Here is a 71,652-nt window from a genome sequence, read left to right as displayed (position 1 = left end):
GACACAACAAACCCATCTACCCCTTTTGTTCCTTTCTTTAATTACTATTAGAAAAATCTCTGAATCCATAGGTGAATTTATTATTCCAACAAGTTGATAAGTCAGAAGAAAAAGGAAAATCACCATCCCCTAACACTGGATGGATGAAATTCAAATAAAAAATAACTAATGTTCATAAAAGCTAAGTAATTTAATTAGAAAATGTAAAATTTAAAGAGAAAGGAAAGAAATCTGAAAATTTAGGGTTTGAAGAAATGAATAAATTGATAAAGAGCAGGCCTTTGATGCGAGTTATATATGAACTTGCAGGAATTGATTTGCGGTGTTTATTGGCGTCGTCGCTGGAGAAATGGAGGTTGGGTAGGGCTTTTGGGTTAAAAGATTTGGGAATTTTTACGGGTGGGGCTTTTGGGTGGAGCGGGTGAGTTTGGTATTTTTAATTAATTGTTAGGGTAGCCAATATGATAGTGACACGTCATTAATAAATTTGTTAATTGAGGTTATGATTTAGTCTGTTAAAGATGAGGGCAAAATAGAGACAAAAGGTTAACGTCGAGGGCATTTTAGGCTGAAAAGGTAGAAAAAGGGTAATTTTGTACCAATTCTCATAGTTGAGGGGTATTTTAGGCCATTTTCCTTTATTTTATTAACTTTTTTTTTATCTCGAGGTAATTAATTCAATCGTTTGTTTGAATGTTTTTCAATAATTTAATTTTTATTAACTTGTATTTGAAAAAGATCAACTTGTTTTGGAGATTTTTCAAATTAATTCTTCAAATCTCAAAACTAGTGTTGAAGCTTTTAAAAATTTTCAGTTTAAAAAATATGTTTTATAAAAAAATAAATAAGATTTACTGAATGATTTTTTTAATTCGGATGATGAGAGTAAAAGTCTTGAGTTTATTGGATATTTTTGAACTGATCTTGACTTATTTTGGTCCAATATTTTGTAGGTATTACTAATTTCTTGCTAAATATGTCGGGTGAAGTTCCAGAATTAGAGCTAAATAAATTAAAAAATAGAGAAAATTACACTTTATTGGAGTGAAAAGGCCCACGCAAATGTATATCATCAAGTTTCAATCGCGCGGACAAGAAAAAATGGGAGTTGGCAATTGGTTGCCCCGCGCGGTCGGCTACGCGAAGTATCTCCAGTGCGTGGCCGCGCAGGACCTCAATGAAAATAAGTCTAAATTAACAATATTTTTGAGATTTTAAAGAGGAAGACCCCATGCTTTATAAGGAGAACTGATCCCAAAGTTTAGGGCGTCTGGAAAAGCGTAAAAATCACAAGGAGCAAGAAGAAGAAGAAAGAACGAAGAATGGTACATCACTCTAATCCAAAACGAAAGTTGGAATTAAGAGTTGTTTGTAATGTCTTCTAGTTTTTTCCATATTTTTGTGAACTTGTTTATTTGTATGGAGTAAATTCTAAATAGGGCAAAGACAATATGATGTAAGGTTGTTACTTTTGGGTTATGCTTTTATTCGAAGGCATAAAACTGTGAATTGCTATTCATATTAGCATTGAAAAGTTAGTTATTCTTTTGCATTTTAATCGAAAGAAAAGTGCCTTGATTATTATCTTTTTATCCCACAGTTCAATTCTTGATTCATAGTTCATGAAGTAATCGAAAGAGCTTGAGAACTGTTGTAAAGGATAATCGTTAGAAAGTATTCACAAGAAGCTTTCCTAGAACTAACCATTTCAATACATCTTTGTGTATGTTTACTTTGTTTACATTACTAGTCTATTGGAAGTCAAATTCATTCGAAAGAATAGTTTTACTTATTGATAGAAATAGTAATCAACTTTCGTATTCGTAAGAAACAAAAATATTTATTTGTGAACCTTGAACTTAAGTAATATCCTTAGAATTGCAACCTTGATATCGTATTGTTTGTGTCCCTAAGTCCCTTAATTGATAGTCATTTTTTAATATTCGTTTCATATTTTGTTGAATAATTAGTGATAATAATTTACATTTTTCAACATAGTGGTTTTACCACACAAGATTTGATTTTCTGAATTATACTGAAAGAAATTATATTGAATTTCTACTAGAACCAATCCTTGTGGATATGATACTTTACTATAATATCTTTGACTAGCGAAGCGCTTAATCATATTGTGTTTTGCACTTGTCAACATAAATCAACTCACATCTATTGTAAAAGTCCTCTTCGGAGTTTTCAAAAAGGCAAAAGAACAACAAAGAGAGTGCGAGATTGGTACAGTGTATACTGTATACATTGATTGACTCATCTCTCAATCTATCTAGAGGATGAATTGTGCTTATATGTTTATGATCTACTAGTTTGATTCAAGCACAAAATTTTGAGAATTCAAAATGACGACACAACATTAATCGTCATATCCTACGTAGCTTCTCTTTGCGACAAATCTACTCTAAAAGTCATTTTTTCCTCCTTTGAATTCAAAGTTATTTCGTTTTCATTTTTGTTATTTTTAATCAATATTTGGATTTAGTGATGATCTACTTGTTGATTGAAGATATCATTGATACGTGTTGAAAATCCAAAATGACGGCACCACTCAAGCTGCCACACATCAAGAAACCTCTTTACCGTAGATCCACTCTAGAACTCCACTTGACTTGAAATAACCGAATCAATAGAAAATTTTCAATTTATTAGGTTTTCCGATGTAAACAAAGTAACTTTTTCACTAATTTAGGTTATTTGAAATCACATTATTCCTTTTCTATTATATTTTTCATACTAAGATTAAGTGTTAATGATCTAACAGTTAATTCATGATAGAAACGAAGTCTGAAATGATTGTATAACACGAGTTGTCATATCCCTGAAGACTCTAATTGTCGTAGATCCATTCTAAAACTCTTACCTATCTAAGTAATTTGAATTCAAAAAAGTTGCTAGATTAACTTGGGAGTAGCACATATTTTCAATTTGGAGTAATAATTTGGATTCACCTAAATTTGGTCCAAACACTATTTAAGAGAGTACAATGACAGTGAAGCTCATGATTGAGAGAAAAATGAATGCACCGTCAAAAGCCCTTTGAAGGTGTATTTTTGAAATCCGACACATTGCTTTCTCTCTCTTTCATCTCCGGCCCCTCTTGGCCTATCCCCTCCCCCCTGCCAAATCCGAACACTGCTTTTTGTAATACCAGTGAAGATTATACTTTGTTTTTGTTGCGGTTTTATTCAAGAAACTATACGAAAAACTATTCTTGAGTAGGCCTGTTTGCGGGGGGTTGGAAAAGCCCTAAATTTTCCATCTGGGTCATTGAGATTTAGGGTTTTAATTGAAAGCCACATCTTCCATTAGAACCCTATAGAAAGTGTGTATTGAAGCTGTTATGTTGTGTATATGATGTGCAATTAGTTGCATTAGGGTTAAGATTTGTAGAATTTGTTCTGTAGTGTTGTGTTTGATTTTGAGATGGATGGGCGGAGAATATCTGCTAGTCCTCGTCCGTGTTGTGGTAGGAGGGTGGTGGCTAAGAAGCGTTCTCGTGGAGGGATTGATGGATTTGTGAATAGCGTCAAGAAGCTACAGAGGAGGGAGATTTGTTCAAAGCGTGACCGTTCTTTCAGTATGAGCGATGCTCAGGAGCGCTTTCGAAATATTCGATTGCAGGTATGAATGGATCTTTTCTCAATTCTTGGTTTTGAATTAATTCGTTCCTTAAGTTTTGTATATCTTGAGATTTCGTAGTCCCTGTTGAATGAAGTGGAACATAAATTGGGTTTATGGTGGTTGAGAGGTTTGGGGATACTAAGAGGTGCATAGATAGGTTTACAGTGCAGTTCTTTTTTTTCTTGTTTGGGGACCATATAGGTAAATTAACTCCGTGTCTCCACTCGAGTGATTTTATGTGATGAATGGAGGATTTTGCCAAATGGACTTCTAAATATATTGGAGAATTGATGTGAGGCTGTGAATGATGAAGTGAATGTTTATCGACAATCTTGTCGCTTATAAGGGTTGGATATAGAAGAAGAGCTAAAAGTTGTTTACCTGTTTTGCCAAAACAGGGAAAACACCTTATTTGGATTTATAAGGGGAAAACCGCATGGAGGATGAATTTGTGTTCTATTTGGGTGTTACGTTATAGGTAAGAAGCTGGAGATATATGTGGTTGAATTGTCGCAGATCTTAGCAGTCTTAAGGAGGTCTAGGAGAATGCTTGTTGGTGTTTATGCTGGGACAGAGTTATAGTTCAAACAGAAGTTGAGTGCACTTCACCTAATGTAGTGGGTTTGATAATTAGTTCTATACGGTGAATGGGTTGTTCAGTTATTTCTTATGCATTGTAGTTGTATATAAGAGGTTCTATCCCTTTACAATATTGAAATTTGGTCTAAAACTAAATTCAGTTTTAGAAATGGTTATCCTAAGATTTATACTGAAAATAGTCTTGGGCATTGAGTAAGAATTGCAATTTCTTATTAGGTTGCCAGAACAGTTGAAATTATTTCTTCTGTGTTCAGACAGTTCTAATTAACTTTTTTTTTAGTTTTTTTGTCTTTTACTTTTAATGCTAAGAAGTTTTACTTTGAACTTTCTTCTTTTTCCTGGATAAATTGCTCTGAACAGTGATATCTCTGTCATCTGAAAGTTTAACAGAATCTCTCCCAGTTCCTATCTATTCATGTCGAACAGTAGCAGGAAGCTGGCTAGAATAGATCCTTAACCTGGGTGAAGGAATTTAACCAGCTCATTCTTTTATCTTTGTTGAGCAAACATGACATGAGTTGCTGAGTTGATTTACTACAGTGTATTCTCTGTACTTTTTCTTTTTTTTTTGGCATCATATAGGTGTTTGAGTCAACTCTCTTTGATGCAAGAAAAAAAAGAAAAGAAAGCTGATAGCTAAGTTGTTTGACTTGAAATTTGTGCAACATTTTAATTGAACTAATGAACATCCAGTTTGAAATGCCAAGTAATAGCATGAAACAGAGTGTTTTTTTTTTTGAGAAAGGTAACCGAGAAACAGAATTATTATTGTTTTGCCTTAAGTGATGCATTTTAGAGCAGGTAATACGAGAGAGCTGATAGCTTATATCTAAGTAATAGATGTCTTCTGCACGTTTGTAATGGAATTCATGCTGTATGATGAGAAGTATTTTGCTGATTGCATGTTAAAAGTTCATTGTTCAGATAACATATCTTTTTATGTTGTCTGTGATTTATTCCATCATTAATGTCCGACTAATATATAGATTTACTTTTTTAATTCTACCTTTTAGATTCTGGGAATTAAGTATCTCCATTTCTGAGTTGGTTAAGTTCATTGGAAATTCTGTCGTTTGTGATTCTAGAAATGAGCGTGGACTATAAAGCTAAGAAAAAAGAACAGGGTTTACAGATTGTGGCCTTTGAGGGTTGGTTTTTGAGAAGGAAGAATTTCCTTGTTTTTAAGTATATGTATTTTCTTGAAATGATTTACCACATACTAATTGTTGTTTTCTTGATGCAATTCAGTATTCCATCAAAAAATAATTTCCAGTTAGTTGAAAATTCTATTTTTGTTACATATCCTTTCTTGTTAATTTAGTTCTGCTGACACTTTCATTTCATTTACTTATGATCTTAGGAGGAATATGACACCCATGACCCTAAGGGACATTGTGCCATGGTGCTTCCTTTTCTTAAGAAAAGATCAAAGATAATTGAGATAGTTGCTGCACGTGATATTGTCTTTGCCCTTGCACAATCTGGCGTCTGTGCAGCATTTAGTCGAGGTAAAGCAAATTGTTGATAATTTTTCCTGTATATGTGTATCCTCTCCCCTATCTATCTATCTATCTATCTATCTATCACCTCTGTGCATGTGCAGTGACTTCAAGTAAATTGATCCATATTGTTACAAATAATGCAGAGACAAATGAGAGAATATGCTTTCTGAACATCAGTCCAGATGAAGTTATACGAAGTTTGTTTTACAATAAAAACAATGACTCGCTCATCACTGTTTCCGTCTATGCATCAGATAATTTCAGTTCCTTGAAATGCAGAACTACAAGAATTGAGTATGTGATAGCTACTACATCTTGGTTTCTCTCTTACGTATGCTCTTTTATCATGTTCTAATCTGATATATTTGATAAAATTAGATATATTCGGAGGGGTAAACCAGATGCTGGCTTTGCTTTATTCGAGTCAGAGTCATTAAAATGGCCTGGTTTTGTGGAGTTCGATGATGTCAATGGGAAAGTTCTTACTTACTCTGCCCAGGATAGGTAATTGTGCTTTTATAAAGTCCCTCTTTTAGTGCCAAAGAGATCCCACTCGCCCACCCCAAAAAAATAGATCCGGTGTTTTTTATTCATGTGAAGTTGTTTTTGTACTTACGGAACTCTTTTCACTTTCATCAGCATATACAAGGTGTTTGACCTGAAGAATTACACAATGTTATATTCAATCTCGGACAAAAATGTTCAAGAGATTAAAATAAGGTAAACTCATTACTTTTTGCATGTATGGCTTGATTTGTTGCTTGAGTAATTGTGTGGAAACACTTGTCTGCATTATATTCTTGCTTCTTCGGGTGTCATTCCCGGTCAATAAGCTATTGCAATTATTACTTGATCCCTGATAAGCTTACCATATAAATGCTTTAGCTAGTATTCAAACTAACTTTTTTTCGTGAATGGTCTAAAGAACTACTCCCTTTTTTCAATTTGTTTGTCTTACTTTTCTTTAAATTCGTGTAAAAAAGAATTCCTCTATTTTTTTTTGGCAAATCTTTATTTCTAACTTTCCACATGGCACATTTAAGAACACAAGATTAAAGAACATTTGGTGCATTCTACCTATCTTTAGTTTAGGACCACAAGATTTAAGTCTTCTTTATTGTCTTAAACTCTGTGTCAAGCCAAAACCAAGCAAACAAGTCAAAACGGAGGGAGTATTATTTGTGTATAATTTCATGTTTGCTTGAGTCGCTACCAATTTTTTTAACATTTTTATGATGTCCTCAATTTTGTGTGTTGCTCCCTTCTAATTCTCCGTATGTTGGTTTTTTCCTGTCTCCCCAGATGTTTAATAGCTTTTGTTTGTTTGTGTGATAGTGCTTTTTAAGATTCTATTTAGTTGTGGGAATAACATAAATCTTTCAAGATCTCACGTTTGAAAGGTTATGACCAAGTGAAGAATGGATGATTAAGTAATGTGGGTTCATTCCACTGAATAAAATTCTGATTGATTGTGGTATACAAATATATTTTTCATAACCTTGCTGTGAATTGGCTTGACAAGACCTGGATAGCTTGTCTTATAATTTTTTAATGATTTCTTCCTTGTTCTTTTAAGCAGCCCGGGAATCATGTTGTTAATATTTACCAAAGCTAGTGGCCATGTGCCTCTGAAGATTCTGTCCATCGAGGACGGTACTGTTCTTAAATCTTTCAACCATCTTCTTCACCGAAATAAGAAGGTTGATTTCATTGAACAGTTTAATGAAAAGCTTCTTGTCAAGCAAGAGAATGAGAATCTTCAGATTCTGGATGTGAGTAGCTCTATGTTCCACAGTTCATTGTGTTCCTTTATCATTTTATCTAATGAACTACTGGATGCAGGTACGTAACTCTGACTTGACGGAAGTTAGCAGGACTGAGTTCATGACCCCCTCAGCGTTCATATTTCTGTATGAGAACCAGTTGTTCTTGACATTCAGAAACAGAACAGTTGCTGTTTGGAACTTCCGCGGGGAGCTTGTTACTTCATTTGAGGATCACCTTTTATGGCATCCTGATTGCAATACTAACAACATTTACATAACTAGTGATCAGGACCTAATTATTTCATACTGCAAAGCTGATTCTGATGATCCCTTATCTGAAGGAAATGGTATGTTGGATTTTGAGAATTCCTCAATTCTTACTTGATGATTGAAAACAACACTACTTATGTAAATCCATTTTAAGTGAGGGTTGACTTCCATGCTGTTTAAGAGTAAACTCTTTGAATGATTATTATTATTAGTACACTATTGCTGCTGTTGTTATTTTTACTTGTTAGCATCATCATTATTTTTTACGTTAGTCTTGTTTTAATTAAAGTTGTTTTTATCATCATCGTCTTCAAATGTTGGGTAGATACTGGAATAAATGTATTGGCATGTTTAGTGAGGGATTCATATAGCCGACTCCGCTAGCTTGGAATTGACACATTATTGTTGTTGTTGTTTGTTTAGTATGGTATGCAAGAGTCTAAATAATTGACTGAAATGTTAAAAAATAAAGATGTCTGTTGGAAGCATGTACTATTTGAAATAACTTATAGTAATATTTGTTTTAAAATTTGTTGGAAGAACAAAAAACTTGCCATTTTTACAAAGGAGGTCAATTTTTTAGACCTACTCTATATTTGGCTGTATATCATGATAAATATGATTAATGTGCCACGCATGTCCTGTATTACAGATTGCCTCAACATATTTTAGTATGCATAGAGCCAGGGAGTAATACCTTGAGGGCTGAACTAGTGGGATTATTTGCAGATTTGATGTTTGTCTCTTCGGTTATTTTTTGTTGTATATTTATTTTATGGATTTCTGAGTTTGAGTATTGTTGTTTGGCAGCGGGATCTATTAATATCAGCAATATTCTGACTGGTAAATGCCTTGCTAAAATAAAAGCAACCAGCGGCAAGGCCACTGATGATTGTAATGCTAGTGGCAGTGTGCCTGGTAAAAAAAGTTACAACTCAAATAAGCGGGTCCAAGATTCCAGAATTAGGAGCACTGTTGCAGAAGCCCTAGAAGACATCACTGCCCTTTTCTATGACGAAGAGCGCAATGAGATCTATACTGGGAACAGGCTTGGACTGGTCCATGTATGGTCTAACTGACTAATTATCCTGCTCCCCTGATGTCTAAGATTGTTACTGATGGAGGAATGCCTCAGGTAACATTGTATCACTAGTGTAGTGTTTTTTAGTCTTGTACCCAAAGGAATGGTTTGAGTTGTGTCATCTCTATTTACTTTAAACTGTACTGTTTGTTTGTAATGTGGTTGCTTGGGTGATTGCCCTGTTAGATGAGGTATTCTAGATGATTTCTAGTGTACTGCTAGTGCTTTTATAACTTAGGGCTGTCTACTGAGTCGTAGTCAGAGCTAGTTAACCAGTAAGTCTCATTTACTTCAGCCATTCTAATGCTTTAAATGGTTGAGAGCACAGTGTTATGTTTAAGTGACACTGCTTGTTGTTTCCTTAAGTGAATGATTTTTCTACTTCTCTTTAGTTATTGAGTGTTTCTCCCTCTATTTGTGTATGGTTTTTGTTTACTGTAACTTGGTAAGCAATTTGAACTATGAAACTGGAGTTCCCCTGTTCCAAATCGTGGCCAACGAGGCTTGCTAAGTTATGCTTAAGACTTTGGTTTCAACTGTTATTTTGGTTTCAAAATAGAAGGGAAATGATCCATGCTTCAAAATTTATAATTACTTTAAATCAACTCTCAGGTCAAGCTTCTTCTCTGTTGTACGATGTCCAGAGTTGAGGAAGAGGAATCCTATGTAGCTTAAAAACCATATTTAGATGCTGTGGGCTCTCCTAGAGTAAAAAAATCTGTCATTCAAGATAGTTAAGGTAGTTCTTGCAGCATGTGGTATATATGCCAAGTTTAGATAGTTCTTGCAGCATGTGATATATATGCTATATCCACACTACTTTATGGCTTTTATGTTAACATTTCATTGCCATTCTATCTGGTAAAGGCTGTAATTTTCAAGTGAATAGAGGGTTCTCCTAGTATAATACTAGCACTCCAGTTCTGAATTACATAGATAAGCTTCTACCTACTAGGACGAAATGGTTATAGAGCAGGCAAAATGGAAGGAAATGGATGTCTCCGCTGTTGAAAAGGGTTGGTCTTGGAAACTGGCATATTTAGAGATAAAAAATTAGGTGTGCGAGGACTGGAGATGAATAGAGACAAGAAGAAAAGGATATGGTTTAGTGTTATTTGAATCTGGTGACACCAAAAACCACATGGAAATTGGAAATTAGGCATCTTGTGTGAATTACTGTTGCTTCAAGATTTACTAAAAAGAAGTGGCTGCTGTCTGTGTATTTAGCATTTGCCTTATGTGTTGTTTTCTTCTAAGTCAAGCTATAGGTCCACCATTCCCATGCAGCTGTCTCTCTATCACTTCTTTTATTCCTATTCCCTATCATATTAAAAGTCCTATCTTCAATTTCCAATTGTTTGACGTGTCACACTATGTTCTTGTAATGTAGCATAATATCCCAAAAAGAGATAAAAAGATCTATACAACCTGTGGTGTGCAAAAATCGAACCGATCAATAAATCGAATAAAAAAATATTGGTTTATTGTTATTGGGTTAACGGTTATTTAATGATTTTATAAAAAAATTATTGGGTTATCGGTTCGGTATTGATTTTTTATATTGGGTTAACCGATAATCCATTAAGAATATAATAATTTACTATTTTAATTTTTAGTCATACATAAATATCAAACAAAAAATATTAATATAATCACTATATTAGACTATAACTATAACGACCCTACACAATTAACATTACTTAATTAATTCTGATCTCTGCATTTACTCTTTAGGTTTTAGTATTACTTTAGTCTTTACATTGACAACGTCAAAAACCTAAAGAACTAACAACGACGACGGCAAAGGTTAGGCAACGACTAGGGTTGTAAATTGTGAGTATTTGCTATACTTTACTACACTAAGCAGAATTTTTTCACTCGATGAGTAATTAGATTTCCCCTTTTTTTTATTATTTTGTGTTAAATTGTTGGACAAGTCATGTATTTGTTTTGAAATCATTTTCTTATTGGTTAAATCGAAAATTGAACTGTTAAAGACCAAAATCAATAAACTGAAAACCGATAACAAATATCTTATTGGTTTGGTTATCGGTTTAGCATATTTAAAAATTTGAAAATCGAATCGATAATACTTAAAACCGAACCAATCGATACACACCCCTAATACAATCACATTTAGCTAAGATTTTACTTTTTAACTTTTGGTTACAATTTAACAGTGACTTAAGAGTTTGAACAAGTAAAAGTGAACGGAACAAATGGAATAACTTTTATCATTGTGTCAAGAGTTTTAAGTTACAAGTTTGCAACTACCCTACACTTATTCTTATGTTGGACACTCCAAAATTTTCATTTTTAAGCTTAAATAAAAGAATGACAAATTAAGTCCACTAGTCATAGAGAAGGTACCGTTTACATTTCAAAATGCAAATTATGCTGTGTGGAACATAAGTCCAGCTAGTTTGATTTCCTCTCCTCAACCATTTGCCAAAATTACCTATAGCCTATAGGGCTTTTCCTAGCAATATTACTCATCTATTCCAATTTGATTGCTTGATTTTGACTTGATACAAAATTTGAGAAAGTAAAGAAATTATTTGAATTTTATAATCTTAAACTAAAATTTTTTTTGTAATTTTTTTGGTCTTATACTGTCACGTGGAAAGTTAGAATTAAAAAATTATCAAATAAAAAAAAGCTAATGGAATATTTGAAAACAATTTTCAAAAAAGAAAAAAGCATAAGAATAGCAACGTTTCGTAGATAAAACAAACAAGCGGAAGAGAAAGGACAAGAAAATGACAAGAAAAGTCCCTTAGGTATAGGAAATGGTTCAAAATGACCCCAAAATATATCTCTAAGCAATTTTGATTTTATAAATTTACTAAAAATAGATTTTATTCCATCAAATATTTAACAAACTCACTAATAGATTGTTTTTAAGAATATTTTTAACCAAAACCACCTTCCATCAAACCTTACAAACCAAACCACCAAATATTGCATTTTACACCAAAAATAGATAAAATTACTTGTATGGTTTCAGTTTATGTGATACTCTTTCTTTATAAATCATCCTAAAAAAATGATATATTTTAATATTTTGTAATAACTTAACTTTAAACTTTGCATTTTATTTATTCTTAATGAGATGATTTATAGTCATATAAATATTTATAACTTTTTTTAGATTATAAGTTTCAAAAGTCTTCATTGTATTTTAAAACTTGGTATCTTGTCAAATAATTTCGCATCATTGGAATGGAGATAGAGTAACAAAAACTATACCTCAAAAGAACCGCACACAACTCTAAAACAAAAAAATTAAGAGTAATAGAAACCAAAAAGAAAAAAACTTCAAATATGAGTTCTTGTAAAAAAGTAAATAAACTTACAGTTCATATTAAAATTTTCAATCAAAACTTGTTAAATAATTAATTAGAATTAATCTATTAACACTTTCAATATTTAAATGATCCCCTTGACTTTAGCTCAAAATATAAGGGACCATTTTTGCTATTTTTTTATGAAGAGAGGACCACCATCTTAGTTTGAATTTGAATTCATAGATGAGTCGTACACTCTTTACTTCGTTCCCACATTTGAAAAATAATAATTTAGTCTCTCTATCTCAATTTATACATATTTTTTTTATTTGATAATTATTTGACAATATCATCTTATTGGGACACACTTAACATTTTTATTTTGATGAAACGTCAATTAAAATAAGCCTTGGAATAACTTTAGTAAAGGACAATCTGGTAAACATAATAAAGATTGTCTTTATTTTTTAAATTCCGTTATAAATCAAACATAAATTGAGACGTAGAAAGTACCTTTTTGGCCATTAAAAAAATTCAAACTCAAAAAAATACATTTTGATTATAAAATTTCAAAATTTAATAGAATTTTTAAAATAACAAAAAGATATTCTTACTTTAGATTACTTACAAAAAGTACTTCAAATAATATTTATTAGAAAAAATCTCTAATTTTCAAAAAAATAGTTTTCAAATATAAAAATAAAATCATTTTATTTTATTTTAACTTTCATAATGAAACATGGTCAAACGCGATAGTTGGGTGCAATAATAAACACATCATCATATAGTTACTACTCCAAGTATTAAGCTTTCCTCAAACGCAATCACCACTTTTTCATCCCCACTCTCCCACCCACCCTAACCTCTGCTTCTCTCTCTCTAAACACAGTCACACAGTCTCTGTAAGTTTTTTGCTCCCTTCTTTTTATCTTCTTCCTTACACTCAAAGTTCTCTTCTTTCTTTGCTTTTTTCTCTCAACACTCCAACTGGGGATGTGACCACAACTTTTATCAAAGTGTAAAGATTGTAACTCTTTTTATGTTCTTGAATCGAACCCCCATTTGAGATCTTCACTAACAAGGCAACAACTTACTTTTTTCTTTTTCTCCAACTTTGAAGGGTGTGCTCTATTTACAACCTGCATTTTATTCTTCTGCAGAAACCCAGGAAGATTTTAGTTAATCCAAGTTTGAAACTTGACATTCTTGGACTAAGCATTTCTGGGTCAGTGGTACTTTTCTAAACTGTTGCCAAGATTGTTTTTTTATTGTGCTTCTGAAAGGAAGTTAAGAAATAACGATGAATTGAATCAAATGGTAGATTAGATTTTGAATGAGCTTCTGTGTGCTCTTCGTTGTTTTTGTTTAATTTCAGCTTATTGATCTATGAACAGTTGAGATTTGATTATTTTAATGTTGTTTTGTCAGGTTAAAAATATTTTTGGTAATGTTGGGTTGGTTCATTTTTTAAGGTCAACTTGCCTGATTTTGGTCCTTGTATGTTCCCTTAAAATCTTGAATAGGCAATGTGTTTGAGTTGGTAGCTACTTTTACAGCTATCTTTAGTGTAAATTTGTTATGTTTGTGTTTTCTTAGATCAAAATGACTTCTTTGTTGAAGTTGGTGCACGTCAGATGACTTCCTCTTGCATATATATTACTGCTACTGCTAAAAAAGATTGAGAGTAATGAGTAATCATGCTATTCTTACATTGAGCTCTTTAACCAGTTTCCTTTCACCAGGCCTAGGCTTTAAAGAGACGAGATATGGAGGATGGAATAGATGCTGATGTCTTGATGGACTATGTTGAATTTCAAATTTTCCCAAGCCAGAACAGGTTAGACTTTTGTTTAAATTTCAATTGGCTGTATCATTTTCAGTTTTTCTGTTGGCTTCATGAGGCTCATTAACCAGTTGGGGTTGTCGTAGCTTACTTTTAAAGCCCAGTATTTGGGGCACTTGAAATAATTCTGTAGCTTGTATTGGGTTCTATTGTTGTAAATGTTCATGCCTATTTATAGGCTTAAGGAAAGATCTCCATTGAGACTTGTGTTTTAACATTTGCTTTCACATAAGCATTCCATTGCCACCATTTGACAAGTGATGAGAGGTGTTGACAATTGTAAGAATTTACTTGTCTAATTCTTTTACTGCCACATTGCTTTCATCAGCCATGAGAATTTAACTTCTCAAATACACTTTATGTTTGGTTTCTCAAATACACTTGCAACAAATATTTTTGAAATAAATATTTTTCCTACAATCTCCTACATATTTTAAAAGAAATTAAAGGAAGAAACATTTAAATTGTTGGATTTGCATGATCCAAATGTAACAGATTTGGTGTCTTTTGAATTATGAATCAAACTTAGACTGATAAATTTTAACTAAAGTAATAGGCAATGATTATGTGATAATATGCTTATATGTTGATGACATGCTCATATTTGGTGCAAGTTTAAATATTGTGCAAAATATCAAACTACTTTTGTCTACTAATTTTGATATGAAAGATCTGGGTGGGTGAAGTAAATATGATATTAGCAATTAGTAATGTTGTCACAAGAACATTATGTGGAAAGATTTCTTAAGAAGTTTGAATGTTTTGAGGTGATACTTGTGATCACTCCTTATGATGCTAACTCTCAATTGAAATAGAATAATGGTGACCAGTTGTTCAGGGTTAATATGTTTAGATTATTGGAGTTTGTTGCATTTAATGAATTTTACTAGGCCTGATATAGCCTATGTTGTGTGTAGATTGAGTAGATATACTCATAATCCCATTAAAAAGCATTGGCTTGCATTAATTAGATTGATGAAATATTTTAGACTTTTGAGGAATCATGAATTATGGTATATTGTATAGTGGATTTCCTTTTACATTAGAAGGGTATTATGATGATTTGGATCTTTGTGTATGTGTTCACCTTAGGTGGTGGTGCAGTATTATACAAATAAGTTATCAAACAATCATTGCTAGATCGACTATGGAGTCAGCATTAGTAGCTTTGGATTTAGCTAAATCTGTGGTTGAGTGGCTAAGATATTTCTTAGTGAATATCCCTTTAATAAATGATGTCCTTCCTCCTGTGTCTATGCACTGTGATTGTCAAGCCACAATTGCTATTTCGAAGAACAAATCGTATAATTGTAAGAGTAAACACACGAACATGATATTGTTAATCAGCTGGTGAAAGATCAAATAATTTCCATTGATTATGTGAAGTCAAAAATGAATTCAGTCAATTCCATGAACACTGGAAAGAAAATTAATTCTTCAAACCTCAATAGAGACACCTATCTGCTACGCCAACATTATTATCACAGCTCTCCTGATAATAATTGTTCCTATTTTAAATATATTTTGGGTGCAGGTATGAGTCACATATCTGCTACGGCAACAAGTTAGTAACAGCGGCCTCTGGACTTCTGGAGCAGTTGATACTTCATTCTCCCAAAATCAAATCTTTGCACTCAAAGGGATCAGATGCCAATTTCAGATTTAGACCTCTAGGGAATCTTAGTGATGCTAAATGGTTTACAAAATCCACATTGATCAGGTACACTCAGCCATCATATACTTCAAACTGTCTTTTAAACTTTTTTTCTGAACTTCTGTATCCGCATACTTCAACCCTGTATTTCCAGGTTTCTTCGTATTATCAGCTCATCACCTATAATTGATATGGCCAAGGCCATGGTAAATGAAATATCTCAGCTTGAAGAAACTCGGAAATTTCATGTTTCTTTATATTCAAAGGTGATTTTTATCTTTTTTTGTATAATTATTCTGACCCTTCAATTAATCTATAGAACCTGTAACAAGCAGTATAATAATGGGCTTATTATTCCTTTAGGGTCCTCAGGATCGTATTGGGAGTGGGGAAGCAGGTTAGTCTTACTGTTCCTGCTGAACAATGTAGCCTAGATTACTTTCTCAAAAAAAACAATGTAGCCTAGATTAGTCTGTTTAACGGGATTGTGGTTGCTTCTGCAACTGTCTCTCTCTTGTGGAGTCTCAATCAGAAAAAAAGGGAAAATAACAACTAATATTGTTTTTCTTACTTCTAGCAGAATGCGATTACTCAAGTGGTGCAGTGTCATCGTTACAGCAAGTAAATTATCCATCTCTGTTTCTGGAATATTTTTTATTTATTGTCTTTTTCAGAAGTTATTGCATATACACATTGAAAGATAACATGATCTTTGATACCACTCCAGGAAGATGATAGCGCTTCATCAGATGCTTCCAAGTATGTCCCTATGACTCTTACAATTCTGAATTTCAGAAATTAATCTAGCATCTTCAAATCATCCAAATAATATAATGGTGAACAGAAATGAATTGCTGAGGGCAATGGATTTGAGGTTGACTGCTTTAAAAGGGGAATTAGCTGCTGCTTTAAACCAAGCTGCTGGCACTACATGCTCTTTTGAAGATATTCTTAACATAGAAAAGTTCTCTTACTATTTTGGAGCTGTTGAATTGAGGTAAGTCATGGTAGAACAAGTGGTCTGGAGGATCTAATGCCTTTAATCATTTTTAGCAGGCTAATGACTGCATTATGATCATGTGTTGTCTGTTTCAGGAACTGTCTGCAGAAGTTTATTGCTGTGAGCGAAGAGAACAGGGCTATTGGCTTTCCGAGTAAAGAGTTGTCCCTTTCAAAAGTTGATGTCACAAATGACAAGGTTGGTTCAGAAGGGGGCAATTCTCAAACATCTGGACCACCAAAGTTGGATACACCAGTGAAGTATAGTGCTTCCCCTGCAAAAGCTGCACAGATGGAGAGGCAAAACTCATCAGGAACTGAAGAATCTTCTTGTTCAAGTGAGGAGGAACAACCATCAGGGGAAAGAAGTCGGACTCTCATAAGATCTGCATCTCCGAGAAGGTCTGCATCTCCAATGCGAAGAGTCCAAATCGGGCGGTCTGGGTCACGAAGATCCACTGCTATAACGATTAAGAGTCTAAATTACTTTCCTGCCAGAGAAAGGTCTCTCTCTCATAAAGATGATGCTGCTAGCGGTAGTGATGAAGAAGATTCTGAGCAAACCTCAAAAAAGGCTGAGAAGAATGCCTGTAGAATGAGTGTGCAAGATGCAATCAGTCTCTTTGAGAGCAAACAGAAAGGGCAAGCTGTTGATTATCAAAGGACAAAGTCACTATTAAGTGCGTCAGTTGGTGCTAATAAAGCGGTTTTGAGAAGATGGAGTTCAGGTGTGTGTGAAAACTTTAAAGGCTCTGTTGATGTTGCTTTTGATGATCCAGTTTCCGAGGCTATCAATAAATTAGAAAATCAAGAAACTGAGACTATTTTGGAAAAGAAACCCGATTCATATCCTCCTCCCGTAAGCCATGACACCGAGGCGGCTGCTGCTGATTTCAAACAAAACTTAACTGAAGAAAAAGGATATAGTCCAAATATTACAACAGAGGGATCTCTCCCTAACCAAGATGAAGCAATGGGTGAAAAGTTAAATGCCTCAGTTGAATGGACTCGACAAAAGGAAGCAGAGCTAGACCAATTGCTTACAAAAATGATGGAAACCAAGCCTAGCAAATATCGGAACTTGGCAGCAAGTAATGGAAAAAACCAGAGCCGTTCCGCCGAGCGTCGAGGTGGTTTCTATGATCATTACAAAGAAAAGAGGGATGAGAAACTTCGTGGTGAAGCTGCTAGGAATAGAGCAGAGACGGATAAACAATTGAAAGCAATGCAACAAATTCTTGATGAAAGAAAAGCTGAAATTGTCACAGGAAATGCAAATAATGTTAGTAAAAAAACAAATATTAAGAGAACCCAGAGAACAGTCAAGAAATCCCCTGAATCCACAAATACCAAGGATGAAACTCCCAAACCTGCTGTTGCAAAGAAAGCTTCATCAAAAGCATCGCAACTGCCAGCAACACGGAAGTCATGGCCGTCTTTGCCGTCACCAAGAGTTGCAGGGATATCAACTGCTAAAACTCCTTCTATAACAAATTCTGCAGGTACTACTACACCTACCCGTAGAAGATCACAGCCAACAACAGCAGTTCCTCCGACAAGCCAAAAGGTTGAGAAGATACAACCCCAAGCAAAATCTGTGAAAACACCCCCGAGTAATATCAGAAAGAATGTTACAAATGGGAATGACAAGAAGCAGCAGACTTTGACAAAAGCTAGCAAACCTTCGAAAGCCAGAGTTCAGCCTACTCCTGGAGATTCTGCATCCTCTGCTAAACCTAGACTCGGCAGGGTAACCAAGAAAAGTAGTGTGGTGCCTCTGGAATCAAAGGAGGCAAAGCCTTTTCTTCGTAAGGGGTCAGGTACTGCATCTGGTCATAGTCCAGTCATAAAGACCAAAGTTTCATCTCAGCCTGAAAAATCTTTGAGGGAATCTACGGACTTTGTTCAAGCTGAGGAGAATGAAATTGCCTCTGTTGCTTCTAGTCCTCTTAATCAACTGCAGGACAAGGGTCTTGAGGAGTTAAAGATCCATGAAGATGAAGACTCTGCAATTAAGTTAAACAGCCCTCAAAAATATGAAGATAGGGAGAGCTGCAATAAGGTTACACCAGATAATGAAGATGATTTTGGAAGGATGGAAGAGTCTGCACTGAACAGAGAGGTTGAAGAGGAATCTAACATTTCTCCTCGCGCCTGGGTGGTGATAGAGGAGCAGGAGGATCAAGTCCTTCCATGTAATGATGGTTTTGGTCCTAATGAATCTCTGACTGATGTTACAACTTTAAAAATCTCAAGTCCACGAGTTCGTCATTCTCTGTCTCAAATGTTGCTTGAAGAAAGCAGTGAAGATGTTATTGACTGGGGTAATGCTGAGAATCCTCCTACCATGGTTTATCAGAAGGATGTGCCGAAAGGATTGAAGCGGCTTCTAAAGTTTGCTCGTAAGAGTAAGACTGATTCAAATTCAACTGGTGTTTCAAGCCCATCTGTCTTCTCAGAAGGTGAGGAGGATCCAGAGGATTCTAAACTTCTCACCAAAAGTAGTTCTGACAATCTACTGAGAAAGGCTACACTTCATGCCAAGCATTCTGGACAACCAAAAATGTCTTCAGAAGACTATGAGCTATCCGGTATTTCCTTGTACTTCACAGCAAACATTTTTATTTTCTATTCTAGTAAAACCGCTTTAGTTGTCTGTAAGTTTGTTGCTTGCATTTGAGATCTGTTTCATAATTCTACTATCGGTAAACCTTACATAGACCGGATACTTGCAGCTCAAACAAGTATTGGCAGAATTGCTGCTCAGAAACTGCAAGCAAGCCGGCTTTCAGCTCCAGCAAGTACAACAAAAGGTTTTCTTCCTTTTATGTTATAAGTTGTGTCTAAATTCCTGTATTTTTGAAGATTAAACTTATAGTTATGTATATGTCCTTCATCTCCTTAATGTTTTTGGTGTTTTGTTTTTCAGCATCGAGATCATTCTTTTCTCTTTCAGCATTCAAGGGAAGTAAATAAAAAGGTGCTAACTTCCAATGAGAAAGCAACAGCAGCCCAATGCAGAGTCTTAATATTGTGACTTGCAGCTGTTGCTTCTGACTGTGGATGGGGGTGTATGGTTTTTGTTTTCCTTCTGGTGCATTATTCTCCCCCGGGTATGCTGTACACTCCAGAATACCTCACAAGTAGGGGGATTACATTGTTGAAACATTTGTCTCTGTACTTTGTAAATTCACTGTTAGAAATGTAGTTTCTTTTGTAGGATGATTGACCACATTCAATTTGTTATCTTTGCACAGAGCATTTTGCTGTTTCTGACTGAAAATTTTGCAAATATTACTTCAAGACATCTAGCTCTTTGCTTATATTTTATAAATATTGAACTGGTTTCTTGGTCTTGTTCTAGCTTGAGAGTGTTCATTCGACCCAACACCCGGCTGATGAATACTTAGGCAGTTTTAAGTTTGATGAATTAATTCCGAAATAAAATACCCTTGAGTTGTGTGGCAGTGCTTGAAGAAAGAGGAATCAATATGAACTATGGCATGCAACTTGCAAGTCATGATAGATGTGTGTAACTTCATGTTGTATTTAACTTAATTATTGTGTTTGATTACTCAGAAATCATATTGAATCATTATGATTTTATAGCTATAAACAAAAGAGAAGATATATTTTAGAATGATGGCATGCAAGTAATGACAAATCGATACGTCTTTTTGTTATATTCAATCTAGCTAGTTATCATTTTGGATAATTCACATTTTTATGATATCAACTTTTCACTCTTGGTACCTCGTGTACCTCTTTTCATTTTTTTTATTTCATTCACGGTACCTCTCTTGGCGCCATTTCTTTTTCTTGTCATTCATGTACCTCTCTTTTATTTATTTCACTTTATTCATGCTACATCTTTTTTACGATTTCAAAGCTACAAACAAAGAAGGTACAAATACATTTTAAAATTGTGTCATGTTATTCATGACAAATCGATATGAATTCATGTTATATTCAATATATTTATCATGTTGAATTACTGACAAACCATCTTGATTAGCCATAATTTCAAAGCTACAAATAAAGAAGTTTGTGTCATTCAAGTCAATCATGTCGAGGCAGGGGAAAAAATGCCATATATGCTTTTCACTATAACAGTGAAGATAGGATCGCAATGGAATAAGAACATCAAAACACTTATAGAAGCTTAGGATATGTTCACGATAATTTTTATGAACAAGAATGGCGCACGATCACAAAGACTTGAAAATGAGCTTTTGTTGATCTCATAATGGAATATGACAATCAGTCAATACTTTCAAAGGTAAAAAAATTATACAATGAAATATAACAAATTAGATCCAGAGAAAGCTATCACAAGGACAATCATAGTTTGAAGCCGGAGTATAAAAGTATATTTATAGTTAAAAATCTGTTGACGAATGAAGAAGAGTTGTAGAAGCCATGATCAAGCGTCTTCATAAGAGATGAAGATAAAGACACTCTTTCAGCAAGACAGCAACATGCATGACTATCGAAAAAAAAAGGATATTTTTCTTTATTTTTCCTTTAATGCATCATTAAATCTATTATTGAAGAATGACCATTCATTTATTTCGGTGCCTCATTATATTGATTGTACCAATCCGTGAAGCATGTTGAATTTTGTCCAAGAAGAAAAGTTTTTTTGCAACTTACGTTTGTAAGTCAGGTACACCTTCCATTTACTTTTACTTGTCCACTTAGAATTTTGCACACCGCTTAAGAATAATAATTAATATAAGTATTTTATCACAATATTCATAATTGATATGTAGTCTTTAAAATTGGGAAATGATTTGAGAGAAAAGTAATTTATGCTAAGGTTTAACATGTAAAAAGTAAAAATGAACATTTAATTAGTTTTAGTGTAATGGACAACTAAAAGTGAACAGACATGTCAATCAACTTTGTTAAGGACATTTTGGTACGTCAACTTTTCACTTGGTGCTCCCACTTTCATATATGGTGATGATATGTCAATCAAATATACACTCCCATGTTCATGGTGAAGAAATGTGTTCAGGACAGTTCAGAAAGACATTCATCAAGATCAACAAACAGGCAGCAGTTACATAACCTGTGACCGGGACCAGCTTAACTCCGTCGAAGAATGAAAGTATGAAACTGATTTAAGTGTGGATTTTACTTGGTGAAGGAGATAGATCATACAAGTACAAGCAAATTTTTACTTTACAGCTTAGTTCTTTGAGCACTCAACGGGATAAAATGTGACTCTAATCAGCATCTTGTCTACCTTTAAGATGTCGCAAATATGGATATATTTCATCTGCATGTGATCCATAATATCGAGAAAGTATTGCAGTGATTCTGCTTATGCTACCGGAAGCAGCAGAGTCACCCACCAGTAGCTGAAGGGAGGCAAGCTTGATCAATTCGTTTCCAATGGCAATGTGGTTGGCACCATAGAGTTTTTCCAAGATCTGCTTACAGCTCATAAAACATCAATCAGATTATTATTTACATGAAACTCCGGTAATATTGATATTAACTGTAAACTAAAGTTTTTTTTCCCCATTCTGATAAGATGATAACTGCAAACTGAAGTCTCTAATTCATTCCAAAAATAAGAAAATACAAATATAATGTGCTCACACAATCCAAATAAAAAGCCATTAAGCAGTAACTTAGAGCTATTGCTACTCAACATCTATTCAAGAGCCCAGTTTCTTAATTAGCATTCGCTTGACAGCTTATTAACACTGGCATATGAAAGCACTATGTCAATGGATATGATGGTGAATAATGTATCTTCCCCAAGATGTAAGTGTAAACAACAAATTTTCGAGCCGAGAAAATAAATAATCAAGACAAGAAAATTGGAGTAACAAAGTGTAGTATTTAATTTCAAAATGAAGTGTGTGTTACACTCTAAAATATGTTAGACTTGAATTAGAGTCAAGGGCTTGAATAGCTTGACCTTGAATCATGGTCTTCAAACTTGGATTTGAATTATTCGTCACGAACACTTGTATGGTTATGACAAATAATGAATATGAACAAGTAACTTGATATTTGCCTTTGAACATGAACTTGCAGCCTTTGATCCATGAGCTCTCTTCTTGAAAAACCCCTCCTTCTGAGAATAATGAGGATCCCTATTTATAGTTGTAGGGGGTGGTGTGCCTATGGGATTTGATTGATCGATCTTAACTGACCAATCATATTCCTCTAATGAAAAGCTTTGATTTGATTGGTCGGAACATGTAGCATATACATGTGGCATTATTCTAGTGGCTCATTTAATTTGACTTGGATTGCCACATAGTTTTGACACGTGACATGATTCTAGTGGCTTATTTAATTTGACTTGAATTGCCACGTGACATGATTTTAGTGGCTCATTTAATTTACTTGGATTGCCACATAACTTTGACATGTGGCATAATTCTAGTGGCTTATTTAATTTAACTTGGATTGCCACATAAAGTGGCTCATTTAACTTGGATTGCCACATAAAGTGGCTCATTTAACTTGGATTGCCACATAACCTTTAAATTTAATATAGTCCAAATTAAAATCTTAAGAGTCCAATCATCTAAATCAGGAAGTACACAGAGAAGCATACTGACACCTAATGGCGTACCTACAAGCAATTTGGTCTCTACTTCACTATCCTTATGATCCGATATTACAAGGTATCGCGACTTGGAAGAAGAGAAGTAAACCATGATTCAAACTACACAAAAAAAAGAGGACAAGTGTTTTATTAGCACTTAAGTTAGTAATTCAATAATCAAGGTTATGAATCCAGATAATGAATAATTGTTTCTTTGAGTACGAATTATGCATAGTCTAAGCGATGTAAAGTCTTTGGCTCAAGATGATGTGATGCTTTCGGCTTAAATCATGTAATCTTTGCCTTAGACAGTGTAAAGTCTTTGGCTCGGACGACATGATGCCTTCAACTTAAATCATGTAAAGTCTTTGCCTTAGACAATGTACAATCTTTGGCTCAAACAACATGATGTTAAAAAAATGTAATGTCTTTGGCTTAGACGACATGATGCCTTAAACTTAAATCATGTAGAGTCTTTGCCTTAGACGATGTAAAGTCCTTGGCTTGGATGACATGATTCCATCATCTTAAAACACGTAACGTCTTTGCCTTAGACGGTGTAAAGTCTTTGGTTCGGATGATATGATGTCATCAGCTTAAAACATGTGAAGTCTTTGCCGCAGATGGTGCAAAGTCTTTGGCTCAGACAACATATGCCTTCAGCTCAAATCATGAAAAGTTTGTCTTAAGAAGGTGTAAAGTCTTCGCCATGAGCCGTGTATAATCATTGGCTCAAACAATGCAACACTTTTGGCTCAAATAATATAAAACTTCGGCAAACCTAAAGTAATATTTTTCTACTTGTGAAATAAAGGGAAAAGGAAATCATAGATTGGATGAATAAAAGAAAATTGACGAAAGCAAGACCAAGAATATAGATTGACTTTTGTTAATGAGTTAATAGACACTAAATTTGTGACTATAATTCGCGTAACTCATTAACAGAAGTCAACCTATATTCTTGGTCTTGCTTTCGTTAATTTTCTTTTATTCATCCAATCTATAATTTCATTTTCCCTTTATTTCACAAGTAGAAAAATATTACTTTAGGTACGACGAAAAGTTATATTATTTGAGCCAAAAGTGTTGTATTCTTTGAGCCAATGATTTTACATTACTCATGGCGAAGACTTTACACCGTTTAAGACAGGCTTTTCATGGTTTGAGCTAAAGGCATCATGTTGTCCGAGCCAAAGACTTTGCACCGTCTGCGGCAAAGACTTCACATGTTTTAAGTTGATGGCATCATATCGACTGAGCCAAAGACTTTACACCGTCTAAGGCAAAGATGTTACACGTTTTAAGATGATGACATCATGTCGTCCGAGCTAAAGACTTTACACCGTCTAAGGCAGGCAAAAACTTGAAATGATTTAAGTTGAAGGCATCATGTCGTCTGAGCCAAAGACTTTACACCGTCTAAGGCCAAGACTTTACATGTTTTAAGATGATGGCATCATGTCGTCTGAGCCAAAGACTTTACACCGTCGGCAAATATTACATGATTTAAGCTGAAGACATTACATCATCTTGAGTCAAAGACTTTACATCACCTTGACTATACATAATTTGCGCTCAAAGAAACAGTTATTTATTATCTAGATTCATAACCTTGATTATTGATTGACTAACTTAAGTGCTAATAAAACACTTGTCCTCCTTTTTTTGTGCAGTTTGAATCATGGTTTACTTCAAAGATTTGACGTCCTCTTCTTCCAAGTTGCGATACCTTGTATTATCGGATCAAAAGAATAGTGAAGTGGAGACCAAATTGCTTGTAGGTACGCCATCCGGTGGTCAGTATGCTTCTCTGTGGCCATCTCTAGGGGAACTTCCTGGTTTAGATGATTGGACTCTTAAAAAAAAAATTGATTACTGAGAAATCTGTCTCTGACCCGCCCTTTGGACCAATCACAGCCTTATAAACTCGGTGGATAATGGGCCCGCCCCTCTACCCATCTCCACTTAAATAATGGGCTTCGCTCTGCGTAGTATGGGGCTTGAACCTGTGACCTAAGCCACAAATCCTCCACCTTTTGCCACTCGAGCTAGGCCTTGGGGGTTTGGACTCTTAAAATTTTATTGGATTTAAATTCGTAAATTAATTTGGACTATATAAAATTCAAAAAAACAGTTCAGGTTATGTGGCAATCCAAGTCAAGTTAAATGAGCCACTAGAATCATGACACGTGTCAGAGTTATGTGGCAATTTAAGTCAAATTAAATAAGCAACTAGAACTATGCCACGTGTCAAAGTTATGTGGCAATCCAAGTCAAATTAAATAAGCCACTAAAATCATGCCACGTGTCAAAGTTGTGTGGAAATCTAAGTCAAATTAAATAAGCCACTAAAATCATGCCACGTGTCAAAGTTATGTGGCAATCCAAGTCAAATTAAATGAGCCACTAGAATAATGTCACATGTATATGTTACATGTTCCGACCAATCAAATCAAAGCTTTTCATTAGAGGAATGTGATTGGTCAGTTAAAACCGACCAATCAAATCCCATAGGCACACCACCCCATACAACTATAAATAAGGGTCCTCATTATTCTCAGAAGGAGGGGTTTTTCAAGAACAAGAAGCAAGAAGAGAGCTCGTGGATCAAAGGTTGCAAATTCTCTACAAGCTGCAAGTTCATGTTCAAAGTTCAAGAACAGAGGCAAATATCAAGACGTTAAAAATCAAGTTACTTGTTCATATTCATTATTCGTCATAACCATACAAGTGTTCGTGACAAATAATTCAAATCCAAGTTTGAAGACGAACATTCAAGATCAAGCTATTCAAGCCCTTGAGTCTAAATCAAATTCAAGAGGATTATCATAGAGATTGTAACAACACTTCATTTTGAAATCAAATGCTACACTTTGTTACTCCGATTTTCTTGCCTTGATTATTTATATTTCTCGGCTCGAAATTTGTTGTTTATAGTAAGTAATGCTCCTCCAGTACTAAATTATAAATGAGATGATAATTATACGTCAGGAACTAATAAATGTGCTGATGATCAATTCATAGATGAGCCTCAAAAAGGGAGTAAGTTTGCTCCATACTGCAGAGTAAGCTAACCTGTATAGATGTTTTACAGTGATCAATTGCAGCTTGTAGTTCTCCTACCAAACAGAATGCCTGAGCAAGATTGTCCTCCACCTGAAAAATATCAACAGAATAAAAATATTAGTTCCTCCGTAATCATCAGGCAATTCAATGAACACCACAAGCAAATTTACTCTTGCTCACTGAAACAGAGGACAGAATAGAGCAGACCCTGTATTTACCTCTGCAATTCTCTTGTTATAAGGATGGAATATTGTTCTGAGAAGATCCGTACACTTCACAGCATCTAGAAGAATATTGGTTGGGACTTCATTTGATGCTATTGCATCTTGCAGTCTGTTTGGCAAGTAAGTATCAGAGCTACTTAGAAATAAAAATGAAGGTCAAATTTCACCAGAGCAGTTGTGTGATATGAAAGGACACATCAATTTTCAATGTTCTAAAGTCTGGTGCTGGCACTACATCGACATGCCAATTAATTTGTCAAACTTGGAGAGTGCTGTGACAACTTTTAAAGACAACAAATACAATAAACCTGTGCCCTATCCCAACGATTTCTTGAACATATTTTTTCCAATTTTAAGTATATTCTTTGAAGTTAATGTGTCCAGCATGATAAATGAGAAGGTCTATTGTACCTCTCACAACAACTCTCAGTTTGACTGATTGCCGCACATGAAGCTTCCAGATCTCTATATGAATCACAAACCAAGCAATGTTGAGGTTCCAACTTATAATCAGATTCAAAAACATGGCAAGCCACTTCAGCAATATTAGCATCTTTCAGCTTCTCAACCTTCAATGTTAAGAATGTGTCAGGCACGTAAACAATGTTGTTCTTATAAGTGTACAAACTAGTAATAACAATAACAAGCATTCATAAGTATACTAGATTTCACGCATAATGACTAGTATAGTTCTTAAATATTAGCTAAAGGAATCCATACTCAAAATGACCAGATGGTTCATTGGTCTTAGGGCCTGTTTTCAACACCGCAGTCTCTGGTTCGATCTCAGTCAGCAGCTCAATTTGCCAGTCAAAACGTTTTCTTTTAATATATAGGAATACAGTAGGCTTCCTTCCACTTCCCAACAAGGATTTTCTTCCCTCTTCATATTTTCCTTCTTTTTTTTCACACAAAGAATCTTCAACTTCAAGCCATTGACAATCATCATTGCCAAGGCCCTAGGTAAAATTCTTTTTAGTTCATGATTTCTCTTCTTAGTAAACAAACTAACAAAATCGAAAATTTTAAAATACATGACTTTAATTTTAGGGATTTTATAAAAAAAAATTGTGTCATTACTTATAATTATAAAGAGCTAATGAATTGGTTATCTCAGATTTACATACTTTATGGATGAATTTGACATTGGTAAGAACTCATTTTTTTAAATTCAAGTTGAAAGCAATGTGTTCCTTTATTATTAATTTTGAAGGATGTAATTCCTTTTTTTTTTAATGTGAAAGGGGTGTGATTTCTCTTCTTTATTATGAATTTGTGATTGAGAAAGAGGTGAGAGTCCTCTTTTTTATTATGAATTTGTGATTTTTTATTCTCGGATGCGAAAGAGGTGTGATTCCTCTATTAAGTTGCAAGGGTATGATTCTTTAATGTGAAAGTGGTGTGATTCCTTTATTTTAATTAAATTTGTAAGGGGTGTGATTCCTCTATTTTATATGAGTTTGCAAATGTGTGATTCCATCGTTTTTTATTGTGAAAGGTGTGTGATTCTCTTATTTTAAATTTGCAGGAACATTTATCCTTAAATATCTAAATGGATGAATTCTTGATTAAGCACCCACATTCTAGTAGCGGTCTATCTATTAGTTCACATGTAACTATAGAAGTTCAAAGAGAGACAATTTCACCTCCTCCTTCAAATGTTGATTATTATTGGGGTTGGATCTTTAAAACGGGATCCCAAAGAAAGAAAACACCATTTTTTTAAATATGATTCTAATATTCGAGATGTTGTGAGGAGACATTATATTTTGATGGGGCCTTATCAATTGGAACTTTGTGTATGTCCTAAAACAATGTTTGGGACCAAAGCTCGCCAATTTAATCCTTAGTGGCTTAAACCTCCATATTTTGCTTGGTTGGAATATCACATAAAAGGTGATGTTGTATTTTGTTTGTGTTGTTATTTGTTCAAGAATGAATTTAAAAGTCGTGGCAATGCGGGGAAATCATTTATACAAAATGGTTTTAGAACTTGGAACCATGGTCCCGAAAGAAATCGGTTGCGTGTTGGTGAGGTAAATAGTATTCATAACAAATGTTTGAATAGGATGCCAAATTTTGCAGGTCAACCGATTCAATCTTCACAAGCAAAGTGAGAAAAACAAAAAGTGATAATCGAATTCGCTTAAATGCCTCAATTGATGTGGTAAGGTTTCTCCTTAAAAATGGATTACCATGTCGTGATCATAATGAGAGTGAAGATTCCGATTACAAAGGTCTTTTTCTTGAACTTTTAGAATTTCATGGGGTTAAATGTCAACATGCTCCAAACAATGATATGATGATTTGTTCGACAATTCAAAAAGCGACTGTAGATGCTTGTACTAAAGAAACAATTAAGGCTATCATCAAAGACATGGATGGTGATTATCTTAGAATACTGACATCTCACATAAAGAGCAAATGACAATAGTCTTACGATATTGTTAACAAAAATAGAGAGTTCATAGAAAGCTTTTTTGGATAATGTTCATGTGAGTGATACATCTCCAAGATCATTGCAAAAAGCAATTTACTCTTTACTTTTCTCGCTATATCTATTGAGACTTCGTGGACTAAGGTTAAGATGGAGCTAGTTGCAAGGAGAAAAAAATGGTCTAAAATCTCAGATTTTGCAAGATGCTCTGAATGTTTTTATTTATGACAACGAAAATTCAAAGGCGCTACCCTTTGGGTGTGCACAAGATAAAACCCCACTCCTATGCAATAGCTCACAAACCACTGGGCCACCCCGAAGGGTCCTAAATGCTTTTTAGAAAGAGACAAGTGTCAATTGCAATTGATGAGCAAAGCGGTGAATACAATATGCAGACGGAGCATCTTGCAAAATCAAAGACTTTAGGACATTTTTTCTCCTTGCATATTACTAGCTCCATCGTAACCTTGTCCACGTGGTCTTAATAGACATAGCGAGAGATCCAAAAGTAAAGAGTAAATTATTTTTTGCAATGATCTACCGGATGTATCACTCACATGAACAATACCCAAAAAACTTTCTATCAACTCTCCATTTTTGTTAACATATCGTAAGACTAGTGTCATTTGCTCTTTATGTGAGATGTCCTTCGATTCATCAACTAGTATTCCAAAATAATCACCATCCATGTCTTTGATGATAGCTTTAATTGTTTCTTTAGCACAAGCATCCACAATCACTTTCTGAATTGTCGAACAAATCATCATATCATTTTTTGGAGCAAGTTGTAATATTACCTTTCCCACTAACCCCATGAAATTCTAAAAGTTCAAGAAAAAGATTTTTGTAATCGCAATCTTTACTCCCATCATGACCACAAAATGGTAATTCGTTTCTAAGGAGAAACTTTACCACAACAATTGAGGCATTTAAGAGAATTTGATAATCACTTTTGTTTTCTCACTTTGCTTATGAAGAAAAGATTGAATCCATTGACGTTGATCTGCAAAATCTGACATCTTATCAAACATTTGTTATGAATACTATTTAACTCATCAACATGCAATCGAATTCTTTCCGGACCATGGTTTCATTCTAAACCATCTTGTATAAATGATTTCCCTGCATTGCCACGACTTTCAAATTCATTTTTGAACAAAAAACAACACAAGCAAAATACAGCATCATCTTTTATGTTATATTCGAACCAAGCAGAATGTGGAGGTTTAAACCACTGAGGATTAAATTGGTGATCTTTGGTCCTAAACATTGTTTTTGGATATACACAAAGTTTCGGTTGATAAGGCCCAATCAAAATATAATGTCTCCTCACAACATCTCGAATATTAGTATCATATCCAAAAATGGGCTTTCTTTCTTTGGGATCCCGTTTAAGAGATCCAACCTCAAGAATACAATCAACATTTGAAGGAGGAGGTGGAATTGTGTCTCTTTGAACTTCTGAAGCTACATGTGAACTTACTCAAGGATCGCTACTAGAACGTGGTTTCTTAATCAAGAATTTATCCATTTAGATATTCAAGAATAAATGTTCCTATAAGTTTGAATTACTATTCAACTTAGTCGCAAATTTAACTTGCAAATTTTAAAAAAAAAGGGAATCACACCCTTGTGAATTCAAAGAAAATAGAGGAATCACATCCCTTGCATATTTAAATAAAATAAAGGAATCACACCCTTTTCACATTAAAAAATAAGAAATCGTACCCTTGCAACTTAATAATAAAATAGAGGAATCATACCTCTTTCACATTCGAGAGCAAGAAATCACAAATTCATAATTTAAAAAAAAAAAAGAGGATTCACACCTCTTTCACATTCTAGAACCATAGATTCATAATAAAGAAGAGGAATCACACCCCTTTCACATTAAAAAAAATAAGGGAATCACACCCTTTAAAAATTAATAATAAAATAAAGGAACGCATTCCTTTCAACTTGAATAAAAAAAAATCTTACCAATGTCAAATTCATCTACAAAATATGTAAGTATGAGATAACCAATTCATCAGCTCTAGATGATTTCCTATTATAAGTAATGACAAGATTATTTTTTTATGAAAACCCTAAAATTAAAGACATGTATTTTGAAATTTTCGATTTTGTTAGTTTGTACTAAGAAGAGAAATCATGAACTAAAAAGAATTTTTCCTTGGGCATTGGCAATGATGATTTCTCTAGATTCTCAAAGGCTTGAAGTTGGAGCTTCTTTGTGTGAAAAATAAAAGTAAAATATGAAGAGACTGAAAAAATTGTTGCTAAGAAGTGGAAGGAAACCTACTATATTCCAATTATTACTAAAAGAAAACATTCTGACATTAGGGCTTAGAGTTTAGATTACTTTTATAAAATAAAACATGTTTTTAATCTAAAAAATAAAGGGGCAAATTGAGTTGCTGGCTGGATCGAACCAGAGACTGCAATGTTGAAAATGGGCCCTCAAACCAGTGAACCATCTGGTCATTTTGAGCATGGGTTCCTTTAGCTAATATTTAATATATTCTTTAAGAAATATACAAGAAATCCGAGTTTAGTCGGATGACCACGGGTTCCCGTGACCCATTTTTTACACATAAATTCGCCCCTACATCTAAAATGATTGTATATAGTCTCCTACATCTAAAATGATTGTAATGTAGTGTCTATAAATAGGCTTCAGCGTAATAATGCAGTCAACCCTTCTTAATAATATTTTCTGAGTCGTCATTTTTCACAGAAATAATTTGTCCTAGAAACAACTGCATCATTAAAATACCTGCTTACTGTAAACTGTAGGGGCATCAATGAGGAGCTTCAGTTTTTGCTTCTCACATGTAGTGACAGTACGATCAAGGATCACTCCTAAACAATTTAGTTTAGTGCACCTATAAGCATTGATGACAAGGTCAGAAACATTCAACTCTGAGCAGCCAGTACATTGACATGTAAATGAGTAGCGGTCTTCTAAGAGTCGTTGACGGTCTTTGCAGTCCCACTGCCCTACCTGCAAAACGACCACATCCCAAATCGACAAAACATTACACAGGTGAAAGATCATAAACAAATCAAAGGGTCAGAAGCTGCAGTTGCATGAGCTCGCCAAACAACCACATCCCAAATTGACAAAACATTACAGAGTTGAAAGATAATAAACAAATCAAAGGGCCAGAAGCTGCAGTTGCAAGAGCTTGCCTCTCCGTCTCCCTCTCCATCCCTCTACCCCTCCCCCTCCCTTCCCCTTTTATTTTGGTTTCCTTTAAAAGGTTACAGGAAGATATTGAAATCTATGATACTTTTTACTCTTGATCATTCTTGAAATAATCTAATGCTCAGAATTTCTTTCTTCAGTTACCAAATCATAAGGAAAGCAATGACCTAGGAATTTGTGTGGACTGCTGCTGGCTACTTCTATTTAGCATTCACAGGAAAATCTAAGGATGTGATATTAAAACCTCAGAAAGCAAGATGAAGGTGCTAATGTTAGACTCCAAAATCCTAAATCTGAAAAAATAAAGACAGAGAGGCTATAACTAAACATGGTTACCTGGGGGCCATAAGATAGCTCCAGTTCAGAACCAGCTAAAACGTATTCTGTGGCTTGTACATGGAGGGTGCGTGAAAGAAAATATGTGTGGATGTTTGGCTGGCAAGAGTGGTTGAAAAAAACTACCAGCTACATAAACAGCTTGACCCACTTTAACCTGTAGAAGGAAACATTAAAACCACAGCTTGAAGCTTTACCAAACTCAAATTTCTGAAAAATAAGAGTGTACTAGTCAATGATATTCTATGCTCTCTGCAATGACCTGTGAGTGCCAATTTAAGCTAAGATGTGCAGTAAACTAATGCACAAGACATAGAAAATGTGTGTCAGAGAAGTACATACTTGTTCTAAATTACTGGTTAAAGCATTCCCAGGCTCGTATATTGGCCCTTTTACCTCTGGAGCTTGCATACGGACAATTGCCATGGAATTTACTTGGATTTGAGAAAGAAGGATAACTGGCTGCAAGGAAAACAATGGCTCTGAGGATCACCCAAAATCTAATGCTAGAGTGATTTTTCCATATAATTCATGGATTCAAAGGAGGGCATTCAGTAGAGTTATACTTCTGTATCCAAAGTTCAAACAGTAAAGATGTAGGAAGCCACAGAGACATATGGTAATGACCTAGTACTAAAGCATATTAGGGTTCTCAAAAAAAGATATTACTGCATCTCTCCTTTCTAAGCGAAAAATGTTTGTTTAAATGAAGGAGATTCACAGTACCACCAAACCAACAAAGCAAAAATATGAGGATCATGCTGAGTCAAAATAAAAAAGAGCCCCAAACAGAAATAAGACGTATATTCTCTTTATCAATCCGTCCCAAAACATTGAGCTCTTTACAGTGTTAAACAGAAAGATTAGCAGTTTTTAAGAATACATCAAAAGCAATGTACATGGAGACATAGGTTTACAAATCCACAAAGCAAGCTTAATAACAAAGCCAGCTTGTCCAGACTGAATCTAACAAAATTTTGGGTATAGCTGCATATTTAGACACAGTCAGTTCATCTTCATGGGCATATGTTTTTCTTTTCTTCTTCTTCTTTTTCTTTTTCCTCTCTGGAATCTGAATATTTGCTAGTTTACAGAGATGCAAAGAATAATATCATTATACAATCAGCATGAAACCTGCATGCAACTTCTTCATTTTAAATGCAAAGAATTTCTGGAGAAAGGATCTTGCCTTTGAAACCATTATCCCACTAATGGGCAGTTCAGTTCTGTAAAAATGCTGAAGACAGTGCAGTAGAATGATAGAGTAGATATGCATCTCCAATTTGCTTTCAGGAGGGAGCTGTAGATAATTGTGAGAAAGATCCTACAAAATCCAGTCATCAGCTATCCAATTAAATGCTTCTTGGAAACACAGACAAGCAAAACAAAACCCAAACATTTGAGCATTTACCAGGAACCCAACAAGGTTAGAATCAGCACTTGCGCGTCTGTTTTGCTCGATGATTTTCACAAGGATTCTACCAGCCAAAACTACTTCTGACGGTAATATCAGAGGCCAATGAAAACCATGACATTCATGCCTGTGCTCAGCAATATGCCCAGTATCTAAAGTAGAAGCGCCTGCCAGAACAACATCTGACATATAGTTCTTCAGATCATCTGCTAAGCCCTCAAGACCACTAAAACTATTAGAGCTCTTATCAAACTTTGGCGCGCCAGCTTGTATTTGACACCAGTCACTGCAGTATAATGGAATTGAACATGACGCACAAGAAATGGCATCTGCTGGCAGTTCATTGAAACAAAAATGGCAGTGAGTCTCCCGACATTTCTTCAAGATAACCTGAATTGAACTCAGCATGGTAAGAACCAAATAGCCTTGAAGCAAATGGTTAGTGCTTCATAATTTTAATGTTTATTACTGGTCTGTGAAAAACTAAAGATCCTCAGAGTGAGCTGTATCAGAGTCCCAAGAAAGATGAAGGGGGAGCAGAAGGAGAAAATGATTATTTGGATGCCACGAATATTATAAAAGAAAATGCACCCCTTGGAAAAAATTAGACTCATCCAGAAAATAAGAAGAGTAGTTGACACTGCACCCAAGGGTGGTCAATGGAGTAGGTTAAGAACCATGAAGTCTCAGGTTCAAATCCCAGTAGAGGCAAATAACACTAGGTGATTTCTTTCCATATATCCAAGCCTTGTTGGATAGAGTTACCCAGTACTTGGTGATGACGGTAGGTAGCAGGTACACCATGGAATTAGTTGAGGTGTGTGCAAGCTAGCCCAATTACTGCCGTTATAAAAAGAAAAAGTAGTTGACATTGTGAAAGGCGGAAGGTTTGGCTCATACCGCAGCATAAGGATCTTCTTTATGAACTAAGGACGCTTCAGAAACATCATCCACACAAAACATTCCTCTCCCCTTGGTTGTAGTAAGCAAACACTGAAGTTTTACTTGGTCTGGCTCATCTGTCACATAAGACCTACATTATAAGAAATCAAAGGAGAAGAGAAGCATGTCACCATATAGCAAAGCAAATCAAGAGCTACCTGATTTTGATAAATATAACGCCATGCACAAACAATACACGATGAAGAGAATGATGAACAGTTCTATGGTGCTCAATCAGCATTAGAATTAGAATACTTTTCATTGTAGAATGTGCACAAACTTTACCAATAAATAAAGGCAATCCTTTAAGATGCCAAGAAATGAGTACAAAAGTGGCAGGTATCCCATGGAATTAGTCGAGAAGCGCGCACAAGCTGGCTGGGACACCACGGTTATCCAAAAAAAAAGTGTGCAACAGTATACTTTGTTTATTGTATTTTTTATTTTGGTAAGGCAAGATTTATATACTTGCTTCATTGTTCAAAGATAAGATAGCAGCTAATAGGCACAAAACTGGTGGAAATGGAGTCACCATAATCTATAAGTTGAATACTGGCAAGTAACTAAAGATCAAATCCACCTTAAGTTTGATAAAGTAAATTTTGGTTAAGATGCTATATGTTCATGATACTAACACCGTGTATTTCTAGTTCCCTGCATTTATAAAGGACTACTGATTTTTTCTTATACATATTCATGCACTTTGGGGTGCACTGTTGTTTGAATGCTTACTGATAAAACAAAAAAAAAAAAATTGTTTGTTTTTTTTAACAAAGAAATAAGAAATTTCATTGCTGGCATCAAGAAGATGCAGAATGGTACAAAAGTTAGGAAGATGACAAAACTTCGTTAGCTCAATTACAAAAAAAGACTAAACCAGTACCAGGGAGCTAATAAAGTTCAAAAAGTTCTCAGGTGAATCTATGGGTGAAAGACTATGCCAACTGTATAAATACAAAAGACACCTAGCCTTAACGGAGTGATATGGAGTTGATAAACCTACAAAACATCTGTTGTTTCTTTCTGACCATATACACAAAAGATACTAGCAGGTATCATCTTCCAGATTGGCTTGATCGCCTTACCAACTCTCCAATTGCACCAGCATTCAAAGACCTCTTTGGTGCTATGTCGCATTACCCAATTAATACCAAATATAGACAAAAACATACTCCATAAGTTAGCATCGATTGTACAATGTAAAAATATGGTTGTTGGACTCAAGGTTCTGTTGGCACATGTAACATCTATTGGAAAACTGAATTTTTCCTTTTTTTAAGGTTGTCTTGAGTGAGGCAAGTTTCATGAAGAGTTGTCCAACTGAAGCATATGATCTTTGTTGGGAGCTTAGTCTTTCATATCAACTTCCATGGCCAGTTATCAAGCACTTCATTAGGAGCATATGAGTTTGCATAGCCTGCTTTCACCGAGTATTTACCATCCTTGTCACTACCCCACCTTAACTTGTCTGATTCCTGGACATTTATCACCTGGCCTTCTAACCTAAAAAACAAGTTGACCACTTCTTTGATTTCCTAGTTTTGTAGGTTCCTTCTGAATAATGCATTCCATATGTTGTCTGCCCTACAGTGAGAGATGGACGAATTTGGTTCATGTGCTATTTGAAATAGACTTGGGAATTCCTCCATCAGAATGATATTGTCCAGCCACCTATCCTTCCAAAACCTGATTTGTATACCATTACCTGCTGCCAACTTAGTGTTTTGAAAGAACTCATCTTTAAGCTTGCATATACTCTTCCATAGGCCTACACCATGAGAGGATCTGGACAGCTTGGAGCACCAGATTTTGGACACCATGTTTTGCTTTGATTACTTCCTTCCATAGAGTTTGATCCACTTGAGTGTACCTCCATAACCATTTCATGAGTAAGCATTTGTTGTGAAGAGCTAAATCTTTTATGCCCAATCCTTCCAATTGTTTTGGCAGCACCACTTTAGTTCACTTTACCAGGTGAAACTTGTGATCCTTGTTGTTACCCTCCCAGAGGAAATTCCTCCTGATCCTATCAAGCTGCTTCAGTACTTTGCTAGGTATGGGAAATAGTGTCATGTAACAAGTTGGAATGCTAACTGATAAAAAAGTTTGATAATTGAGTCACTGCAGAAAAAGCATAGCTTGCTGACCTAAACATCAAATGACAGAAAAAAAAAATGTAGCATCTAATGCTGGAGTAGAACGAAGGAAACAGGATGAACATTGCTGTCCTCAACAGTAACACTTCTATAAGAATAGATATCGGCTGTTCAGCATCAGAGTCAATCTTTCAAGCACATCAAATAATTATATTAATGAGAATATGAGATCAGCTTAATACATGTACCCTTGAATGTGGAGGAGTTAAGTATGATGAAGGTTCAAGCATAGCTTTTCACATTCAAAAGAAACATATAATATAACAGACAATGAAATTGTCACTGGGTACTTTTTAGGAAGGATTCGGGGATAAACAGCTGGTCTTTTTCTATTTTTGGGAATAAAAACATAATTAGGCGTCATAGGATTAACAGCTGGTCTTCTAAGAAGAGAGAAACATTAATTTGTCACCAATAGAGTCTTACCAGGAACTTCTGACTGATTCTGGTTGGTTTTCTTCCTTGGGATCCCTATTCTCTTGAATTTATCTAGTGCAATCTTTAGTTCTGCTTCAATCTGTCTTTTCCCACTTGAAGATATCTCTAACATTAATGAGATATTCAGATCTCGAATTGCATCCTCAAATTTACCCAAAGAAATGTTTGCTTTACCTCTCCGGAACCATGCCTAAAATAAAGTATAATTGAAAGACAACAGTTTCGCTTGGTTGAGATGTGAAAGAGAGAATAATCAAGAAACTGAAGAAATTAATATGAAATTAGCTTTAAATCCCCCCAAAAAATAGTATTTAACTGTTGTATCCATTGATTTTCTGTCAACAGTATATACTATAAATAACGTGAAGATTATATGGAACAGAATGGAGTATGATGCTTGACAGAGGAAAACTGAATGTTCTGCCAAATGTAATATCGAGCACTCAGCCACTCACTGGAGTTAATCTGAGATCAGCTTTAAGAAGTCAATTAATTATTGGTCAAAAAGAAACAGCACAAGGAGGACCAAAACATGATCAGTTTTCCTTTTGAATAAATAGCACTGACATTCCAAACTCTTCCTACTATAAAAGATCAACTGCTCGTTGTGACCCAAAAGAGAGGTTGTATCTTTCTTCATTCAAATAAGAAATAGAAGATAAAACAATATACAGTAAACGAAATGGAAAACTTTAAGCATTTTATCAAAGAAAAAAGGAGCAAAGTGAGTACAGCCGCATTCACCTTGGCATAGCGTGGAGATACTCTAAGGGCCCTGCTGCAATCTCGTAAACACTCCAAAAGCAAGCCCATTTTCTGAAGACAAAAAACATTCGGTTTGGTAAATAACAGAATGCAAAGTATTGATTGCTAATGAAGAAAGAAACAAAATGATTCAGATTTCAGAATACAAGGTGACCTCATAATTGTTCCTGAAAAACAGGTTGGGAAATTGATTGTTTGGAACTATCATTTTTAAAAGTTCCTACCATGTATTTTCAGCACTAGCACCTGAACTTCTCTAGCTAAACAAGTTCCTCTTTTTCTGCTTCTTCCTATATCTCCATTAATGCCTCTACCTCCTTTGACATTTCTTAATCAGTGAAATATCTGTCCAAGTTTATCAAACTCCAACAGAACTATTTTCTTTTTGGAGTGATGTTTGGATTGGTCAACAACCTTTGAAGATTTTGTTTCCTGATATATACCTTTTGAACCAACAGCAGAGAGCAACAATCTTGGAAGTCAGGGATAATCAAGGATGGAATCTCAGCTTTAGAAGAATGCTCAATGATTGGGAAGTGGAAAGGTTGACAGACTTTTACAACACCCTTGAACAGTTCAAGGATTATTCTACCAGGGTGGACAGTTTAGTTTGGTTGAAGGACAAGCAGGGAAGATTCTTTGTCAAATCTGCCTATAAATGCAAGTATGCAACAGCAATGCAAGTCATCAATTTGGTTCCTGGCCTTGGAAGATGATTTGGAAAGTTAAGATCTCTTACAAGGTGGCATGTTTTACTTGGTTGGTGGCCAGACAAGCTGTTTTAACACAAGACAAACTTATGAAAAAGGGTCTTCATCTATGCTTCAGATGCCTTATTGTGAATCTGAAGCTGAGACAATAAATCATCTTTCTTACACTGTAAAGTGACAGAACAACTTTGGCAGTTTTTCATCAATTTGAGAGGGCTCGGATGGACTATGCCAAGGAATACATTAGAAGTTCTGGCTTGCTGGAACAGAGATGGTAGTTGCCAGGACACAGGGAGAAATGGAAGACTGTCCCAGCTTGCATCTGGTTGACAATATGGAAGGAGAGGAACCAGAGATGTTTTGAAGATAAGAGTATCACTTTCCAGAAATTGAAAATGAGCTGTCTAGTGTTTTTCTATTTTTGGTGTATTCATGAATTCCCTCAAGAGGCAAAGGACATTACTAGTGTTTTAGAATGTTTATGGGGGACTAGGTGATAGGTTTTGCTTTCTCTAACTAGTACTTGTAATTATTACTGAAAGTACATCATTGGTGTAGCTTTCTTTGTTGATAATAGATATATTAACTTTTCAAACAAAAAAATAGCTTCTCAGCGAAAACGTAGTCCAGACTGTCTTTTACTTGAAGCCCACCAGAATTCATCAAACTACCATAACAATTCCAACTTTTTTATTTTCTCCTTAACGATTACTATATTGTGCCAATGAACTCAGAAGAGGATAGTTTACTAAATGAAAAAAGAAAATAACAAAAAGCAATCTGAAAAAAAGAATTAATAACTGAGAAATCCCATGTCAGTTAGTTTGCCATCCCCAGTTGGCCCATGGGTTCAAAATTTGGAGGAGTATGGGCCCATGCTTCTACCCTAGTGCCACTTAAATACCAGATTTCCTATCATTTTCGAGTCAATTACAAAGTTCGAACTTATGACAAGCGTCCATACCACATATTACCTGTTGCATCCTTACCATTGAACCAATTTTTAAAAATAATAGCATGAAACAGCTTGCAAATAGATAACATTTAATATTCACCTGCAAAGTAGAAGCACGGTTCACATAAAGCAATGCTACCAGATTTATCTCCATATCATCCATATCTACAGGAGCAAGACGCAGTGCCTATCCCATCCACAGAAGTGGCAACAACAATCTTCTATTAGGAATTGTCAAATACTTATCAGAAGAAGAGTGAAAATTAAAATGCAAAAGAAATAAGAAAAGGAAAGCAGGAAAGACAGTGTAGAAGGAATGCAGTTCTTAAAACGTGTTGTGGATGAAGGTCAACTGTCATTAAGTGTGCATGTTCATTACCCCACAGCTAAATACTCCAAATTAAAAGAGTGATAGTCCATCACCAGAAATTTCATAAGGGTAACGACATTTTTCTCCACCTCTTCATAGTCTTGCTTCAATGCTGCTTCTTTCACTTACCAGAGTTCACATGAACAAGGCATTGGAGGGAAGATTAGATGAATTTAAGGCTTCTCTTAATCTCCCTTTTCAATAACGACATGACGCATCTAATATTTCACACATAAAACATATCCTAATCTCTAAGAGTTCTGAAACAGCTAAAAGTTAATCCGTGGTGTAGTTACGGTTTGAATAGAATGTCAATAATGTTTTATCAATCCTACCTGGTGAGATGAAAGATCCCAGTTTTGTAATTCCTTTTTTTCTTGGCGGTAAATTAGCTAGTCCTACATGCTTAGACTAGAAATACATATTTGATGAGTACCTTAATGAATGAGTATACAGGTGCCTTTAACTCGAGTATAGAAAAGGTCCAAAGAGAAGCTTTAGCCACTGAATCTGAAACAACTTTGATGAGTTGTCTCAGTAGTGTACTGACTTTATTCTATTAGTTGTACGTTTATTGGCTTACCATACTTCTTGTTAGTTGTTCCAGACCAATATAAACCTTCGTTCTTCTTTTCTTTCCACTTTTTTTCACATTTTTTATTGTAAATTTGTCTAATACCCCAACTCCTAGAGGATAGAAATAATGTTATAAGATCAGTCTGATTATGAAATCATAGAATCAAGATACCAATTCTGGGAAAAGCTTGTCCAGTTGTCCTATCTATATCAATTACATAATTTAGAAAAAAAACAAAATTAACTGACCTTGGAATAGAAAAGCAATGCGTTAGAATACTCTCCTTTGGAGAAGCATTCATTGCCCTTTAGCTTGGTTTCTAAAGCAGCATTCCGGTCCTTGCAACATAGAGCCACAGAAGGGTCCGTCAAGTCCTTAATCATCTGTGGATTAGCAAAAAAGCACAATGTAATCAAAATTGCACTGTTTTGTCCAAATCGTGTATACAGGAGCACCAGAAGAAGAAGAAAAATAGACAGATGGAAACAAGTATTATCAAAATACAATACAAGGAAACACATAGTAGCGAAAAAAAAGTACTAGAGAAAAGAGGAGAGAGAGAACTTGATGAAATTGAGGCAAATTGTGGAAGTAATCGAGGAGAGAAGAGCATGTTGATGGGAGTTGAGAGGGTGTGCTGTTGGATATTTCTTGCTTAAGGGCGTCGGGAACTGCTGATTTCAGAGTCTCCATGGGAGAGTAGGTTCAACCCTTGCTGTAGCTATGAGGTGAGGAGCAACAAAACTTAAGGCACTATTTGTCTATTTCCATTCAAAAACAATACTAAGGGTCCATCTGGTCGTGCGATATGAAATCGTGATATACAATCATGATATGATATCATGAAATAAAATTGAAGTTTTGTTTTGACATGTAATATAATAATTTTGTGTTGTATATTTTTTCATAAACATAAGAATCTCATAAGTTGTAAAATTATTAAAATAGCTTCAATTGTTTATTCAATTTTACCAAATAAATAAAAATTTATAAAAGGGAAAATTGTATGAAATATATGAAATGACAAACTATTAATTCAAATAAAATTTTATAGCCATAGTTTATTTTATTTGTAATTTGCAACAAACATCCCTTTTTTTGCCATCTGATTCGGTATACTATTAGTCATTTTCGATATACAATTAGTCATTTTATATATTTCGGTATAAAATGCGTTTGTGTTTGTATAAAGCGAGAGAAAAGTGTATATACAAATACAAATATATATATATATATATTCGTCATATACACTTATAATTATATAAATACAGATCTTATTATACAAATTACAAAATTACAATGTATAAATGAATTTATACAAAACTGAACAATTTGTATAAAATTGGATGTATCTAGCGAATTATACAAATCAAAAGTTTCATAGCAAACATAAAATTTGATATAGAGCGCAATTATGCAAACTATAGTTATAACATACTAATACGATCTTTATGTTTATTATATGTGATAGTTGTTATAAATTATTACAAAGTTATTTATTTTCCACTTAAGTAACGGTTCCATCTAACTTTAATTCAATAAAAAAATTGAACATAAATTGTAGTGTAATAGTCTTTAATATAATTCTCCACATAGTACAAACTATCTCCTCACGTTGAACTTGTATTTCTCGATCATATGACCGAGAAGATGAACCAACATTGTTACTTTGAGTCATTTGTTGGTCAATATCATTCGCAACTATATTTTCATGCTCATAGACCATAAATATTTCATCACTCCTTTGGTATTCTCACAAATAATTATATAACAATGTACAAGCTATGACAATTTTCACTTGTGTGTCAATATCATAATGGTTCATGCCTTGTTTCACTTGTGTGCAATTACACATTTTCAGTGCATTAATTTCGTGCTAAAATCAAACATATTGGAATTAGTGATTATCAAACATACATCACCAATTTTATTTTTTTCATATTAAATTGCTTTAAACATTTTCATATGTAGCCGAAAGAGATGTTTTTTTTTTATTATGAAAAATAAAAAAAGTAATACTCCCTCCTTTCTTATTTATATTCACTAAATCAATTCTACTTTATCATTTATATTCACTAAATTTAAAGTAATAATAAATTTTATGTTGGTGAGAATAATAAATTTAAAAAAGTAATGATGTGATTATAAATTTTATTTACATATGAAATAAATTGTTAGTAGATATAAATGTGGGGTTGTTTTAACAAAATATAAACTTGTGGGTCACTTTTTGTATTTAAAAATCTCAAATCATGATATGGAATTCTCATTTTATGGTTTCTGGAGAATATGAAATTTCATCTCATGATATGAAATCATGAAATGGAGTCAACGTGAAATTGCATGTTCAAACGCTGATTTCATCTCACGATTCCATATCATGATATAGTATCTCATGACAAAACGCCTACTAAGAGTCTGTTTAGACTGGCTTAAAAAAGTAGCTTTTAAGTCAAAAATAAAAAGTTAAACTGAAATGACTATATGACTTTTAAGTAAAAAAATAAAAAGTATGGGGAAACCTACTTTTTTTATTTTTGATCATTTTAAGTCATTTTTGACCTTACCAAACACTTCTTAAGTTATTTTTTTATTATTATTTGAAGTTATTTTTTTATATTTGCCAAACATTTTCAAAAGTAAAAAAACTGACTTAAAAGTATATTTGATCAACTTTTAAGTCAATTCAAACACCCTCTAAATACTCTATTACCTTTCTAAATTTAAAAATATTTTGATCAAGTATCTTATTAAAAAAATTGTAAAACCCCGAAAATTTTTTGAGCTAAGACTCGAACCGTTCTTCGTAGTGAGTGAGATTTTTGCAAGGAATTTAAATTTTTTGAGTGTTAAGGTCACTAGACGTAGCACCTTGAGTTCCAAAAAGAATCGAATTGGAAATAACAAAATCTGAAATTTTGCAAGTTAAGCTAAGTATGAGTTTTGGGTCGACTTCAAACGAGCATAACTCCTAGATCAGGATGATTTAGGTATGCTACCAGATACCTTAGGAAAGCCCTTTGAGTCCTCTTTCCAACGCCACCGAGTTTGCTCAATTCCGAGCTCTGAGTAAAAAGTTATGACGGATTTACTAACGTCGCGCAAACCTGGCAGCAGCTCCGCGACGCGGAGCCAACACGGACCTCACTGCCTGGTGAAAGATCTTTCCGACTCCCAGCTCGTTTTAATTATTTCTTTAGGGGTATTTTAGTCCTAAAAAATCTTAAGAGGTTATCTAAATTGCCCTAAACGTGTAGAAAATCAGTTTCTTAAATCTAAACCCTCTCATTCACTCCAAAGATTCTACGCTCAAGAAATTCAAGAAAACGCTAAGGCTAGAGTTCATCTCTCAAAATTTTCCTTCAAGTGCTACGAGAAATTCAAGAAAACGCTAAGGCTAGGGTTCATCTCTCAAAATTTTCCTTCAAGTGCTGCAAGAAGATGAAAGGAATTGAAGCCCCGTCTCAAAGAGCTGAATGATAATAATTACAGAGGTGCTACTGAGAGGATACAACACATCAGGAATACTTTAAAGATTGTACAGTGAAACCTTTCCATAAAGTATACTGATAGCTTGGCATTGGAAGAGAAAGATTTGTTAATTCAGTTAGAAAAGTGGACAAATATTGAATAGAGCATTAACCAACAAAAATCCAGGGCAATGTGGATTAAATTGGGGGACTCAAACAATAAATACTTCATAGCAATGATTAAGGAAAAGAGACATAGGAAGCAGATTGTTGAACTCACAACTGTAGCTGGTGCAAAAATTGTGTAATCTGATGAAATTCAAAAAGAGATCATCACATTTTACCAATCTCTAATGGGAACTGCAATGACAAATATTACTACTGTGAGTAGGGCCATCATGAAGAAATGACCAGCTTTGAATCACACTCAACAACTGACTTTATGTGAAGAGGTAACTGAGAAGGAAATTTATAATGAATTGTGCTCAATAGGTGATGATAAGGCTCCAGGTGTAGATGGATACAATGTTGTTTTTTATAAGAAGGCATGGCCAATAATCAAGCATGACATCAATGAAGCAGTAAGGGAGTTTTTCAAGACTGGCAAACTGTACAAAGCTGTTAATTGTACATCTGTTACTTTGCTGCCTAAGGTACCAAATCCATCAAGCATTAGAGAATATAGACACATAGCTTGTTGTACTGTCTTATATAAACTCATAGCAAAGGTGTTGGCTAATCGAATTCAGAAGGTGATAGCAAGTGTGATTTCAGAAACTCAGGCTGGTTTCATTCCAGGGAGGAAAGGGGTAGACAACATCATTCTTGCTCATGAACTAGTACATGCATACAATAGGAAAAATGTTTCACCTAGATGCATGATAAAGGTGGATATTCAAAAAACATATGATACTGTAGACTGGCGGTACTTAGAACAAGTAATGCAGGATTGGGATTTTCTCAAAGATTTATAGATTGGGTAATGCAATGTGTAGCCACTGTTTCTTACTCAATTTTAATCAATGGAGAACTGACCAAACCCTTTGAGGCAGCTAGAGGATTAAGGCAAGGAGATCATATGTCTCCATTTTTGTTTGCTATAGTCATGGAGTATTTGAGCAGAAATTTAAATGACTTGGCAAATCACAAGCAATTCAAATATCATCCAAAGTGCAGCAGACTCAAGATTACTCACCTAAGTTTTGCAGATGATCTACTGATGTTTGCAAAAGGAGATTCAGATTCTGTTCACATGTTGCAGGAGAAATTTAATGTGTTCACAACAGCCTCAGGATTGCAAGCTAATCTATCAAAAAGTGCTATGTATTTTGGAGGGGTCTCAGGTATGGTTCAGAATCAAATTCAACAGGACTTGGGTTATAGTTTTGGTGAACTGCCTTTTAGATACCTAGGGGTTCCTTTGGCCACCAAGAAACTCATCATTGTTCAATGGCAACCTTTGATTGATAGAATTGTGGCAAAAATCTCCTCCTGGACAACAAAGAAATTATCTTATGCAGGGAGAGTACAATAGTTAGGACAATGATTTTTGGAGTTCAAGCATATTGGGCTCAAATATTTGTACTACTAGCAAAGGTAATGAAAATAATCCAAGCTTATTGTAGAAGTTATATATGGTCAGGAGCAAATATGATCACAAAGAGAGCATTTATTTCATGGGACAAGGTGTGTACACCAAAGTTTGCTGGAAGGCTTAACTTGGTGAATTTAAAAGTTTGGAACAAAGTAGCCATATTAAAAATGTGTTGGGATATAGAACAAAAGCAAGATAGGTTATGGATAAAATGAATCCACAGTTACTATATCAAAGGCCAAAGTATGGAAGAGGTCAGAGTTCCTGCTCAAGCTTGTTGGATGGTCAGAAAGATTCTGGGGACAAAAGAGATGTTGCATATACTACATAATGAAGCTGTGGGGAAGGAAATTATGATTAGACAAGCTTATAAACAAATGCTTGGCAATTTTTCAAAGGTTGAATGGAGAAATCTTATTTGTTGTAACTCAGCAAGGCCAAAGACAATCTTTACACTATGGCTGCAGGCTTAAAAGAAGCTCCTCACAAAAGATAGAATGCTGAAATGGAAAATGCAAGTGGAACCTGTATGTGTTATGTGCAATCAAGAAGAAGAAACACGAGATCATTTGTTCTATGATTGTATATTTGCTCGCATGCTGTGGAGGAGGTTGCTCCAATGGATAAATAAAAACTCCAACAACAATGTTATTGTCAGTCAACAATGGATCATAGTAAAGACTAAAGGGAAAAATCCCCGAGCACAGGCCCTGAGACTGATTTATGTAGAGTACATATATGCACTATGGAAGCAGAGGAATACAAGAATTTTTTAGAAGCATGAGACCACAATGGAGAATATAGCCAAAAGAATAGCATGTGTATGTTGTGTTAGAGCTAATATAGCAGCCAGACTCTTTCTCGATAAATCTAGTTTTTAGAATATGATGTTGTTTCGGTTACTGCTTTAGTGAGATAGCCAGTAGAGTGTTGCTGGCTTAGCTTTGTAACTACTCTTTTGGTGATTAATAAATTTTCTAATTACCCAAAAAAAAAATGGTTCTTTCAGGTATGCAAGCTTCCATAGTGTTGAGTTTGTTCACCCACACGCCAATGCATGTAAATTTCAGCGTTAAGGTCGTTCTAAAAAGTTGAAAGTCTGATGTTATTGATATGTGTTCTTGAATTTGCTTTCATTCTTGAATTGGGCTGAGATTTAGGAGTTTTTGAGATAATTGTTTCAATTTATAGAGTAGTTTTGAGTTAGATTCTTGTGTACATGTGATGGTTATATGAATCTAAAGAAAAGTTGAGCAAAAGAATCGAATTTAGGCGATTTGGGGTTAGAAAACAAAGAAGAGAAAAGTCGGGCAAATCTGGCACGTGGCTCCGCGTCGCGGACTTACCTCCCATTTCATAAAGTTGTCCTCGTGTCGCGGAGAAGTCACGGACCTCTCTGCCTCAAAAGTTATTTCGCGACCAATTATTTTAATGCGTCTTCGTGTTGCGAACTAACTTCCAAGCAGTGAATTTTTTTATCTTTTCTCATGTTTAGCTATGTAAAATCAATCCTAAACATCATGAGATCTTTCCTATCACAAATCACAACCTTGAATCCATAATTCAAGTTCAAGGTAGAGTTAAGAGTTAAGTTTTTGAGGATTCTTTCGAACATTCTAAGAAAGTCCTTTAAGTCCTTTTTGATGAGTCTTCTACAAATTCTAATAACTTGTTTCAAGACTCGAGCAAGTGAATATGAGAGTGAGAATAATGTATTCATGAGTCTACCTTGTCATCATGAGATCTTTCTTATCATGAACCATAACTCTTGAATTCATTATTCACATTCAAGAGAGAGTTAAGAGTAGAGTTCAAGAAAGCCTTTGAGTTTAATTGTGAATCCTTTGAGATCAACTATCAATTTGAACTAAGTTTTGAGGAAGTAAGTCAGAGAATAAGAAGAGTCGTATACATGAGTTCCATATAGTTATGTAGACCATCAAGTCGAGTTGTTTCATGCCCATAATTTCGCATGAACTTCGTAAGTTGAGCATCTCTAAAAAAAATGGTATCTTCAAGTTCTAAGCCTTTAACTGTTGAGTTCCTAATCCCTTTTGAGAAGTATCTTTGAGTTCTTGAGTTGAATATTTTATGCTCATAATTCCGCATGAATATTATAAGTCGACCAGTCTTGAGATGAGAAGTATCTTTGAGTCATTGAGTTGAGTAGTTCAAACTCATAATTCCGCATGAACTCTAAGTTGAGCATTCTTGAAATGAGTAGTATCATTGAAGTTCTTGAGTTCCAAGTATTTGAGTTCTATCTATGGTTATTGAAAACCTTGCATTGAGTCGTTCATGTCCATGATTCGGCATGAACCATATTTTAAGAAGTCTTTTACAAATGTTTTAACTTTGTTTTAAGACTTAAGTTTTGAGTTCCGTAAAGGGTAAAGTTGAAGTTCTTTTCTTCAAAAAGTATATGGGGACTAAGTATTCCCAAAGAGATTTAAAATGTTTTCACATTTAAATAAGAATGGAAACTGAGATTTCCAAAGAGCCTTCGGGCTAGTTTTTAGAAAAGGCTAATCGTTTTCTAAATAAAGCAAGAGGGGAAACTTTGATTTTCAAGATAGCCTTTGAGCTAAGTTTTTGAATACTAATCTCAAATCACAGAAGAAGTACGTTTTTAAACATAAAGAGCTAATATAATGTAATATTTTTGGGAGTAGTATTGAGCACAGATGGGGAAGAGTTCATACAACTATCAGCCCCCTTAAACCATGTAGTCATCATGGGTAGAAAAAGGTCATACTTTTTAGATGAATCCTTTTCGCATAGACTAATGGATCCACTTAGTAATTTAGGTCCTATACCTTTGGCCGGGTGTAGGATGCGTTGGCAGCGTGCAGAAGATCGTTGTATCATCATAATAGCTCTTATGTGATGGTTGTCGGTTAGAAAAACTCCCACAACAGTATTTGCATGGTTCCTCAAAGGGGTTCCGCTTAGTATGAATGTGGGTATGAGACTTCATTCATGCATTACACAAGTAGACTTTGAAAGGGAGCATGGTATGTCTTTTATGATATTATGATTATGAGTTAACATCATGTTTTAAACAGTTTTCCTTTTTCTTTATATTGCACTTGTTTTAAATTGCTTTATATTGGAATGAGTTAAGTTATGTTGAGTTGAGTTTAGTTGAGTTGAGTTGAGCTAGATAAGTTCTTCAGTTTCTTTCAGATTCTTTCAAGCTTATGTTATGCTTAAAATTCCCCTTACATGCTCGTACATTCCACGTACTGAGCAATTTGGCCTGCATCTTCTCATGATGCAGACACATGTACTCATGATCATCAACATGAGATTCGTTGATACATCCGGGAGTTCGAGTTAGCTATGGTGAGCCTCCTTGTTTCCGGAGGATTTCATTTACTTTTCAGTTTAGTCAGGATGTCGTGGGTTTTGTCCCGACTTCCATCTTTATCAGTTAGAGGCTTCATAGATAGTGAGTATTGTTGAGAAGTCTGTATTATTCATTTATTTTATTAAATGTTTTAAAGACTTAAGGTGTCTATTTTATGGGGAGTTGAATATATTATTTTATTCTAAGTTGTTCATTTGAGTTAAGGTTTTGAAAAGTTGAGTTTATTGAATTTTATTCAGTTTTAAGCTTTTGCATGCTTAATTTAGTCTTCCGCTTGTAGTCAGCCAGGATGAAGGTTCGCTTGGGGACCAACAATAGTTCTTGAGTGCCAGCCACGTCTAGGGTGTAGACTCGGATCGTGACAAAAAAATTAGCTATACAAATGTTACGATATAATCTATATTTTTATTTATGTTAGAATTGGGATTTCGATTAATTTAAATCTAATTATATGAATATTTTGCTTAAAGATCTTATTAACTTTTTTATAGTTATACAACTGTTACGGTGTAATCTATATTTTTATTTATGTTAGAATTGGGATTCCGATTAATTTAAATCTAATTGTATGCTTCTTCAGCAAGAAAATGAATTAAGAGTTGGGAAACTATGTACAATAAATGTATTGGATGTCTGGAATTATTATTTCACAGTTATGTCAAATATTATGAAAAAATAAATTACACAAGCTAAATCTTAATCCAAATAACACTTCTACTAAAAAAAGGGAAATTATTTATACGCGGTTATCAAAGTATATATATACTCTGATGATATTAAAGATGTGTTTTGGTGAAAACACTATTCAGTTAATCTTTGATATCATTAAAATATATATATATATTCTGACATCAAAGAAGAAGAAACATTGTTTAAGTAAAAAAGACTGTTTGATACTATTAAAGTATATAGATACCATTAGTGTATATATACTCCGATGGTATCGGCAGTCAGTGAATAGAACAAGAGGGGACAATCAGGTAAATAGTTTGAGTTCTGGGTCCAATTAGGATAAATATATTACATATTTGTAAAAATTACATAAATACACAACTTATTCTACTATATTCTTTAAAATTCCCTTCTATTTGAAAAAAATATAAAAAAATCCCTATTTTACACGATCTATCGATCGGATACATCATTTTACGATGTATCGGGACGTACTCAACGTAATGGGACATTACTTTACGCGATGTATCAGGACGTTACTTTATGCGATGTATCCGTCGGATACATCACTTTATGCTATGTATTGGGATGTTGAGTGATGTATCCAAAATCAAAATGCGATATATCGGGACGTTTTGGGATGTCCCAAATTCCACCAAATTTAAGGAATTTTTGTAATTTGAAAAAGAGTAGGGATATGATGTAATTAACTCTTAGCACTATGAAATTTGTGTGAAATTTACTAAATATTTTGCTTAATAAATCCAATTTGTGTAGTTTATATAGTTCAAATCAATAAAAGAGTTTTTATTTTATTTTAAAATTTTAAATATTAATAAAATAATCAAATACTAATAATTTTGACAAAATGAAAATTTATTTTTTAAGAGTTTTACAACATATAAATATAAATTTTTTTTTTTTTTTACCGTGGTTTCCGGGCGTCGCTTTGCGAACCCGACTAGCTGTACCCACCGGGTCCCGCTGTTTCAAGGCGGGTCCACCACGGTTAGTTCCACGGGGCCCTGGAGACGCGGCCGGTTTGTAATGCCTCCAGTGGCCCTGCTGGGGCTCGAACCGGCGACCTGAAGGACTTTGTCCCAAGCCTTTACCAGCTGAGCTACCCCTCAGGGTTCAACATATAAATATAGATACTAAAGAAGTAAATTAATTGTACATAAACATATAGAGATTGAAATTGAAGTTGTATAAAAAAAACCATAGTTGCCTCCAACAACCAAAAAAGGGGAGGAGAGAGAGAGAGAGAGAGGGACCAAAATACGAAGGCGATAAGGCCGTCCAGGATTTTCCCAGCTTAAACCCTTTTCTCTTCCTCCTCAGCTAATAGCTCCTCCATCCTACTAATTGACTGCATTTCTCTACCCAATTGGTGAGTTTTCTCCCCATTCTATGCTTTATTCTCCTTCTTTCTTCATCACACTTTAACGCTTTACTGGTTGGTGTACACGCTATCCATGAAAATTCTTTTCTTTGAGACCAAGATATATGGTTTATGTTGATTATCGTCGTAATTTCTCTGATTCATATTGTATTTTTGAAATTGGGTTGTTTACTGAAGCAAAACCCTAATGTTTTTCGATACTTCATTGCGAATTTTTACTGTATTGGTTCAGGGTTAGATCAGTACTGAGGTTTTCTATCTTTTTGGACTCTAATTTCCCTGTGGTTTTAGTTCTAACCTGGAGTTGTTTTACCTCTTAGCTATCCATGGCATCTCAAATAATTAGAGAATGGGCCGGAATACAGCAGTTTCCAGCTGCCACTCAATCAAAGTTGCTTGAATTACTGGGAAAACTGAAGCAGGAGGTGTGCATCTCTCTTTAAACCAATTCTCCTTACATCGCATTCTGATTCGAATTGAATTGTTTGTTGCTCTCTTTTGGTTCAATTTATATAATGGTGTTCCTTAAATGTTCTACATTCAAATTGGAATCGTCAGCGTAGGCATTGATAACTGATTTCTTTTGCTGATCAGGTTCTCCTTTTGAGACCAGACACTAGTGCTTGCTTATAAGTTTCTCTCACCCTGTGGTCTGACATTCTTCTTATCCAGAGTCCATACGGCATTCAGTCTTTAGATACTTGTCTAACTCCTTATTGCCCCATTTAACCAACCTTACACAAAATAATCTTTTGGAACAATATAGTATACTCCTTTGACTGGGACGTCATAGGAAGATATTGTACGATATTTCAAAGTGAATCCAAACATAAGGCTTGCTTATCTGTTTGTTGTTTCTTCGCAAGGTGTTTATGAAATTATTATGGCAAGCTGGTTTAGTTTGTATATTGTGTTAATGGTGGAGAAAATATTAAATTAGTTGTTAAAAAGGTTTAGTGCACCCAAGGGTGTGGCCTAATGGTCAATGAAGTGGGAACTATGAGGTCTCTGTTTCGGAACTCGGACACCACGGTTATAAAACAAAAGTTTAGTTTGATAAGAATTGTTGCATTGAAATTTGCTATTGGAAGTAAGGGAAATTACATTTTTGAAAGTTGTGGTAGTCACATAGAATAATGTTATTTACATAACAATGTCAAACATTTTGGAACGTCTTAATACGAAAAGCGCTTTATAAATAGCGATGAAGGTGGTTCTTGTTTGTAGTTCAGTTGAACTGTAAAGAGTGGAGTAGTTAGTATTTGTTATTTCCCCAAAGTAGTAAAGTGCTTTGAACGTTGCTGTTGATATTCATTTGTTTTGTGCTGCATTTGTGTAAAATGGTTAAGTTTATTGCTATAATGTATTGTCTGATGTAATGCAACTCTCTTTATTTAACTTGTCGTAGAATGTCAGTACTCTGACAATTCTAGTAATGGGGAAAGGTGGTGTTGGAAAATCATCAACGGTGAACTCAATTATCGGGGAAAGAGCAGTTGCTGTTAGTGCATTTCAGGTATGTATTGCCTGCAGCATTAAATTGAGGAAGTGAAAGGTTTATTGCCTTTGTTCTTGTTATGGATACTAAAATAAAATTGTTGATTGTTCAGTCAGAAACTCCCAGACCGGTGATGGTTTCGCGTTCACGAGCAGGGTTTACACTAAACATAATTGACACCCCAGGGCTAGTTGAAGGAGGATACGTCAATGACCAGGCTCTTGATCTCATAAAGAAGTAAGGCCTATTCTGATAATACATACTTGTGTTAATCCTGTTAGTGGTCGGTTGGTTGGTGAAATGTCCCGAGATTATAATACGGGAATGACAGATTATTTAGTGGATATACTTATTTCTGTAGATGTTTGGTTCATTGGACTAAAAATGGGATATGTGGGGTATAATATAAAACGCGTGTTTGGTTTTGCTCTAGATAAGATGGTATAAGGTATTACTTTTTATTTCCTATTTTAACCTTAAGAGTTTGTAAAGGACTTTGAGAGAGAGTCTTAGAAAAGGGCATCTTGGTCATTCTGGTGTTTGTCCGGGATTGTTATCCCGCTTTGAAGGTGGTATACAAATAAAAACTAATCCCAGAATAAAAATTCTACCAAATGCGGGATGAAGTAATTCTGCATTTTATCCCAGGATTATTATCCTTTATCCCACAAACCAGACGACCCCTTAATGTTTTTTCTATCTGGTCTTTTTATTTCCCTTTATTTTTTTCATATATAAATGATCTTCTGGTAATTGGCTTCACACAGGTTCCTGTTGAACAAGACAATTGATGTTTTGCTATATGTGGATCGTCTGGATGCATATAGAGTGGATAACTTGGATAAGCAGATTGTGAAGGCTATTACTGATAGTTTTGGTAAGGAAATATGGCGCCGAGGAATTGTAGTTCTCACTCATGCTCAGCTTTCCCCTCCTGATGGATTGACTTATGACGAATTCACGTCCCGAAGATCAGAGGCACTTTTGAAAATCGTCCGGATGGGTGCTCGAATTAGGAAACAAGACATTCAGGTTGGTCACAATATTGTACTTCCTTGTCTTGCTCAAGTTATATTTCAGGATGATCACAATCTTGTACAATTCACTTTCTCGTGAATCAAATTCTTATGCACAATGTTAATATAGATCTTTTTTTTTTTTTGCTGTACTCTCCTGAATCATGTTTTCAATGTTGGAGATTCTATGTTATTAAAAGATGCTTGAGTTTGACACTTGGACATACATGGCAGTGCCTCCCTAGAGGTCCTTCACTTAAAGCTGAACTGTTTCTGTCACCAATCACCATTATTAGGAAGAAGTCACATCGGTCTCCACACTTGCTTCCTTTCCATGTCTAGTGTCTTCCTGCCTATGATGATTGTAAAACAGAGATCAATTAGCCATCTCTTTTCCTTGAAATTCTCCTAACGTGCTTATTTTACATTCTACAACATGGCATCTTCTGGTCTAGTTCATGATCTTCTCCCTGAAATCCCTTAACGTGCTTAGTTTACATTCTTACAACATGGCATCTTTTGCTCTAGTTCATGGTTTTGTTCTTCCCGCACGGTTGTCAGGCGGTATTTGTGGCTCCTTTTCCTTCGACTCTTAACATTAGCACATGTCATTATTTATGTGCATGACATGCATGGGGAGGGAGGTTATGGCTGGTACTTTATCAAGCATCAGCTAATGAAGAGCCTTTCCCAGCAAAAGTTAATTTGGTCCCAGGACTTGTCTTTGTTAGACAGTCTGTTCATCTGCGGATACAGGAAGGTATAGAAAGATCGTATTGAAATCTTTACTTTGAATGGTCTCTGATACTTATAAAAAAGAGAGGGGGGGGGAGGGTTCTCTGATATCCATATATCATGTATGTTATACTTTTGTGAACGTTACTTGAACTTCAGTTCAAGAAAGTTAAATGCTACCTTTCCCTTCTGTTTTTGCTTCTTTTTTGATAGTGAAAGGTAATTTTTTGCTTCTGTTTTCTTCTTCTTTGTGAAGCAAGAGAATGGAAGTGGTAGAGCAGTTTTCCTAGCGAACTGCCATCTTGATTGCAAGTTTATGTGGAGTCTTGGGCCAGCGATAACAAGTTTGCTTCTGTGATGCATTTTGCAATACCGTTGTTTGATAATTTTCTCTTAACTATATTGCTGTCTTTGCTGTTAGGCTGCTTCAATTCCTGTTGTCTTGGTTGAGAATAGTGGCAGATGTAACAAGAATGAAAGTGACGAAAAGGTTTGGGTTATTCTTCAATTTGTTTCTATTAATATGTCATCCTTTGGCAAAAAATTTTTGTGTACTAACTGCTTAAACTGGTCTGTATTGTTTACAGATTCTTCCAAGTGGAACTGCATGGATACCCAATTTAGTCCAAACTATTACAGATGCTGTTTTAAGTGGAAGCAAGGGTATTTTGGTTGACCAGAAACTAATTGAAGGTCCAAATCCAAACAACAGGGGCAAAGTGCTAATTCCTTTTATACTAGCATTCCAGGTGAACTCTCAATCTAAAGTACACTTTGTGCATTAATAAAATATTGTCGGATTTATTGTATGGCTCACTAAGCCCCTTCTGTTGTGCCTTTGGCAGTATTTCTTTGTAGTGAAAAGGATTCAGAAATCTATCAAGAATGATATTGCAAGGGAGAGCAGGCCTGCATGGGCATAAGCAATCACTGGAATGGCCCTTGTTTGTCAACTTAATTCCCCTTTTGGTTCTTTGAAGGATTTTGGATTTCCTTGCCATCAGCTTATCAGTTTATACTTTTCTTGGTTAAGTAGTTATATTTATTAGTAGCCAGAGAAACCAGTCATATGCGGCGGTAGGATTTCAACTTTGTTCTGCTGAACTTGGCGTAGCGCCTCGGATTTATTGTGGTTGGATGCTTGATTAGTAACTGAGTTATGTAATTGTTGTTATTTGCACTTGTATTTTTCCATATGATGAAATAATTATATTAAGCATTGAGAACTCTTTCATAAATATATGAGGCCAACTACGTACATAAAGGGGCATTAGAAAAGCTAAGAAACACAAAAATACGGTATTAAATAGAGGAAAAAGGAAGATCTAAATCCATGAAATAGAAACGAGCAATTTCATATTGTGTATTTGTGTTCTTTGTTTTCCAAACTTCACTTTTTATTCTTTATTTTTTAGTCTTTGGTGGGATAAATTCATGATCTGTCGAAGATTATTAACTTGAATATTTTGTAGGTCTAAAAAATGACAATTCAACACGTATTGGGCGTTTGACTATGAAAACAAAAAAACATTAATACTATTTATTTGAGATATTTAAAGTTGAGTTGGAGTTATGTTTGCTCATACATTTTGCAATAAATATTTAAAATTTGACTGTAATTTTTTTTAAAAAAAAGCAATAGTAGATATCAGGCCTTTCAACAGGTTAGTTCACGAATTCTCCTATTTCAATAAGAGACGTGTTTGGGCCCGCTTTGAAGACAGCCAGGAACTACAAATGCAAGATGTAGGATATTAATTGATAAAGTCAAAATCTTTCTCTAGCTCTAGACTAGCTATTCCGCATTGCCCTTTCGTTTCTTATTCCAGATCTCTTGGGAAAGAAGATAAGAAAGGATTCATTTTTTTCTTTCATGTGAACGGCCCTATCTTGTCCAAATAAAATAAAATAATAATGTCCTTTTCAAGAAAAAAATAATAAGGTCAATTATTGAACAAGAGAAACACATTAACTAATGTACAATAATTAAATAAATATTCAATAACTTTTCAGTACACTATTTTCGGTATACTCAATACACTCAATTTATTGAACAAATTCAGCAATCATTCAAAAATAGAGGGAAAAAATGAAAATATACAAAACTTATTAGAATATAAACTAATAGTAATAGTAATATTTATTCACTAGACCAATTTAAGACCTAGTTTAATATAAACACATAATAGAATTTAGTGTTTGACTAAAAAATTCATCCAATTTTTTTTTCAATATATATTAAAAAAAAATCAATTCAAAGATCTTGAGATAAGCATGATGAATAAGGTTACAACAACAAACATAAAAATTTAGCTGCAAAGAATAACAAAAAGGTTTATATCAATCAGAGTCTCCGTATAAACAAATCAATGAAGCTTTCTTATTATTATATTTTTTTTTCTTTGTCGTAAGTAAACAAAACAAAGAAACTATCATTTGATTAAGCCAAAATCAAATTCAACTCAATTCAATAATGAACTCTAAAAATATGATTAAACTAATCAATGCTAATTAAAAATTAGTACTCATGTAAATAACTATCTTTACATGATTTATTTAATAATTACTACCATCAGTAAAAAAAAAATGTTAATCTTTCATGGCCACAGACCATCACCAATCAAGTGATCTATCTTTCCTTCAGGATGTGCGAAAAAATCTGCTACATCTAAGTGTGTTACATTAGCATGCTTTTTAGATTTAAAATTTTCTTTAGGATATTTCTCTTTCTCTTTAGTGATGCTTGAAAAAGCTCATCCAAGTGTTTAGGAGTATGACAATCACGTGCATAGTGACTTTTTGCACCACATAAAAAATAGCCCGCTTTGACTGTTTCACGCTTCTCATCCTTTCTTTTTTCCTTTTGATGAATGATTAACACTAGGAAAATAATTTCGTTTTTGACCAAAATCACGATCATGTCCACAATCAGGACCGCGAACTTTTCCATGTCTATCATGGTGGACGTACACTTCATTCACTTCAGGAAATGATGTAGATTCAGTAGATCGGTTCTCATAACTTTTCATTGACAAGTCATTATCTTGTTCAGCCACGAGAAAATGAGAAATCAGTTCTTGAAACTTTTCTTTTGATATTGTTGTTGTAGGAGCACATTCGAAGCATGAAAAGTGGAGAACATCTTTTCTATCATATCAATATCACTAATCATTTCTCCATATAGTATCAATTGAGAAGTAATTCCGAACCTAACAGAATTGTACTCATGAATAGACTTAAAGTCTTGTAGCCTAAGATGCATCCAATCATATCGTACATTTGGATGTATGACCATCTTCAAGTGGTCATATCTTTCTTTCAGGCTTTTCCACAAAACAAGTGGATCCTTAATTGTGAGATATTCAATTTTCAAAATTTCATAAAGATAATGATGCAAGAATATCATAGTTTTAGTCCAGTCTTACTTTGATGTTTTATTTTCATCTTTAATGGGGTCTCCAAGACCCCTAGCATCCAAATGAATTTCAACATCCAATATTCATGAAAGGTAGTTCTTGATATAACTATTTTCATAGTAATGGATGGATCTACTACTATCTCGTAAAAAAATAAATAAAAAAATACTACCTCGTCCATTGAGTATAACAGAGCAAATGATGGTATAGCAATGAACATAGGGATGAAACTAGAAAATTGGTTCGAAGAATCTCGATAGTAGTTCCATGAACAATCCTTTGTGGGATTGGATTTTTTTTATAATGAAAATGCCATAAAGCGCGACCCAAGATCCATGATATGAAAACCAAAATCAGATTAACGAAGAAAAAGACATTGTGATGTAAGCGAAGGACAACGAACTCAAGTTTCGTAAGATTAGCCATCAAACTTAACCTTCACTCTTCAAGACGGTAGAGTCTCGTGTTGATTTCAAATATTTAAAATAGGGTAGATAATCATTAATCACAAATCATTTCAAAAAATATGGTAAAAGTTATTCACCAACTGATATTGATGCGTTCATTATTGACGGAGTAGTAGAAAAATTCATGGTTTGATTAACTCCTTTCTCAATATTTCATTTCTTTTTATGATTGTCTTTCAAACATTTTCTTTGTTTTAATTGTTTTTCTTCCTTTCTTTACTTTTTAACTTTTTAGGAACATCAAACAAGTTTCATTGAACATGCACGTATCAAAGAGAAAAAAATTCAACAACATACCAAATAAATAAAAGAAAAATCATGAAGGGAAGGAGGAGCGAAAAGGATCAAAATCGTCCTTTATGTTTGAGTTAAGAATCAAAGTAGTTCGTGTCTTTTAATATGGAACATTAATAGTCCTCAATGTTTCAAGAATTGGTACACTTTTAGTATTCTTCCAAACATCTGTCAATTTTTTAATAGAGCTTTTCTGCACGTGTGAAAGCATATGCATGATAATTTTGTTTTCACAATGACAAATCATATTTAACTGTCTTCTTCGATAACTCTGTATTCACTTGGTGGAAACCAGATTTTCCCCTTCTTCTCCGTAGTATTCATCCCTAATTTCATAACTTTGATTTTCCTATTATACAAACAAAAATCAAAATTTGAAGAAAATTTTGAGCAACTTAAGGAAATTCCTTTCAAGAATCACTATAAATATACATATTGTTTTTTTTAGTATTTATAAAAACAAGTGAGGAAAGGAGAGTATTGCTCTACAAAAGCTCATCCTACATACACTGTGATCAACTCTAGTTATATGTTCTTTCATAATTGTAATCAACCTTTGTTTAATTAACTAGACTTGTCATAGTAGGATATTTGTTTTTGAATCTTGCCGACGCTAACAAGTCTTTTCATTCTAGGTTGTCACTCTCCTTTTTCATGTACTTTTCTTCCATCACTCTTCTTCTCATATATATATAATATAAGCTTAGTCAATTCTTGAAAGCAATTATTTGTCATTGTTGCGCCATGACAACATAGTTGCTTCCAAGAATCGACTAAGCTTTTAATGGAATTCAGAATGAAAGTTTGACTATAGGGTTTGATTGAAGAAGAAAGGGAAGATAAAATAGAAGTCTGATTTGATAAGGAGTTCGGAGGGACAAAAAAAATTGAGTTTTGGGGGGAAACTCTCTCACGTGCAAAAGAAAGGTTCTGTTAAAAAATAGGCAGATGTTCGAAAGAATACTAAAAATGTACTAATTTTTGAAACATGAAGGACTATTAGTGCTTCATGTTAAAAGAGAAGGACTACTTTGATTCTTCACTCAAACATATAGGATAACAAGCATCGGAAAAAGAAAAAAAGAAATAACAAAGCTCCTTGGAAGCAAATTAAGAGATGAAGAGAAAAAATTTCAGAATGGACAAAATTTCATCGACTTTAGCGTAAAATAATAGTCAGATCATTGGTGGTAAGCATTAGATATCTGAAAATTGAAATTAATTTTATGCAAGAGTTAATCTAATATCCTATTTAGTATGATATTCTATATGGTCAACTAACTACAAATAGCACCATATTTTTTTTAAAAAAATCTAATATATTACTAATAACTGAGCATATAATGATGTGTTTAAAACTTGAGGATAAAAGAAATAAAAAATTAATAATCAAGACCAAAAAAGCGCAAAAATAAAATTATTAGAAATATTTTTAAAGTTATTAGGAATCTAAAATATCTTAAGAATCTTACATTTCAAAATCATTGTACAATTACAAATATATATACATATAAAAATAATTCTCAAAATTATTTATATTTAGCCTACAAAAATAAAAATAAAAATTAAGCATTAAAATCAACAAAAGTGAACACCTTAACTTTGTCACTTCTTCTTCTGATGATAGAATATGATTTCTTTATGAAAAGAGAAAGATAGAGTATCTCATGATTCTTCAAGATATTGATATAAGAAAAAAAGTCATGTAACAAATGTTTGTCTTCAAAAAGAATATTTTTTTGAAGGATGTTGCACTATAATGTTTTCTACAAGAAAATTGTATTGAAAAAAAATTCATTCTAATTGAAAAATTTATAGAAAAAATAATGAGTGGTAAGAAGAATTATTTAGAGAAAAAATCAATTTATTTATTAAATTCATATTAAATTAGGAGGAGAATAAGGAGAAATTTATATTGTGAATTATAAATTGAAAGGATCCAAAATTAGTGCTCACATTATTTTTTTTCATTCTTTATTCTTCTAATTTTTTTTCTTTAGTTTTTTTGTTTCATTTTTCCTTGTGTATCTTCTAATTCCATTTTTTTTTAAATTTCCTTATGTACCACCTTTAATTAATGTCTCTTTTATTTTTTTATCTATCTTTAAAATTATACTTTAATTTGTTGACAGTTTTTAATTTTAAAAGACTAAAAGTTTCACTTTAAAATTTTACAAAAATATCAATGGCTATCATATTTGATTTTGTTCATCAACGATCATATTAATTTTCTTATTTCCTTACCTTAATATGATAATTAATGTCATTTATATCATTGTCTTAAATCACTTTTTATTTTAAAAAATACTTTATTTTATTTACTACAAGAAATTAGTTATCATAATTTTGTAAAACATATAGTAATATTTCTTAATGTAATTTGATTTTATTTTTTATAAAAAAATTATATCATCTTTTATGCTAAAGATCTATACGATTATACCCATGCCAAATAATAAAGTTAAAAATAGAAAATGATGACACTCTTCTTAATTCAAATATTATTTGGTTTTATCAAAAACTATTTTTACGTTTTCTCTTATATTTTTAAATTGCTCAAAAATTTGTCTTAAAAGTTTATCTATTTTGCATTTTTCCAAATTTTAAATCATTTAATCATTAATGCTATTAATTTTTTCCCCTTAATCTCATCATTAGTGTTATTTATATCATTTCCTTAAATTACATTTTCTTCCTTTCTTTGTTCTTTTTACTTTCTTTTATTTATTTCTTTATTTTAAAATATTAGTTATTTGGTATATAGGTTTTTGAGTATCTTTTTTGTACTTCTATAAAAATAAAATTTTGAATTATGCCCAATTTAAAGAAAATAACTAATTAGATGAATTCTTTTTATTGGGATGGAAAATAAGATTCTCTTCTTAGATTACTTTAGGTTAAGAGTTTTAGTTTTTTTTTTTTAAATGAAATTATAAATTATAAATTATTAGAAGTAGAATTTTCAATAAATTATTATGGGAGCTATCATAAATAACGTATCCATAATTTCTTTATCTGCATGAAATTGATTAAAATCCGCGAATACTTATATATTGTCTATTTGGTTCTTCAATTGATTTTTAAATAATAGTTAATTGCTTTCATGTATGAATATATCGTGTTTGAATTAAAGTTAATTGGGAATGAACATGATATTGTATTAAAACCTTAATTTGGTAATTCGATTTTTAAAAATGTTATAACATTATCGTTTTCTCTGATGTCAACTTAATGTGAAAATATTATTTCTTTTCTTAATTATTTTATTTAAGAGGAAACACAAATCTCGGCTCTAATCAAAATAGAATTCACCTTTTTATTTCTACTTAATTTATAAAAAAGTTCATTTTAAATTACAATTATACCGCGTGAAGTGTTTGTAACAGTTGGTTTTACAATTTCCTCTTTTATTTATGTTTAAAATAAATAATTACCGTTGAGGGGAAACAAACCGAGGTCTCCTTTAGTGAACAAACTAATTTGGCGCGAAACAGCCATTAATTTTAACTACCATTCTCAATAAGCTTTACAGCAATATAGAAACTCTGAAAATTAACAAAACAAGATTTGAAAAGGCTACTGAGAAATGTACGAAAATGAATGACAATTCATTAACAAGAATTCAAGCAGATTGGTATTCTCCAACTCGCCTTCACGATACTCCGCTCGACTATGATTTTCCTGTAATTAATCAATCCACACTATGCGTTTTTTTTTCTCTCCTTTGTTAATTTATGTTTTTCTGCATTTTGATGAATTGATATGTGATTTTGAGTGTTTTTGTGATGCAGGGTGATAGATTTATACCCAATAGAAGCCTGATGGATCTTGATCAAGCACATACTTTACTCACCAACAGAACGAATAACAAACTCCGAAAACCAAACTTCAATGTTAGTTTCTTGCTTGACTTGTTTCTTCATCGCGTTTTAATTTTTCTTGCGATTGCTGATTGTGGAAAGAAATTCTGTATCTGGACACCCATTTTAGTTGTTTTCTTGTATGATTTTGATAGGATGAATATAGAAGGAAAATGGAGGAAAATCTAAAGTTGGATGTAGAAGGAAGACCATTCAGAATGATGGTTTTTAGAGGAAGTCCTAAATCGAGTAGACAATCTACGCGTCTAATTGATGAAATGAGGCGTAGTGACAAAGAAATTCCCCTGCAAATTAATGAGAATAGGAGATATCGAAAGTTTCCTTTGGTAAGACTTGAATTTAGATGAAGTTTATGAGACTATTGATTGTGTTATGTAATATGTTGGGATATTATATGCAGAAAGCAACTCGAACTTTAGATGCTCCTCTTTTATCGGATGACTATTACTCGAATGTTATGGATTGGGGAAAATCCAACATACTTGCTGTTGTTCTGGGGTCAATTCTATATATATGGAATGCTCAAGTGCAAAAAGCTGGGGTACTGATGGAAGTGAAGCGTGAAGACGACAGTCCTACTAGTGTAGCATGGTCTGATGATGGGAAAATAGTAGCAGTTGGTTGTGATTCCTCTAAACTCCAGCTCTGGGATGCTGAGACTTCCAGGCTTGTAAGACTTGTTAATGTTGGTTACATTGTAGTAGAAACAGTATTCTTTCTTGTTGTTTACATTGAAGTAATCAACTTCTTTCGTTCACATAAACAGGTGAGAGACCTGCAAGGCCATCAGAGTAGAGTGGGTTGTGTTTCATGGAATGGTCATATTTTAACCTCAGGGAGTAAAGACAGAGCTATCATTAATCATGATGGTAGTACTAAGCTATTCCATTGATGTATTTGACTAATCTCTATTGTAACAGCAGCCTACTTACTTGTAATTCTCATTGGCAGTGCGAGCAAGAAGCAATTTGGTCTCTGTAACGAGAGCACATAGAGGGGAAGTTTGTGGCGTGAAGTGGTCTAGCACGGGGAATGCACTTGCCAGTGGTGGAAATGACAATCTGGTGTACATATGGGATAGTTTCAAGACGAGCTCAAGGCATTATATGCACCGGTTCAATGAACATCATGCTGCAGTCAAGGCCCTAGCTTGGTGTCCATATAGCAGTGATGTATTAGCCTCTGGAGGGGGCATAGATGATGGATGTCTTAAGATTTGGAACACACAGAAGGGGACATGCATCAGCACCAATGAAACTGGAGCTCAGGCAAGTTTTAACATCACTTTTGCAATCTTTCTGAGCAATGACATTTCAGTTTATAGATTTATCACAAATTTCCATCATAAGTTTGATTATTACAAATTTTCCTCATATACATGGTATTGTTGTGAATGAAATTGGCAGATTTGTGGACTTCAATGGAACAGGCATCACAAAGAGATATTAAGTGGCCATGGGTTTGGAACAGGTGAATCTCATTGTCAGTTGTGTTTATGGAGTTATCCTTCCATGGCTAGAATAGGAGAGCCATTGCGTCATGCTTCTTCATCAAGAATTCTGCATCTCTCCCAGGTGAGACTTGAAATTAAAGAAAGTAGGAGTAATAGTTTTATCAAAATTGAGACGGTAACTTCCCTTCTCTTCATGCAGAGCCCTGATGGTTTGACTCTGGTATCGGCTGGAGCAGATGAGACTCTTAGGTTCTGGGAGATATTTGGCCCCCCACAGGAGAGCAGTGAAAATGTAACACATTTGGATAATCTCTTGTCCCTAAAGGCGTCAGCAGTGAGATAATAAGCTGCTTGAACTTTGAAATATAACTTTGCTAGTAATAAAGCATGTGTTCTACCATCCTCTGTGTCAATTCTCAGCATGCATGATAGATAATAGATTTTTCATCCTGCGGTAAAGAAAGCTATAGTACATCTAGTTCAATTCCAGAAAAACAGGCATTTGCCATGAGACTGAGAAGCATATTATGAAGAATTTTACTCAAATAAAAATGGATTTGGAAGATTTTTTACAAAAGCCAAAAATCAATACATAATGTATAAACTTCAAGGTACAAGTCTATCAGGCCCTTGGTTGAAGCCGTGTGTTTAAAAAATTGTAATCATTGATATTGCTTGGTAGGAAGAAGATCAGACGACGACTTAAAATTGGAGAAAGAAACACTATTAAGGTCGTCAAATTGTTCATCTGAGAAATATGGAGTTTTTGACTGTTTAACATGTCCAAGGCTGTTGTAATTAAGCGTAAGACCTATCCCCTGCGCGCATGCACTTGCACCATATTTCTCTTTAATAACCGTACCTGCAAGGCCAACATTACTAAGCAACAAATTTGCTCCAGATGGTGAACCAGAGAGCTCAGGGACTATTAAGTTTTCGCTCTTCAATATTTTTCAGTTCTGTCCAAATCAGACTTCTCCATTGTCAAGAGAAACAGGAATCATGAACCTGATATCACTCATAATCACATTCCAGAGGAATCCATCCCCAGCTAGCATCACCATGTAAGTTAAGTATCATATGCAAATCTCAGAACAAAATGTGGTTTGACATAATAATTGAAGAAACAGTAGAACTCCGGCATGCAGATATCTCCTTTCAGACGCACAAGCTTGAACCAATCTATCTGACTACGATTGGCCTGGGATTCTCTTTTTAACAAATTCAGCTTCCTTAGTTCTTCCTTCAGTTTCAAGAGCAATCCCCAACTCTTCTACGCATTCTAAAGGTTGTTGGACTCCTTTCTCGAGCAACTCATAGTAAATTTCAAATGCTTTTGAAGCTCTACTTGCTTTGCAGAGAGCAGATAAAAGAGTACTGCATGTATCTACATTCAGAATATGACCCTTACTTAAGCTAAATAACAATAATTTGCATGCCTCCAATAACTTTCTACACTGGCAAAGGAAAGCAACCAAACCTTCCATATCTACCACGTATTCATTTTCATAAAGGCACCGAACAATCTCAAAAGCTCTCTCCCTTAATCCTGTTTGGAAGAGTATCCTCACAGTATCAGTTGAAAGATTGATGTTTTGTCTAACTTTGTTATCTAACATTAGTGTCACCAAGGAAGCACATTCACTTGCACAATTTTTCTTGATAAGTTCTGTAAGGATTTGATGAAAAATCGATGATCTCGGAAGATGGGAGCTTTTCAACATCTTCTCTAGAGTATCGTAAGCAACTTTAGGGTCATTCTTTTGCAGCAAACCTTCAATTAGGGACTCATAAATCACAATATTAGGTACATAATCTCTCCTCAACATCAAAACTAAGAGTTCATGTGCGTCATTAAATGTGCCTTCTTTACAATGCCCCATGATCAGGAGTTCATAAGCAAAAGGATCTTGAGTTCCTCTTCTCATTAGTTGCCTGAATACTTTCTCAGCCTTCTTTGTCTTGCCAATCTTGCAGAAATACTCAAACATGGGATTGTATGCTGCAATGAGAGGTGTACAGCCATCATCACGAAGCAATACCTCCTTCTTCATTAAGTCATCAAATAATTTCTCTGCCCTATCAAAGTATCCCTTTTGACAAAAGCTCCGTAATAAGATGCTATTTGTTGCTGAATCAGGTTTCACCTTTAAGTCTAACATATTCTCAAAAACTTTCACTGCTTCATCCAGATTTCCCACATTACAGTGATAGGTAATCAATGTATTGAAAGTACATGTATCTGGAATAAGTCCTCCACTTCCTAGAGTCCCCTCCAAGATCTCCTTTATTTTGTCAAATCTTTTAGCCTCGCAAAGACCTTGTACAAGAGTATTATAAGTAATACTGGTCGGTTTTAGACCACAATCTATCATTTCCTCAAAAACATCAAGAGCCCGTTCAACCTCTTGCTTCTCACAATACCCTCTAACCAAAGTGGTGTAGCTTACAACATTAGGACTCAATTGATGACCCCTCTTGACCATACCCTTTAACACGTTATGTGCAATCTCCACTTTCCCTGCCCTACACAAACCGTCAATAATGGTATTGTATGTAATCACATCCGGTTCACATTCATGCCTTTCCATCTCCTTAAAAAACCTAAATCCTTTATCAACCATGGAGTTCATACAAAATCCTCTAATCAAAATGTTAAAAGTATACACATCAGGCTTGGCACCAAATGTCTTAAGCATTTCATCAAACAGTTCGTAGACCATACCGGTTCGACCCCTCTTAAGCAAAATTGAAAACAAACTATTAAACGTAACCACAGAGGGTGAAATTCCAAGTGACTTCATCACTTTAAACACCTTCAATGATTCTTGAAAAAGCCCAGCTTTACCATAACTTTGAATCAAAGTGTTAAAGTACCTATCTTGAAGCGGTACAGTACCATTAGACCTTCTGGGTATAGATAAAAGAAAGTTCCTTGCTGAATTTAAGCTGCGGGAACTGCCGAGAAGTTGCAACATGAGTAAATACGATTGATGGGTGTGTTGAAAACCCAATTTTTGAGTCCAGTTGAAGAAGTAAAGAGCTTTGGAAGGTATCTTGATGAAGCGGAGTGTGTGAAGGACAGTGGTGTGAGAGAGGGAGGGTTGAGTGAGTGAGGAAAGAGAAGATTCAAGATGAGATGACCATGGGTTTGTGTTGATGATACTGGCAATATTTCTAGCTTTCTTGGATTTAGAAGAAGATGATTTCGGCTTGGGATTATCAAGGTGTTTGCCATTTTTGGTCTTGGTGGTTTGTTCGGAGAAAATCTGAACAAGAGTAGAGAAATGGCGGTATCTTAAAATAACGGAGTTGGCTGTTACTGAAGAAAAAGGAGTGATCGCCATCCTGCTAGTCCATTTTTAATGGTTTGCTGCTGCAACCATTTACAATCTGATCAAAATTGATTTTTTACGTATTATTGGAAAGCAAAAATTATGCTTATGGGCTGATGATTGAAGTTTTATTTGATCTTGGAGAAGATGTGCGGCAAGGAATTTGGCCGGAGAGGTTAGGTGGAGGTGGGGAGAAAAGTCCCAAAATAGTCCGTCATCTTTGGGTTAAGACTCAAAGTTATTTTTGAATTTTCACATGAAACAATAATAGTCCCTCATATTTGCAATATTGATGCATTTTTGGTCCTCCTTCAAAATTTTACCTATTTGCAATGACTTTGGGCCTTCTCTTGAGTGGGGGGACAAAGGGGTTGGGGACAAAGGGAGATTTTTTTATTTTTATTTTTTGTGTTTGTGTTTGGATTTATTTTTCATAATTCAAAATAAGTAAGTTTTTAAAAAGTTTAAGAGAAATTTTGAGATTATTTTAAATTCATTTTTTTTTTCCATCATGTTTTTAATAACTTTATATTTTTGGAGAATAATTTAATAATTAATACTAATACTAATAATAATAAATAGCACATTCTTAAGAGGTTCAGTACATGAGTAATTTACTTAATATGTATAGGAGATAGTATGAATTAAGAAGATTCTTTTTGATTTTTTTTATTTATTACAATCATGTGACACAAAGAAGTTATTAGAATTTAATATAGTGAAGATTGTTTTCACTCTCAATTTTGATTTTAAAATCAAATATCCAATTTTGAGCAATAATCAACTTTGATAAAATTTCTCGATAACTCCAATATAAAAAATAAATACTTATGTTAGGTAAATAATCAAAATAATACTGAAGTACATATAATATTACTCTTATTTAGAAGTGAGAGTTGGAAAGGACCAACATTGCATTAATACTCTTGTACAACATGCATACAATTTTGTACATTAACTTTTCACTGCATTAATTAGTTGTACAATGTGCAAAAACAATTGTACATTAATAGAAGGACTAACACCAAGGACTAACATTGCAATTATTATTATTACTCATTAGTCCTTATTAGAATTATTATTATTACTCATTTGGCTTCATCTACTTCTACTTTTTCTACACATATTTTTCTTTAATAAAATAATTATTGCCTCCATTTATTTTTTTAATTTTTAACATTTTTTTTTAATTTTAAAACATTGGAAATTTTATGTTAAAAATTTAAATAATAGAAAAAATGATTTATTTAACTTTTATCATCATCGATACAACTAATTTATTTGACGTTTTTTTCTTAATCTTCATCTCATCATTAATGTTATTTATATAATTTTCTTAAATCACTTTTTTTTTCTTTTTTAACTCTTTTTTTATATATATAAAAGTTGGATATGTAAATGATGATGTCACATTTCTTAGAAGCTAACATTACTATTTATCTAATTTGTCCAAATTTAAAAAAAAAAATGAAGATATCATACGCAAATTTATGGTTAAACTTAAACTATTTGATTCTCGAAAAATAAAAAGTCTCACATAAAATGGGACAGACGAAGGATAACTCTCAATTAAATTTATTTCACTTTTTATTTTCCATTTTTAGCATAATTTTTCAAGTTGGATTTCTAGGAATTCTATAGTAGACCCATTTAAATTTTACTTTTTTGTTTTAAATTAGAGAACTTGGCCGCACTTCGCGCGATCATTTAAATTAAATAAATTTTTTTAATTTTATATTTACTTTGTTGTTTAATTGTAATATTATTATTTGTCTTAATAATATGAAGATTGTGAAAAAAAATAAAGCTTCACAAATTTTACATCTATTAAATGAGGAAGAATATATTTTTTATCAAATAAGTTAAAATATATTTGCTAATAACAAATTCTTCCATTGCATGAAGTTCATCCTTTAATATATAATATATATTTCGGTCTACCATTCTCCTTAAATGTCTAAGAAATATCTCATAATGTCAAATAAGACTGTAATACTCTCGTTGTCCCTAATTACTTCTCCACTTTTAAATTTACGCATTTATTAAGAAATCAATTAATGACATAGTCAGTTTATCATTTTACCCCTATTAATTATGAAGTAGATGAAAAGTTCTGTAATTTTCAAAGTAATTGCTCATTTAATTGAGGGTATAATAGGTAAAAAAATATTCTTTCTTGATTTGTCAAAATGGACAAGTAATTAGAGACAACTATAAAAGGAAAAGTAAACAAGTAATTAGGGACAGAGGGAGTACTAAACAAATGCATCAACAAATGAAATTTATATTAAAAATATATTGAATAATGACATAAAGATACCTTAATAGAATTTCCTATCCATTTACAAAAAAAAAAAAACGTCACCCTTTCAATTTCGTTATATCTTCTTATTTAGTAAAAGAATCATCATTTATTATATTTTACTCCACCTTCATTTGTACCGTCAGAGTTTTAAGAATAAACATTAAATTTTAAATTGAAATAAAATTCATTGAAAAATGACAGAAAAAATAATAATAGTATATGAAAATTAAAATAAGGTGCAAGAAAAGCCTTTTCACAATAATTTTTTCAAATGTATTGACAACAATTAGAATGAAGCTGTTATTTTATCTTTAAAATTAAGTTTGATTGAATTGAATTAGTACAATGAGAAAAAATATTAAACTAATAAGTTTTTGATGTTATTAAATGCATTCTATTTTTAATTGAGTAGTAGATTAAAAGTTCCGAATTAGGATATTAAAATAATATCTTACTCTCTCCTTAATTATTATGGTATTGCAAACATTTATTTTCCTTAAATCGTGATTCATTTTCCATTTACAGTTATATCCAATTAATTTCTAATGTATTGAATGTGGTTATGGGATATTGAAATAATATCTTTATTTTTCCTTAATCATAATAAAATTATAATTTAACATTTATTTTTCTGAAATGATAATTTTGTTTTAATTCCTAGAACATGTTGTTTACTATATTGAATGTAATTATAATAAAACATATTGTATTTAGTATGACAAAAGAACTCAAAAAATGGAGAAATTAGATAAATAGTAATCTTAACTTCTAAGAAATGTCACATCATCATTTACATATCCAACTTTATATATATAAAAGAGTTAAAAAAGAAAAAATAAGTGATTAAACAAAATTATATAAATAACATAAATGATAAGATGAAGATTAAGAAAAAACGTCAAAAAAATTAGTAGTATTGATGATGATAAAAGTTAAATAAATCATTTTTTCTATTATTAAAATTTTTAACATAAAATTTCCAATCTTTTAAAATTAAAAATAAAGCTTAAAAAAATAATCTAGGCAATAATTATTTTAAAGAAAATATAACCAAAATTGTCAAAAAAAATATATAAAAATAAGTAACTATCTATTAGTAAGAATGGTGTCACTACATTTTCTATTTTAACTTTATTGTTACGTATGGATAGAAACTTTTACATGAAGAAATGATCCAAAAAATTAAAAATAATGATTCCTTAAATGGTGATTCCTTTTCCATTTACAGCTTTTCAATTAATTTTTAATGTATTATATATGCTTATGGATATTGGAGTAATAATTTTATCTTTCCTTAATCATAATAAATTATATTTTAACCTTTGTTTTTGTGAAATGATAATTTTCTTTTCATTCGTACAACATATTGATTAATATATTAAATGTAATTATAATAAAACATGTTGTATTTAGTATGACAAAAGAATTCAAAAATTTTAAAAATTATAGAAATAGTAATCCTAACTTCTAAGAAATGTCACAAATATATATATATATATATATATATATATATATCTAAGAAAATGATATAAATTACATTAATGATGAAATGAAGATTAAGAAAAGAAGTAAAACAAATTAATAATAATATTGATGATGATAGGAGTTAAATAAATCATTTTTTATATTTTGTAAATTTTCAATATAAATTTTTCAGTCTTTTAAAATTAGAAAATGCTACAAAAATAAAACTAAAACTAAAAATCGAGGCAACAATTATTTTAAGGAAAAAATAACAAAAAATGTCAGAAACATTGATCAGAATAAATAAGTATCTATTGCTAAGAAGGTGTCACCCCACATTTTCTATTTTAGCTTTATTATTACATATAGATAGAAACTTTAAGATGAAGAATGATCCAAAAATTTTAAAAATAACAAATCAATTATGTAAAAATACATGTGTAATTCTTATAAAGTTATAATAACTAATTTCTTCA

The 71,652-nt window shown here is 33.6% G+C and overlaps 6 protein-coding genes across 6 annotated transcripts; 4 read left to right on the top strand and 2 right to left on the bottom strand.

The window, feature by feature from the left end:
* The first annotated feature begins 3,039 nt into the window (after window positions 1-3,039).
* Window positions 3,040-9,229, top strand: LOC125823068 (uncharacterized). The gene is made up of 8 exons (XM_049502484.1): window positions 3,040-3,630; window positions 5,591-5,738; window positions 5,876-6,026; window positions 6,111-6,236; window positions 6,372-6,452; window positions 7,312-7,504; window positions 7,575-7,845; window positions 8,579-9,229. The coding sequence occupies exons 1-8, from the start codon at window positions 3,433-3,435 to the stop codon at window positions 8,845-8,847; spliced, it is 1,437 nt and encodes a 478-aa protein (XP_049358441.1). The 5' UTR covers window positions 3,040-3,432; the 3' UTR covers window positions 8,848-9,229.
* Window positions 9,230-13,874: 4,645 nt separating this feature from the next.
* On the top strand, window positions 13,875-19,933 carry LOC125823086 (uncharacterized). The gene is made up of 10 exons (XM_049502506.1): window positions 13,875-13,973; window positions 15,514-15,699; window positions 15,788-15,899; window positions 15,997-16,030; window positions 16,211-16,254; window positions 16,361-16,392; window positions 16,478-16,630; window positions 16,729-19,223; window positions 19,368-19,445; window positions 19,562-19,933. Exons 1-10 carry the CDS (start codon window positions 13,903-13,905, stop codon window positions 19,606-19,608), a joined length of 3,252 nt encoding a protein of 1,083 aa, XP_049358463.1. The 5' UTR covers window positions 13,875-13,902; the 3' UTR covers window positions 19,609-19,933.
* Window positions 19,934-21,552: 1,619 nt separating this feature from the next.
* On the bottom strand, window positions 21,553-41,532 carry LOC125823088 (uncharacterized). The gene is given in 16 exon segments (XM_049502508.1): window positions 21,553-22,070; window positions 26,282-26,362; window positions 26,491-26,629; window positions 26,908-27,065; window positions 31,710-31,937; window positions 32,478-32,597; window positions 32,599-32,634; window positions 32,820-32,939; window positions 33,667-33,801; window positions 33,889-34,281; window positions 34,792-34,910; window positions 37,416-37,617; window positions 38,172-38,243; window positions 39,958-40,044; window positions 41,053-41,187; window positions 41,369-41,532. Coding segments are annotated over 16 exon segments (2,361 nt in total). The 5' UTR covers window positions 41,498-41,532; the 3' UTR covers window positions 21,553-21,863.
* Window positions 41,533-51,187: 9,655 nt separating this feature from the next.
* Window positions 51,188-55,770, top strand: LOC125823078 (translocase of chloroplast 34, chloroplastic-like). Its single transcript, XM_049502493.1, has 8 exons — window positions 51,188-51,300; window positions 51,633-51,737; window positions 52,721-52,828; window positions 52,923-53,047; window positions 53,578-53,842; window positions 54,983-55,051; window positions 55,149-55,310; window positions 55,407-55,770. The coding sequence occupies exons 2-8, from the start codon at window positions 51,639-51,641 to the stop codon at window positions 55,482-55,484; spliced, it is 906 nt and encodes a 301-aa protein (XP_049358450.1). The 5' UTR covers window positions 51,188-51,300; window positions 51,633-51,638; the 3' UTR covers window positions 55,485-55,770.
* A 6,564-nt stretch (window positions 55,771-62,334) lies between these two features.
* Window positions 62,335-64,431, top strand: LOC125823089 (cell division cycle 20.2, cofactor of APC complex-like). Its single transcript, XM_049502509.1, has 8 exons — window positions 62,335-62,421; window positions 62,530-62,631; window positions 62,754-62,945; window positions 63,020-63,289; window positions 63,386-63,488; window positions 63,571-63,887; window positions 64,026-64,193; window positions 64,272-64,431. Exons 1-8 carry the CDS (start codon window positions 62,335-62,337, stop codon window positions 64,413-64,415), a joined length of 1,383 nt encoding a protein of 460 aa, XP_049358466.1. The 3' UTR covers window positions 64,416-64,431.
* A 792-nt stretch (window positions 64,432-65,223) lies between these two features.
* Window positions 65,224-67,419, bottom strand: LOC125823063 (pentatricopeptide repeat-containing protein At1g02060, chloroplastic). Its single transcript, XM_049502477.1, has one exon. The coding sequence runs from the start codon at window positions 67,417-67,419 to the stop codon at window positions 65,263-65,265; it is 2,157 nt and encodes a 718-aa protein (XP_049358434.1). The 3' UTR covers window positions 65,224-65,262.
* Between the last annotated feature and the right edge of the window lie 4,233 nt (window positions 67,420-71,652).

This window comes from Solanum verrucosum, unplaced genomic scaffold (assembly GCF_900185275.1).
Source record: "Solanum verrucosum unplaced genomic scaffold, falcon-dt-bn FXZP01000199.1, whole genome shotgun sequence".
In the NCBI taxonomy this organism is placed as follows: domain Eukaryota; kingdom Viridiplantae; phylum Streptophyta; class Magnoliopsida; order Solanales; family Solanaceae; genus Solanum; species Solanum verrucosum.
This window is presented reverse-complemented; position numbering and strand designations above follow the sequence as displayed.

Bases quoted from the DNA above. Each gene is read 5' to 3' on its own strand.
- LOC125823068 (XM_049502484.1), top strand. From the start codon at position 3,433: ATGGATGGGCGGAGAATATCTGCTAGTCCTCGTCCGTGTTGTGGTAGG. The intron at 3,631-5,590 runs GTATGAATGGAT...TTATGATCTTAG, and splicing joins TTCGAAATATTCGATTGCAG to GAGGAATATGACACCCATGA. The intron at 7,846-8,578 runs GTATGTTGGATT...GTTGTTTGGCAG, and splicing joins TCCCTTATCTGAAGGAAATG to CGGGATCTATTAATATCAGC.
- LOC125823086 (XM_049502506.1), top strand. From the start codon at position 13,903: ATGGAGGATGGAATAGATGCTGATGTCTTGATGGACTATGTTGAATTT. The intron at 15,700-15,787 runs GTACACTCAGCC...CTGTATTTCCAG, and splicing joins ACAAAATCCACATTGATCAG to GTTTCTTCGTATTATCAGCT. The intron at 16,631-16,728 runs GTAAGTCATGGT...TGTCTGTTTCAG, and splicing joins TTTGGAGCTGTTGAATTGAG to GAACTGTCTGCAGAAGTTTA.
- LOC125823078 (XM_049502493.1), top strand. From the start codon at position 51,639: ATGGCATCTCAAATAATTAGAGAATGGGCCGGAATACAGCAGTTTCCA. The intron at 51,738-52,720 runs GTGTGCATCTCT...AACTTGTCGTAG, and splicing joins TGGGAAAACTGAAGCAGGAG to AATGTCAGTACTCTGACAAT. The intron at 52,829-52,922 runs GTATGTATTGCC...TTGATTGTTCAG, and splicing joins TTGCTGTTAGTGCATTTCAG to TCAGAAACTCCCAGACCGGT.
- LOC125823089 (XM_049502509.1), top strand. From the start codon at position 62,335: ATGAATGACAATTCATTAACAAGAATTCAAGCAGATTGGTATTCTCCA. The intron at 62,422-62,529 runs GTAATTAATCAA...TTTGTGATGCAG, and splicing joins CGCTCGACTATGATTTTCCT to GGTGATAGATTTATACCCAA. The intron at 63,888-64,025 runs GCAAGTTTTAAC...TGAAATTGGCAG, and splicing joins CCAATGAAACTGGAGCTCAG to ATTTGTGGACTTCAATGGAA.
- LOC125823063 (XM_049502477.1), bottom strand. From the start codon at position 67,419: ATGGCGATCACTCCTTTTTCTTCAGTAACAGCCAACTCCGTTATTTTA.